Source organism: Saccoglossus kowalevskii, chromosome 4, assembly GCF_978046115.1.
Source record: "Saccoglossus kowalevskii chromosome 4, keSacKowa6.1, whole genome shotgun sequence".
Classification (NCBI taxonomy): Eukaryota; Metazoa; Hemichordata; class Enteropneusta; family Harrimaniidae; genus Saccoglossus; species Saccoglossus kowalevskii.
In genome coordinates, this window is record NC_140644.1 from 24,667,863 (window position 1) to 24,739,951 (window position 72,089).

Here is a 72,089-nt window from a genome sequence, read left to right on the forward strand (position 1 = left end):
CACATATTCTTAAATTCCGTTACTTGTATACATTTGAGACCCTTTGAAGAGCAAAATAAAAACAAAAAAATGTTTAGACAATGTCAATGTTTTTAAACCAGAAAATCAATTTAAATCATATTTAGGACTTTTTAATATCGCAAAATAATCGTGACGCTGAATGCAGTTGCAAGATATAAAAATTGATATGATGAATACTAAAGTGGTCTTGGATATACTATAATGGGTTTTGAATCTGCTACATTATATGGCTTGACTGTCTTGAAAGAAATGTTTGTAAAATTCATCAAGTCTTTGACGAAATGCCAATTGATTCTTGAGCGAATGTTTTTATCTTCGCCAACATAAAAAAGTATGAGTTTTCACAAAGTGAAGACACATACCCATGGATAACATCATACTATGAACATTTCAGAGAATTTAGTCTGTCAGTCCGGCAAGACTTTGTTGTCAAACTGCCAGTGAAATTTGGTGATGTTATAATGTGTTGAAAGATGTGCAATTATGTGCGCCACACTTGCATATATGTCTGCCATCCATGATAATTTTTAATTATCATATAATATAAATTATTATTCAATTGTACACTTTACATAGGCATGTCACATGTAGATAGGCAGGAAAGTAGCCATTGGGTTATTATTTCATACATTCGAATATTTTGCTAACAATGCTTTAGTTATATGATAAATTAAGCCATCTCATCCGTCCTCGATTCACAAATTGGTTAGTCTTGTCCAGTCAGTGTGTGTGTGTGTATACATTTTCTGATCAGTTGCTACAATGATGAATATGGTTACCAAATATGGTTCTCTTTGAATTTCCAAAACGCACAGCATACGAAAATTATTTTAAGAATTCCATATCTATAACCATCGTATTGTTTAATTTGCCCGTGCTATAGGAGAAATCGTAGGACACTAGGAAACAGATCCATGGGGAAAAAAAGGCCAGCAAGCACAGTATAGGTGTGAACAGTGAACGTTTATTGAGTTGATATGACGTTTAGCACTGATTACAACTTTTCTATTGAGTTGATATGACATTTAGCAATGATTATAACTTTTCTATTGAGTTGATATGACATTTAGCAATGATTATAACTTTTCTATTGAGTTGATATGACATTTAGCACTGATTACAACTTTTCTATTGAGTTGATATGACATTTAGCAATGATTATAACTTTTCTATTGAGTTGATATGACATGTAGCAATGATTATAACTTTTCTATTAAGTTGATATGACATTTAGCAATGATTATAACTTTTCTATTAAGTTGATATGACATTTAGCAATGATTATAACTTTTCTATTGAGTTGATATGACATTTAGCAATGATTATAACTTTTCTATTGAGTTGATATGACATTTAGCAATGATTACAACTTTTCTATTGAGTTGATATGACATTTAGCACCGATTATAACATTTCTATTGAGTTGATATGACATTTAGCACTGATTACAACTTTTCTATTGAGTTGATATGACATTTAGCACTGATTACAACTTTTCTTGCAATAAAGAAGCATGTATGCAGGATTTGATGTGCATTCTCCTCTACTGGCCCACCTGGAACAACGACCATTGTTATCCACACAGACGGCTGCAAATAAGAATCACATAGAAAATACAGTAAGGAAAACGTGTGTTAATAAATGATTTATTATCTACGTCATATTCTCGTAGCCAGTCATATCATATTAGGAATGAAACACTGTTATGTTTATCACTATTTATGTATTTTATGGCATTCGAATTACTTAGGAACGCTGTGGTATTTGTCCTCACTTTTTTAGCACCGCTACCATCGATGATGAAGGGGAACATTCTACTAATTCACAAACGTATCCTATAATCATAATTATACTGAATCCAGAACGTGGGTACTATTTAACTTATCCTTATCTGTGATAATATATAAATACAGGAGTGGTAACACTTAAAATGTGAACAAAGCCAGTGTTATTTGTTTGTCCGCTATGATGTTTATGTAACTACCTCTGTGAGCGTTCACGTAATATTGCAAGACTTCTCTTGTAACAGCGGAGATATTTCGGTATTCAGGTAGCTTGTCATTAAAAGGTTTCCTCTTGTAAAAAAGAATGTCTTCTCTGAATGTACGTTCAAAGTACAGTTAGAACATCTATGGCCTCATGTTAAATATTTTTTTAAAAAGACTGTTATTTTCTTTTATTTATCAAAGGGATTTCATTTCGTATTCCAAATGACTACCATTGCTGTAGTAGAGACAAAACTAAGAAACAACTTCTGTACTCGAGTACTTGTTTGTTTTTCCGTCAAAAATCGTCCTTCCATCTGACCACAGTACCAGAATACACTTGTCGACCCAGTGGGGAGTAAATCTCTCACAGATTCCACTAAACCGAATATTCCTTGGCACCAACTGGTGTTGTCATCGAGCAACTCTGTCATTGCTTATGCTCTGTAACTGCTTAATGCGAAGCTACTTACAAGATTGTACTCGATTGGCTACCAAACCATAACACCTAACAATCAGACCAATCAGAGAGCAGCTTGTTTGTTGATATGTTTTCTCGACGTATCAAATGCTGCCTTGTATGTATGCTTCGACTCAACTATCAACGGGTATCTGCCACTTGCCTGGAGTTATTTTGCGTGCTACCCTCTAACGGTATGTGTCGGGAGATACCCATGGCTCAAACGCCGCCTACCCCTAAAGGTCAGTCAAATCGCAGGTCTGCAGTGACAAGAGGCATCTCACCTAGGATGATTAGGTAGCACACTGCACGTGACTATTTGCACGTGACTTGTTAACGCCCCTTTTTATTTGATTACTCTAAACAAACATGAACTTTGTAGTATACTAAATAGAATTTTCTACCCAACAAATGACAAAGTCGTTATGTTTTTTTCCGGTTGAGGACAGGTGTGTATCATAATTACCTTCTTCACATTGATCACAACTTTTCCTACAGCTTTGTAACATATAGTTCGGATTTCTCTGGCATTCACCAATGGACGCCCAGTACGCACAATTCTGATTTAAATCAATACAGTCACCTGAAATAAAATATTTATTACAAGCCATGTAGATAAATAAAATAAATCGATATTGACGCACTTTCACGTTCCGTAAAACTGTCATTGGTGTATTGAGATGGATTGATCTGTCACATAAACTAGTGGCTGTTTTAGTGAAAGCGGGAGGGATTGTGGGAGTTATAACCAAGTTCGCAATATATATAGATGAGTGATTGATAAGTCCATCATCGAATATAATCGATTCACATCATCATAGTGTAATGGAGATATTGTATTCAAATATGTGACTATTTAGAATAGAATGTGTTACATACCGAGCGGTTCTTCAGTTGTAGGCGTTGGTGGTAGTGGTGGAGTTATCGGTTCTGCTGTTGAAACTGGAGGCAGTGGCGAGCTTATTGGTTCTGCTGTTGGCACCGGAGTGAGTGGTGGAGTTATAGGTTCTTCTGTGGAAACTGGGGGTAGTGGTGGAATTATCGGTTCTTCTGTCGGCACCGGAGTGAGAGGTGGAGTTATCGGTTCTTCTGTCGGCACCGGAGTGAGAGGTGGAGTTATCGGTTCTTCTGTGGAGACTGGGGGTAGTGGTGGAATTATCGGTTCTTCTGTCAAAGTCTGTAGCGTTGTAATCCCTGTGTACACAACACAGAAAGTAATTAGTATATTATTCTGTATCGCGTATACCTAAACTATAATGTTAATGGATTGAAAACTATGTAGATTTATATAACAAAAAAGAATATTTATTGCGTTCATTTCAAACGGCACATTTTGGGTTTAAAATGCAATAAATGTTAGTAAAGAATCACAAATATTATAATTGAAGGTTTCTAGAATAATGTAATATGCTAATTATATTCTTGTAATTGTCTTTGTTGGGATAGAAATCGTGTAAATGAGATCTCAGCCTGTGCTCAAACGCTGACATGTAACAGGTTATAGTTCACAGCCATGACATCACGCCACGTCACGGTTGGTGCGTGTACAATGTGGCGTAAACAATGCGTGTACACACTATCGTTTGTTTACACGCGCGCGTTAAATTAACAGTAAGCGCACAGTGCAGTCACAAACATACCTTCTTCACATTGGTCACAACTTTTCTTACAGCTTTGTAACATGTATTCTGGATTTTTCTGGCATTCACCAATTGACGCCCAGTACGCACAATTTGGATTTAAATCAATACAGTCACCTGAAATGAAATATTTATTACAAGCAATGTAGATAAATAACATAAATCAATATTGACGCACTTTAACATTCCTTAAAGGGTGGTAGTCGTCGCGCCGCGCATGCGCGAGATATGGGTTTCATATTATGAAGATAGTGATTTTAACTGTTGCGTAAACCAACGAGTACAAACTGAGAGTTTACCAAGCTTCAATTAGTTTTTTTTTTAATGTTTTGAATGTTCGAAGAAGTCGCCGCCGGTAATTAGTGCAAGTGGTGTCCAGGGCAAAACTCTATCAACGTAAATGTCGCACATGCATTAGTAGAATTATTCGCTTTGAACGTATAACGTTACACGTAATTCAAAATGCATGCGCATGCGCTTATTATTCGATCAAACGAATGACGCCATGTGCTCGTTCACGTTAAAACAACATTCATTCTGTATATAAACCACAACACTGTCAATGCTGTATTGAGATGGACTGATCTGTCAAGTGTCACGAGTCTATCATCAAATAGGATCAGAACAAATCACATCATCATAGTGTAACAGAGACATTGTACTCAAATGTGTGACTATTTAAAATGGAATGTGTTACATACCGAGCGGTTCTTCAGTTGTAGGTTTTGGTGGTAGTGGTGGAGTTATTGGCCCTGCTGTGGAAAATGGGGGAAGTGGTGGAGTTATCGGTTCTTCTGTCAAAGTCTGTAGTGTTGTGATCTCTGTGTGCACAACACAGAAAGCAATTAGTATATTATCCCGTAACACTATGTAGATGTAGATTTATATAACATGATACACTGATGGTAGAATATTTATTGCGTCCATTTCAAAAAGCGCATTTTTTATTTTGGTTTAAAATGCAATGTTAGTAAATAACAAACATTGAAAGTTTCTCAAATAATGTAATGTGTTAATTATCTTTCTGTAAATGTGATCGCAGTCTGTGCTCAAACGCTGACAGTTTACAGGTTATACGGCACAATCATCACATCACGCCGCGTTGCGGACGATGTGTGTACAATGTGTCGTAAACAATGCGTGTTCAGCCTCAGCGTTTGTTTACACGCGCGCTTAAATTAGACAGTAAGCGCACACAGTAATAACAAGCATACCTTCTTCACATTGGTCACAACTTTTCTTACAGTGTTGTAACATGTATTCTGGATTTTTCTGGCATTCCCCAATAGACGCCCAATGCTCACACCTCTGATTCAAATCAATACAATCACCTGTAATAGAATACAGCTTTATAATATTGCCAAACGTAAGGCATGTAGTTCAACAAGATGAATTTACAAACAATTAGAAAACGACTGTTTTCAATGAATATTACGCCAATAGTGCCGTCGATGATGTTGAGCTTCCATACCAAACATGAATGAAGTGCTTCAACAATGAATGGTTGTGATGGGATACAATAAGCCAAATATTATGTAATATCCAATCAACCCAATACTAATTTATATTTACAGCTAAATTTCTACCTGAAATTATTAATGAAAATGACGATTATTTAATTGATAATTAAACTTATTACAAACCTTCCGGTTCTTCTGTTGACGTCACGGGTGATGTGATTCCCAGTGTGCGTGTATGGGAATAAAAATACAATAAACCATATGAAATACATATATTTAGTTATTTACTACGAAGGGGGTCGCTCGTGATATCACGTCCGATTATGCCACGTGGCATAAGGTTACGTCTCATCACAACTCCATAATGCCAGATAAAGGTCTACCAGTGCAACTATACAATATCAATACAAATTATTCTCGATATACAGCATAATATCACATGATGTAAAATATAATACGTCACCTGATCCATCACAGTTCATTCGGATACGTCGCGTCAGAGTATCAGCTGTAATTAACGAAAGGAAATTAAGTTATTGATATTAATTATGGTTATAATTGCAAATAACTATTACTAATTGCGTCAACAATTAATGCGTTTATTCAATTAATAATTAACTTACATTGTTATTAATTTAAGCTGTCAATTTTAATTTATGGGTTAATATACAATATTATTATAATATATCGAAGAAATGGTAAAAATAAATGCATATCATCCTACTTTGGTCTTGGCAACGGTCAACAATGCTGTTTCCACATGGGAATGTTTCTGCAATTAAACTGTACAATGTTGGATCGTAAACTCTCAATTCGTCTCTTGTATTGATATCATTGTGTATGCCAGGGGTAGCATAAGATGGATTCTGATCGAAGTAGCTTTGAACGCCCTCTGCAAAATATTCATCAACGGTATTCATGGCATAAGTATTGGCCCAGAGTCCCCGAGAGCGTGCGTTGTTGTAAGCCCTTTGAAGACGTCCCTGAAAGGTAGAGTCTGCTGAAACAGCTGCGATCTTATGAATGCCATGAGAGAACTCATGAAGGAAGATATCTTCGGCGCTGTAAGAATCCCCTTGGTAGCAAAGGACGTTCTCTTCTGCTCCTGTCGATATAGGAATATGCAAAGTGCCTCCAAGACCACGTGCTCGTTGATTATAGTAAGCTGGGAGATGGGAATGTTCTGGAATACTCTGAGTAACCTCATTCTGTGACATAATACCTACACGACCATATTTATCATACATTTGCTGTCTTAAATCCCGCCGGTCGGCCATCAAAAACTTCACCACGTAGCATGCACGTGTAAGAGCTGCATCTGGTACACGGCTCGATGAGAGAATTGGGATGTTGTAAGCATGGGTATATTTCTGATAGAACGAACTCAGACCCATTGATCGTTGTACATCAGACGGTACTCTGGTTATAGACTCGCATCTAGTAGTATCTGTGGATTGACCTGATCTTCCACCATAGTAGACGGCGCTGTTGGCTATTGTTCCTATAAAAGACAGAGCAATCGTTGACTTTTCTACGACATGTTACATTTAGATTGATAATGGAAACACTTAAATGGCCGACTCACCTCCATTTGGCCACGTGGAAAAGAACTCCATTTCCACGGAAACTTGTTCATCCATCACGTGTTCTGTATCATCTGGATTGAAACAAAGTTACATACCATGAGTGATGCAAGTTACATACTTTAACAACAGAGTTACTAATCTGTTTTTGTGACAGCACTATAATAAAATAAACCCGATATATGATAAATATCATCCTGTTCTTGAAAGACCATAATTACATAAATTTGATTACAATATCACATGACAAATTAAATCTTACCACCAGTGATTGATCTCTTGAATATGTGACCGATCTGAAATGACGAAAACAATATAATTAGTGCATGAGTCATGGGGAATAATGTATAGAAATATAACACATAGAATAGACCATTTTCTGTTCACTGCGAGATCACGTGTTATGCGTGAAATCAAACGTTAAAAACAGGACAAACAAAGGCCGTAGTGACAAAACATCGCGTGGGATTCGACAAACCGTGGAAGGTCCGTTAGTACATTCCATGGACAAACATAAACATTTTTTGGGGGTATTCTCATGTTCACTGATATACATTTGATGATGGTAAATTTTGATGAAGTAAAAATATTTCAAAGCCACATTTCTCCCTGAAAGATTCAGAAATTCAACTGTAAAAAAAATGATTTTTGCGGTAGAAGTTTGAACCGCCTTATTCGCACATTACGCGATATCTCATAGTGAACGAAAAAAAAACACCTCTTAAACAAAGATGCTAGTTTCAGTTGCATATTAATTGCATTGACTGTAATCCATCAGTATAGGTGTTCTTTTCATCTCCAAGATTAAGTCTGGGGCAAATAGACCTTTAGGATTTCAGTGTCAATAAATAAAAATAAAAGACAAATTAAAACACCACTACGAACACAACAGATAATATAGTTTTGTTCACGTCGCATCGCAAATGCGTGTAACGGAAGTGAGTGATAATATTTTAATATTTGTAATTCCTCCTACCCGATGCCCTTGGAAATATTCTGTAACAAACAGATTGTAACGTTGGCAAAACGATATTTCCTGAATATTCATCTCAACATATTAATTCCATGAATATATTTACTGGAATACTCACGTTAGTTTCAGAGAAGACTGTTGCGATTACATTCAAGAATACCAAAGCCCATATCACATCTACCCGTCTCGTAAGCACTCTGGAAAATGCCATCGTCACTGTTATCGTATCCCAATTCTTACTGTGAACACCTTTGGTTGAAACTAACCCTATAAAGCATTGTGTGCGACATTATGTATTATTCATGAATATTTAAATGTAATTAGTCTATCGCTTGTATTCATAAATTCGACTGATGTCTAGCCCGGGCGGCCAAATGAATGAATTAATCATCGTCTCATTTCCTTAATAAATTGCAAGTTTTTTTGTAATCACGTGATTTTAATTGACGCACTGCCCATTATACAAGTGTGTACCACTGGCTATGACAGCTCATAAGTGTATGTCTCTTTGTTTTATTGTTCGAAATATTGATTGCAACATGACGTCATATAGTCAAACTGAATACTAATATTCTTTGACTAGTTGTGCAAAGTCTTCTCGATTTGTGATTATAACATGTTACTCATAATGCAATCATAGTTATATTGTCAACGCGTTTAAACAAGACAAGTAAGTAAATAACGAGAACTGGAGAAATCGCGGAAGAGACCAGAGATCCCCACTAGACGCTAATCTACAATCATCTGAGGAGATTACCTAAAATTGTCATTATACCGGACAGATGTATGTTTGAGGTATATAATACTCCATTACAAGGTTACAACATATATGTACTAACAATCTTTGCTCAGACGGAGATGTCACGTGACCCGAATGTGCCGACCGACTCCGAGAACTGTCGAATGCACAGTGTAAACAGATTTAGGGATCACCCAGCTACGCGATTATGATCTTAAGCGTAATTAGAAGTAAACATCAATGTTTATTTATTACTTCAAAATAATCGGCGGCAAAACAGATAGATCAAAGAAATTGGTCAGTGCATGGAGGTAAAAAAAGAAAGAGCACTGACGGAAAATAAGTCTATTAACTAGACACTTGGACATTTAATCCCTTTGTAGTTGAAGATTGACCATATTTTATGCTCTCTGACGAGTCAGCTTTTGAAACACTTTATTTATATGATCCACAGAATTCCGCAAAAATATTTAACTTTTTATAGAATCTTTGCATCCTCGGCTTTTGTAAACCACTGGCGAGCGGTTGTCGAAAATCGCGATTATTGGTGCGATATGGTATAGTTTTCGCCGTCAACCTTGTACACCCGTAGTCGTCGTCACATGCAATCATGATGCTTTTTGTTTCTTCGCCACCACATGTACAAAAGGAGCGCTGAACAATTGCTAGTTCATTTTCAACTACTACCAGTCTGCCCATTCTTCCACAGAAAAATCTTCAACTATATCGCAAATTTCTAGGGAGCTCATGTCACGCCTGACGCCATGTTTGTTACGACACAACTTTATCATCAGCGACGACATTGTTTACATTTATAGTGGAACTTGCTACAAAGTATCAACGAGGTTCCCACGCAATTTTGAACTTGAATTGAGGTCGTTCACAGACATCGGAGCAGAGAAAATAAAGATTTCTTTCGCGGCTACAGGCTATCTTTTTGACAAACTAAAAAGAATTCCAAACTATGCTGGTCTATTCAAATACAAGAATGCGTAAATGTGCATTTTTATCGGATATATACATGACCATGATCACAATCATCTTAACACACCAAGTGAGAAGCGACTACATGTGTAGTTATCTGGGCAAAAGATTTTTGTTATGAGAAAACAATTTCATAAGTGAAATTCATAAACTGACGAATTTTATTATTCACATGAGATAATTCAGGTAATGATGGAAAGCTATCATAGAAAACCTTTCAAACTTTTTCAGAGCTGATCTCCAGAATAAATTCTCAGCACATGTATTTTGAAAAAAATAACAATGGAATAAAACACTTAATTTCTTACATGATAATTAAAAATAATGTACTTTTAAAACTCAAAACTTATAAATAACTTGAAATAAATTGCATGAATATACAAATATTCAGAAGACTTCATCAATAGCAGTAGCCTAAACAAAAGATATGTATATTCACAATTTACTGAGATGGGAGATAGAAGATATGAGTTGCCTTGGTAACACAATGCTTTCCCATTGTTACAGTTAGGTCAACAGAATGAGCCAGGTATAGTATTTCCTGTCCATTGTCAATGAATTGTTTATGGCCACAACCTCTATGTACATATATTGTACATGTACATATATGAGGTTTCCATTGTTACTAACGAGGATATGTTACACTTTCTTCTGTGTGCATTGTAAAGTTTACACATTTTTAAATGCTTTTTGAAACTTTTTTGATACAGAAGTTTATTTCGAATTGTGTGCCTTTTTAAATTGTTTAAATGCCTATCTGGTTTCTATAGTTGGTTTTATTGCAGCTCCTAATTTCTTAAAGCATGGAGCTAAAAAAAAGAAGGAGACTGGACTGGTTTTAATCCTACTTGAGTCTTTTGTTTTAAGCAGATTATTCTTTTGTGTTTACGTGCCTTTCATGTCGATGACTGCTGCCGTCACACTGATTATTCAGCCGTCACCGCCTTCCTAAGGTGTGACGATCATTTTTGTTCTGCGCAGTTGACGTCACAGGTCGGTGAACATGCGCGTAGCGGTACTTACGGAAGAGTGTCGTCAGTTCTACAGTTCTGCGTTTGAGTCATGGAAATCGGACGGGTTTTCAGTAAGTTATTACAATGTATGTGGTTCTCGTAATGTCGAAAACATTGCTCACAAGAAATTGATTTTAAAATAAAATACTTGGTCGCAGACGATAAAATTACCACCGATATATAGTGTTTTCCATGTACTTTCCAACAAGCTTGAATTGAAGTTCGAGCTCCCATAGCCAAATTCACAATCACGTTTTTCATTTCTGTTCATCTGTCCTACTTCCTGTGTGGGCCCACATAGACAACACGTGCTTTGGATAAATGACGCGTTAAATTTGAGCTCCGGTAAATTCTATTTTTTTCGTAAAATCTTTTCCCGCGGACGCCGAAATTTAGTTAAATAGTAAGCTGACCTCTTCTACGTCATGCTAGGGTAGATGCCAATAGCGGCATATCACGGCCAAACCGGCAATCGCCGATTGAATTTGACATGATGCGTTGCGTTGCTTTGATTTGTGTTGATAGCTCATATTAAGGGATAGGGGATAGTTATATTGTGGCGGGTTGGAAGTTAACGATACTTTGTTCCCCACTACATTGATTCCATCACAATTACTTGTGTATTACATATCACCAATTTAGAAGTTACTGTGTAATTCTGTCCATGTTTTTTCCTACTTGAGTCGTTATAATTTTTTTTTCGTCCCTCACCCTGCTTTGTAATAACGACCGAACTCATCCGAGAACGTCCGATCATATCTAATTAAATATTCTCGTCAAGTAATCCCCCATAAACCCGTCAAGTGTTATTTGTTGACCAAATAGTCGGCAGAAGTCATGGTAACAATAGCATCAAAGGGAGTTCACTCTCCTTCTTTTTTTAGCTCCATGCTTAAAGTAGGCCGCAAAATAAAAACTGATTGTTAACGGAAATACCTTGAAGACATCTTCCAGCATGCACTGAATGTTTATATATATTCGTCTGACACAGTCGATTGCGTTCGACTACTGGCAATATCCACTGATAGTATCCATTGGACCCGAAACGCAGTCACGGCAAAACTTGGCCGAGCAATTACTCTGTCCGTACTTAATAATCATCCTCGCTACGAGCCGGAAATAAAACATATTACCAACCAGCACGGTGAATCCATGGCGGTAAAAAGAATCCCTTTCGATCATTTATCAAAATTGTGTTATTTAGAAAAACGCTACGTCCACGTCCTCGATACCAGTAACGTGGAAAGCTTCAACTATGGAGCTTAGCTCCATGCTTCAACCTTTGTTTTCATGAATGCGCATCGCATTTCATTCCAAGCGATTCTACATTGGAATGAGATTGTCGATCGACCACACAAATTGTTAGGAACGGCTTATGAATGCCGTTTATCGTTGAATTCAACTACCATCTGTGTTTTCAGACAGACATTTTATATTCTGTCTGGTTTTCACAACCTCATGTCCCACGTTGCAAAGAAGCTCGTCTGTGTTTCTTTCTTGTGATTAATTCCATTGTATTATGTAACATAAACAAAGCACTCGTGGCGTTTATTTCCCCCTCATATGCAAAGTAGGCATTTTGAAAACGATGTGGAGCTTACAGTATCGAAACTCAACGGTTTTGAAGCCCATTTTCCCGGCAAAAGTAAATGGTCTAGCTGTCAAATTCACTACTATTTTTATTTATGGCTTCCCTGAACATTCATGGCACCATTCACGTTTGAAAAATAGGAAATATAATGCAATGAATCACTGTTTCTCGTGTTTTTGTGGAGCTTTTAGTCACCATTGTTGCTGTGGGCATGGATGTACACCCATGCTGTGGATGAGGGCGACTTCATGTGAATAATATACTCCGCCCGGTCTTTAATTCATTCGTACCACGGCTGTCGCAAATTGGTGAGTTTCGGGCAACAAAACTGTCTTTATAAGTACGCGTAGTTCAATTTGTAGTTAATCAATTTGTTGCATCTTGGGAGTTATCGATACTCACATAGCACGCTGTGACTGTGTTACGACATATAACCGCAGAAATTCTAGAACGCCCGTTCATGGAGCTAAATTAGCTCCATGGCCCGTTGGACATCCGTGGTACAATTCACAATACACAGGTAATTGGTTAGACGTAGTGAGAGAGGATGTGTGATTGTATTCATAATGTATTTTGTATGTGACGAATTGTTTTGACATTTCTCTGATTAGGATGAACAGTGATTCTACATCAGTAATTTTCAATGACATATTTAAACAAAATTAGACATGTAACAAATTAAAAAATACAATGCCACGTACTCTCAATATGGATGACCCTGTATATTGATTCACCAACAACAAAATAATTTTCGGTTAACTCTTTTATGTATTTTCGATGTATGATGATTTAGAATTTTCCGAGTGATATTCTGTTCTCCCGCTAATGCATGGCAGTTCCACATATTAAAGTTGTTTTGTAGGCAAAACTTAGTTGAAGGCCTTTAAATTTTGAGCGACTTGACCTGAAATCCTTACGGCGTTCGCGAGTTATACTGAACGAAAGCGGCGTCAACAATATTTGCACAAATCATAGAAAAATCACTGAGCCCTTCAACAATTATTTTGTAAATATTAGTTTTAACCTAGCTTCAATATATGACAAGATAACCTCCAAATATAGTGACTATTCACGTGGTCATCATGCTTCCTTCTTTTTACTGCCTACAACACAAAAAGTGTTTATGCTATTAAAAATATGAATCCTATCACCAGGTTATGACAATTTACCTGCAAAGCTTCTCTCTGCTGCTGTAAACTTAATTTTTAAACACCACTGTCACATATTTAAAAAAGGGCCAAGTGATATATCAGGTAACATAAACTGAAGTATCATTACTTTTTCTGAGCGTCAGTACGGATTTCGTAAATAACGCACCAAAATGTTAATAAATTATTAAATTTAATTAATATTTTAATTCGACAAATTGCTCATTCAATTATTGGCATCTTTATCGATTTCACCAAATGTGTATAACCACCTGATAATATAACCTGCCACGATCCCCTAAGATATGTAAAGATAATACTTACAGGACACAAAAACAACAATCCGGCGGTTGTTAAAGTAGTACCTACCGTCACAGCAACCCTGGCGCTATATCTATCATTGAAGAAGTAGACGGCGACTGGGCCTACCACATTGATAATAATAATGATAATACGATTAATTAGTAATAAAGGTATCATTCCTTGTCTACACTGTTAACCCAATGCAATGTGTGCAATCACATATACTACTAAAAGAAATTTATAATAATATTTTATAATAAAGTTCAAATCATAATAATGTGATGTGATCACAGAATATTGCAATACAATGACGATAACACCGCACTGAGAGATGGTGTCGTCTATCAATAGTTTCACTACCATGCTACTACACAGTACAAACCATCCCCATCCACCATCTGGAAGACGACTGAATGTATATGTAATATGTAATTAATTGCTATATATTCTGTTTGCAGATAATTATATGAGATATCAATATTCGTGATATAGAGCGAGGTAAGAAATATTTTAGTTGTAGTCAATTTTTAGTCATTCGGATTGAAATTAACGGGATTTCCCTGAAACAAAATTATGCAATATTTTTAGGAATTTCAGGAATACTGATAATGCATTGAGTGCGTTTTAAGTGTGCGTCATAGATGGTAATTAACAGCAGGACATACGAACACTGCGGAGAATCAGTTCCTGTGACTTGAACAGATTTTTGTGTGCTTTTTTTAACCTTTCTGTCCACGAAGGGAACGATAGAATGTCGACAATCCATCTGGTCTAATAGCTTTTGCGACATTTGATTAAATCATTTTAGTCGAGAAAAAAAACATGAGAGGTACTGTCGACAGTCTGGGGGAAAATGACATCGAGATCAACTGAATATAATACACATTCAAACTGTTCATTGTTATTCAAAGATTATTTCGAATTTTAATCTGTTGCTTGATTGACCGAATGTTGTTGGGCGTACGAAATATTCAATCACTACATACTAATACATTTGTATTACTGTAAAAATACTATGGTTGTGGCGGTCGACATTCCCATGTTACATTGAACAACAATCTGTTGCAATACTTGCTTTTAATACAAATCCCGATGTACAATATGAGTTTTCAATTTCTGTTTATAAAGTATTTATTTATTTGTTTGTTTATTTATTTGTGTATGTATGGCAGTTTCTAAAACGAACGATTTACATAACAAGAAACAAAAGACGTACATTGTATTTAATATTATGGTGGTTTTGGTCTGAAGTTAATATATTCAATATGCAATATATTCACGAAATATTAGCAACTTCGAAGATCCTTCCTGAAATTGCCTGGATCACGTTAATAGATAAATCAAATCATTCCGATGTGTTTAAGTGATCAACATTTGATCAAAGTTCTGTACCACAGTCCGTCTGCGAATTTCAGCCTCGTGAACGAGGCTGACATGAGGTCAACGCAAACCAAGATGGCGACTTCCATGAGTTGAACATGGTTTTTTTCAAGTAACCATTTTTCAGCAAAAATGCCACCGAAAAGAAAGGGGACGAGGACGGAATGGGTGCAATGTACCATATGTGATGCTCTATTCAGCAGTAAGGACATCTCTGCTCACTGTGATGTATGTAAAGACAATTCAACGGAAGATCATGTGGTTATGAATATGAAGCATGGTCATATCCGTGGAACCACGTTTTTCGCGATTGTACACACAAGCGTTGACAAAGGTAATATGCGATCGAATAATATGTGATTGGGGAATCGTTTTATGTGTTGTTGTTTCGGTGGGGTCTGGGTGTACTGGATTTTAAAGTGGGTGTCATTTATATTCAGTCGGCCGCTGCTCACCGCAATGGGTACTGCTACAGGTCTCATGCCACTAATTAACCAATGACCGTTCGTATCCCTCAATTTAAATGCCTTGCAAGACCCAATGAAATTTTTAAAATATTTTTTTCTTATGTGCGCCCTGTTTGAGGCGTGCATCACCTGGGTCAAATGTGAGACTAACATGTGTTTATTTCCAGTAATTTCTCTAGGTGCAATCCAAATAGTGGGTGTGGTGTGTCTTGTTTACCTGAGATTTGCAAGAGTTTGAGCTGGCCAACATGTTAGTTTTTTTTCATGTGGTTGATTACTAGCATGTTTATTTCCTATTTTTGAGCCATGTTTTCAACTTTGTTTATCATTTTCATATAGCAATCTCGTCATATGTTAACATTGTCGTCTATGGAGTTTCAATTAGTGGTATGAGTGCTACAGGAAAATGAGGTGGATGCGTATGACACAATACACTGAATGCGCATGCGTTCACCAGCAATTGCCTAACCCGGATGATATTGTACATGATATTTTATTGGAACCACACTGTAGTTGTGTGCGTGAAATTCTTGCTAAACCTGCCAAACAATCATAAAGAGTTCCTTTTGCACCCCCACCCCTAAATCCAACCCTAACCCTACCCCTACCCTCCAGCACTCCCCAACTTAATTGTATTTTTAGCTTTATGGGTGGATTTGTGAGTCCAACGCAATAATCACTACGCTACAGTGACCTATTACAGTCTTGATTCAAAGCATTATACTTTATATGCGTTTCTATTATATGCTTGTTTCATATCAGAACTTTAATTTTTTTTAGTTGATGAAAGACTTCCTGCAACAATCAGGCAAGACATGGTTCAACTGAATCCTAGTACAATGAAGATGTGTGGTATATGTATTGGTAAACAAGTCATTGTTACAACAGATACAGCTTCTTTAATCTGTACAGCATGGCCCGTGGTGACAATACCAGCGAGTTATGTTGGTATGAATGAACATATAAAGAAATTATACAACATAAAATCAGGTGGTTTTGTGTCTATTGAGAAACTATCTGCTCCAATCATAGCAGCCAAAGAAATTGTACTTATACCTAGGTATGTATCTGTAAATTCATTGCAGTCTTTCCTGGTGCCTATATTAGAGTATAATTTCATTTTGTCGTGGTCATTAACATCTATTCAAGTGTACAATGTTAATTGTGACTAGCATGAATGGGTAAACTTCTTTTCAACTATGAGCTGTTATCATTGAAAAAAGTGTTAAATGTTTCTTCAATTCTTCGTTTAAATTTTGAAAAATATTAATTTCTTGATGTGAAAATTTTTATTTTGTTCTATTTATCACTTATGTAGGGTGGAATTCAACTTCCTGGACACAGCGAATTTCCAGGCCTTTCTCCTGAAACATTTTAATGAAAAGTTTGTCACCATTGGCAACAAACTTGAACTGACATACTTTGGGAAGCCATGTCTTTTTAAAATTGTGAAAATTGTTGGAACTGATGATACCAAAGTCTCTCTTGAACAATCAGAATTCTTGGATTGTAATAACGCCCAGGACAACCAATCAAGTTCAGCAGCTGTACTAGCATGTAGCGATACAAGTGTGGAAAGCAATGTGCTACTGACGAGTATAAATGAGAGTTTGTCAATGCAGAGTTTTACAGACGCTAATGGTGATAACCTATCAGCAGACCAGTCAGACGAGTCTCCACTCAATGAATCTGAGTTGTCAGATAAATTTAGTACACTAGATCTTACAGATAACCAAACATCCACACCACAACGGACATCAAACGTGGAAAAATTAATGTGTCGCAGGACTTCACCGTCTGATGTCAGACAGAAAACAATTCACAAAGACCTCCATGTCTTCACAATATCGAGTGAAACTCTGACAGTGATGCAAAGGTCTAGTGATAAAAATGTGGAAGAGTTAAAGAATAAAAAAAAAGAAGTTGGTTATTTCAGTATCGGTGGCTTGTCAAAGCAGCTAGAAATATTAAGAGAAATGGTGGAATTACCGTTACGAAGTCCTGAAGTGTTTGAATCACTTGGTAAGTGATGATGCCCTCTGGTGGTGGTTTGTGAACTAAAAAACAAGTCACATGAGGGCGCTTATGTAGGCAGGATGGACATGGCTATTGATTGAATTCAGGGCTCATACCACTAGTGTTTGCCAGCTCAAACTCTTGCAAATCTCAGATAAACAATACAAACCTACTGTATTTGCATTGCACCTAGAGAAATCACTAGAAAAACATCCAAATACACACAGAATAAACCCACAGGTACACAGCCGCTTTGTAGTAAACAAAAGACCACATTTTAGTCTCACTTTTGACCCAGGTGATCACTCCCTCATACAGGGAGCACCTGAAAAAAAAAATATTAAAATTTTTTTATCGGTTCTTGCAAGGCATTTAAATTGATTAATTAAGTTTTTGGTTTATTTGCTGAGTGAAAAGTTCCATCAAATAAATGAGAAACAGAAAATAAAATAGTAGGCTGATTCCCACATCCTGTTGTCACAGCCTGCTGAAACCTTCCATGGCAACAGCAGAAGATGTGATAATCCCTACTATGGTGTCCATTTTGAATTTAAAATTGGTCAAAATACAAACATTTGAAATAATTCAAAAACTACCATATTTGTCTGATACACTGTCCATCAAAAACCTTACCCATGGGCGATGTTTCGGTTGCAAAAAATAAAACATCTAGTGCTGATCAAATTTTTTTAGAAATGTGCTGTTATGTCAATGTTTTATTGTATCATATCAGGTAATACAACAGCTCTGTAATATTTTCTTTTTAATAATGACTAGTAAACCTGTTGGGCTTGGTGTTTTTATACACCAGTCACTATAATAAAATAAACCTGTTACAGGAAATAAGTTGTCAAAAAATGTTTACAAAAAAAAAGCAATAATTTAAAATATTAGTTTAATATATCATTTCAGGTATGTATCTGTGTAAACTCTTAAATCAGGTCATGAATATGTGATTCCTCCCTCACCAGGTATTGTTCCCCCTCGAGGTGTTTTATTATATGGACCACCAGGTACTGGGAAAACACTCATAGCTAAAGCAATTGCCAATGAAACCAAAGCTTACTTCACAACAATCAATGGACCTGAAGTACTCAGTAAGTAAGTAATACATGAAATGCTGTAACTGAATACATTTCACATTGTGTCACTGCTGCTTGTTTTCTGTTCCTGAGTTGTCTTATTTTCAAATTTGTCACTAGATTTGGATTGTTAACTGGAACAAAATATACCCACTGTGACTACCTGTCTATATAACCCAAATGAAATCTAGTATACAATACTTTTCCACACCGTTTTACTCGTATTCATTTTCAAAGGTTTTATGGTGAAACAGAATCTAAATTGAGAGAGATTTTCAAAGAATCTGAAAGACAAGCACCTGCTGTTATATTTATTGATGAAATAGATGCACTTTGTCCAAAAAGAGAGAATGTACACAGTGAACTTGAGAAACGAATAGTAGCTACACTCCTAACATTGATGGATGGAATGTCTTCAGTAAGTATTACCATGTATAGACATATTGCATTCTATATGTACACTGTACATTTGCTGCTTTCTCCTGAAAAATTTGATATTAATTTTGCAAATGGTAAATAAATATTTGCGTTTTACAGCACAAGTTAGGGAGAGTTGGTAATGTCACTGAGCAAGTTGGTGAAAAATACTAGAGCGAGTTTGCGAAATCAATGATCAAGTTTGCGATATCAATGATCAAATTGGTATTATCACTGATAAGTTGGTGATATAGCTGAGTTAGTTGATGATAAAAATTGATGTATCACAGAGCAAGTTGGCAATATCACAGAGCATGATGGTGTTATCAGTTGGTAATCATATCTCTTAGCAAGTTGGTGATATAACTGATCAAAGTTGGTGATATAACTGATCAAAGTTGGTGATATAACTGATCAAAGTTGGTGATATAACTGATCAAAGTTGGTGATATAACTGATCAAAGTTGGTGATATAACTGATCAAAGTTGGTGATATCACTGATCAAAGTTGGTGATATCACTGATCAAAGTTGGTGATATCACTGATCAAAGTTGGTAATATAACTGATCAAAGTTGGTGATATCACTGATCAAAGTTGGTGATATCACTGATCAAAGTTGGTAATATAACTGATCAAAGTTGGTGATATCACTGATCAAAGTTGGTAATATAACTGATCAAAGTTGGTGATATCACTGATCAAAGTTGGTAATATAACTGATCAAAGTTGGTGATATCACTGATCAAAGTTGGTGATATCACTGATCAAAATTGGTAATATAACTGATCAAAGTTGGTAATATAACTGATCAAAGTTGGTGATATCACTGATCAAAGTTGGTGATATCACTGATCAAAGTTGGTAATATAACTGATCAAAGTTGGTAATATAACTGATCAAAGTTGGTGATATCACTGATCAAAGTTGGTGATATCACTGATCAAAGTTGGTGATATAACTGATCAAAGTTGGTGATATCACTGATCAAAGTTGGTGATATAACTGATCAAAGTTGGTGATATAACTGATCAAAGTTGGTGATATCACTGATCAAAGTTGGCGATATCGCTGATCAAAGTTGGTGATATAACTGAGCAAGTTGGTGATATCACAGAGCATGATGGTGATATCGCAGAGCAAGATGAGGAAGTAAACTACACATCCCATGAAACTTAAGCTACCTCAATAAATTTTACTCGCCCCAAGAATAATTGATAAAAGAGCTAAGCATTGTATTTTTGTTGGCAGGGTAATTCCACTGGACATGTCATAGTATTAGGAGCAACCAATAGACCAGATTCCATTGATACAGCATTAAGAAGACCTGGTAGGTTTGATAGAGATATTGAAATATCAATACCTAATATGAAAGATAGGAAAGATGTAAGTATACTAAATACTGTGGGTGTGTGTAAATGCATATCTTTTGGCATCTGTGTTATTATGGTAGAATATACTAAATGGAACTGAGTCTACTGCAGGTTTTGAATATTATTAACACACTGTTTAATGATTGTTGATTGAGCATAATATCACATTAATACAAAACCTAGTCTTATCTGAACAATGGAAGAGTTGTTTCATATTTGGATTTTATTTAGGTAAATTCTAAAATGGCATTGAAAATACTCACGAAAAGCTAAACATAACAAATTTGATGCATCCAAATTTCAGCCGAATACAAAATATGTCGCTTGTTTTGTTTTGTTTTGATTTAAATGTCATTTTTGACAAATAAGGAAAAATAAATACTAGTAATAGAGAAATATTTGCTCTATTAGTATCATGTAAATAGATTGGCTGATAATTGCATCCATGAAAGAAAATCATCTCAGCTATGTATTCACTTTGTGTTTTGATATTTACAGTATGATATTTAGTGTAACTTAACATTTACCTTACTTTCAGCTAAAGTTAGCTTGTTTTTAAAATAAAACATATATCTAAATTGTACAGAATAATATGCCTGAAAATGTCTCAAATTAGTAACATAGGTAAATACTACAATGAATAAGTTGAAATTATTGACAATGATACTAATTTTAAAAATTATAACGTTTTTAAAAAAAAAAAAAAAAAACAGCTGATAGGCAGCTTGGAAGTAAAGTTACATCCAGACTGTACTGTAGTTATCCCTTACAGATTTTACAGAAGCTGTTACTTCACATGCCACATGACTTGACAGACTTGGACATTGATAGCATAGCAGAGTCTGCTCATGGCTATGTTGGGGCTGATCTAGCTGCTGTGTGCAAAGAAGGTACTGTAAAATGACTTATTTTCACTGGGTTTAATTTTCGCTGATTTCACGCATATTCAGTGGGTTTTAAATTCACAGTTTTATCATTGAGATAATGTGTTCTATGCTAAATTTTACATATTCATTGGGTTTTATTTTAGCGCATTTTCCAGTCAGCGAAATATGTAAAATTAAAACCCAGTGAATAATTAACCTCTTTACAATTCTAACAACAATTTATTAACTCATAACAACCTACTGAACAAAAATTACAGATAAAAATTAATCCAATTACAATGGCTAATAGTTTAAAGTCAACCAAAAACAGACTAAATTGAAGTTAGTAACGGAAATATATAATAAAGTAAAATGAAACACCAACAAAAAAACTATAAACTGGATATAAAAACAAAAACCCAATGAACACATAATAGCTGTAAAAAAAAAAAGTCAATGACTAAGTAGGTGCTGCTGTCTAATAGCAAAGCTGTATTTCAGATATTGTGCCAGAGGTAAGCTGTACGTGGCTTAGAAAGTTAGTATTTTAAAATTAGTATGCTTTTCACAGCAAAGATGCTTTTTTTATTCCAGCAATTGTATGGTTCATTCAAAGATACATGTATATCCTATTTTTTATTACCGCTAATTAGATTGTGTACCCACCCTAACATGGTAGGCATTAAAACCTGCATAAAACATTCTTTAGCTACACCTCAGACAACTAATAAACAGACTGGCAATGCTATTGTTTAGAGGTGTCAATCAGCCTAATCCTCTGCGAATGTGTGTCTTGGCTAAGCTCTTGGCTCGCATTTTGCTGAACTTTGCCAAATGGCTAGTCCACCCATCGGAAATCCTTAGTCTCGCATGCATTTTAGTCATTCTCTGTATTCAGTTCAATTCACTACGTTCAATTACCCACCATAGACTCCGGTCAGTCAAAATGACTATTTTGAACTGTAGGCATTAATCAGCGATTCTGCCAGTGACGGAGTGATAGAATCCAGGTCAGGGGAAGCCCCATGACCTCAAGATTCTTTTACCCCTTACGTCACAAACCCAAGTGGCCGAGGCCACCTGGCAGCGCCACAGGTAGCCGTCCATCACTCTGATTTTTTCTCCGCCTCGAGTGGAGATGAAATCTAGCAGGCTCTGCTGGATCGCCTGCTTTTTTTCCTGTTGGCGTTTATAGCTTGGGTTGTTGCCGCTGCACGACATCTGACATTGTAGCTGGTAGGATAAGTTTTCCTTGTCATTTTTACCCTTGTGTCGTTTTCCCCTTTGTGTGTAGTATTTTTCACAACAAAGAAATTAAAACTCGGTGCCACTACATAACCAGGTTTTCATGGCGACACCTTTTATAACTGTAATTCGTTTCCCTCATGCATGTCGTCTTTTATTTACAATGTATTTAGCAATATATACATGTACATGTAGATGTAATAACAGCACCAGGGCTCGCTGCCGTTTTCTTTCCGGTCTCCGCGTGTTTCGAGTCGAACGTGCAGTGGTTATATTCAGAATTTACCAGCATAGAACCCACATTCGAGATACTTTGTCGTAGCTACGTGCGGGGTTCGGGGTTTTTGCGTGAAAGTGTTTTTTTTTCACTGGAGTTCTGAGGCCTGAGATTTTCTTTCAAAGCCATCAAAATTGCTGAGACTGACCGCGTCACAGCAAGGTTGCGCGTCCAGTAAAGAAATCGGTTAAAGTGAGTTGCGTGTTTTGCATGAGTGGAAAGTCCTCACGCTCGGCTACCGGTATTTCGTGTACTGGGACGTCGAGTAAGAGGTCAGACGGTGGAGGTACCGATATTTTTTTCAGTCTCCCCCGCTGATCGGAGGGTATCCTCACAGTCTGTTTTTTCAGGCAGTGTTTTACTTGATTTTACCGGCTGCAGCGAAGCTGTGCCCCTGGAGGCTTTCCTCCTATGGGACTCGTTGCGGGTCTCTTTGTGGACCCTTCCTCGCACGGCACCGGATTTGCCTCCGAGTTGAGGGCTTGGTTGAAGGACTGTCGGGGCAATTGCGTCCCTGGCTGGCTGTGTAGATCAGACGCAGTCGGAGCGAGCTGTCTCCACTGTGTCCCCTCGGTGGGCAAGCAGTAGGAGACACGAAAGCATGTTTGCATTCAAACACGTCTCTTCCGGGGAACCCCCGTTCCCAGCCGCGGCTCTCCCACTATTTTTGGGGGAGGCCAAGGCTCAGGCTAATAGCACCGGGCCTTCTCTGGAGCCTCGGGCACTGAATTCCAACAGGGTGCTGGCAGCCAAGTCTCCGATCACGGGGCAGGGCTTTCAGGGCAGGGCACACGTTGACCCCCCCACTTACAGTCAGCTAGGGTTCGTCACGCGGTAACGGTAAAACGGTAACGAATTTATCCTTGTGTCCGGTCCCCGCTGTGGGTTTTGCCTTCTTTCTTACCGATCCATGGGCGTCCCCAGAGGGACCCGACCCTGTCATGAAACGCACAGTCGAACACGCTCCCTCTCACATATTTAAAGTGAAAGGAGACGCAGTTCGCTCGCGTCGGATACAGCCGGTACTCCGGGCGGTCCCCCAGAGTCTTCCATCTCGGTGACTCGGTGAGACACGCTTTTAGGGTGAGGCGGAGTATCATCGATTGCAGTGATACGATGTATATATCCCCACCCTTGATTCTAAAGCGACCACCTAAGGTTGCTTCAACGCTTATGGGATCACGGGCGCCGGGATCCAAAGCAACCCCATCGGCACGTCTCTCCCTGTCCGTCTGAGTGCGGAGTGGGGCGCAGAGCAAAACGGTGTTGATGGGCGGCATTGGTCAGCCGCGGAGGATGTAATGCTTAAGGCCCCCGGGTGGGGATAACATTAGGCAACACCTTCCCACTGGACCAAGCGGTACCCGGTCGGTGTGGTTTCGGGATCAGACCCCATAGCGTGGGATGAGACCAAAACACCCCCAACCGAATTCCAAGGCTCCTTCCCCAGACCCCCCGGTATCACGAATTTGGCAAACTGGGCAAAGGGGGATAGCCGCATTCCATGGGTGTCTTTGCCAATTGAAGACGACCCATCCAGCCCTGAGGGCAGAGTTGCTTGAGCGCATTATTATGCGTGCCCAGCACTCTGGAGACCTTGGAGGCAGAACGCACCAGCCTCCTAGACCAGGCGACATTTTTACTGGTGGGACACCGCACATCTACATGCGACACCCCCAAGTGTCGCCTGGCTCGCTTGGCCAGGGCCTCTACTGTGCTACGAGACGCGGCCTTAGACGCACATGTTTTCGCCGACAAGCTGAGCCAGGGTACGTCCCCACCTCAGTGATGCAGACTGGACATCCTCCACCCTCTTTGTTCCGGGAATGGTGGGTACAGTCTCTGAGCTTCTGCAATGAACCAGAGGGTTCAGATCTAATCCGCTAGCCAGTTGGTCATGCCATGGGCAAGCGGAGGGCACCCCAAGCACAGGAAACACAACGCCCTAGGGCGTCGTTCGCTAGCCAGTCAGCCAGAAGGCAAGCGCTTATACCCTTCCATGGGAGGGAAGGGTAGTGGCGCGCCCCCAGGGAGGTAAGAGCCAGGTGGCTCCTCACCCTCTCTGGGTTGACGTCTACCCGGCAGCAGGAGAAGCATGTTTAACGCTCACCTCTGCAACCGGGGGGGGGGGGGGGGGACCAGGCAAGTGTTCGGTGAGTGGCCAGGTCACAACTTAGTGACTACTTCAGGCCTTGCGGAACTCACCTCATGGGGGAAGGGAACCCCTCCCCCCTCGCAACTGCCGAACACATGGCCACATTTCCCTGTCGTACACAGATTGCGCAGGTGTAGTCTTGGAGACGGCGGGTGACCGATCCCTGGACCTTTCCAGGTGGACATCCGTTTACGGGATACCGCTGAAATCTCCATTTCCCCCCGTCAGTGTCTCCCCTGCTGGGCACTGCCAGAGGACTCCCGCAAGGCGGAAGCAATCAGACAGGAAGTAGCAGTTTGCTGGGGAAAGACGCCATACACAGGGTACATCAGCAGGAACTAAGTCCAGGCTTCTACCAAAATGTGTTCGTAGTACCAAATCTACAAGTGGCAGGCGTCCAGTTTTGAACCTAGGCAGACTGAATCAGTACGTGCTCCTCGATCGGTTCCACATGGAGACACCATTCAGGGTTCTTCTCTCCATCCACCGTTTTGACTGGCTAGCCCCGCTAGACTTAAGCGGGGCCTACCTGCACGTACCGATGCACCCAGCGAGTTGCCATCTCCTTCGAATCGCCCAGCTGGGCCAAGTATTCGAATTTCGGGTGCCCCCTGTTCGGGTTAGGCACAGCGCCCTACGTGTTTACCAGAGTGATGAAACAGGTAGTGCTGCTGCTTCACCAGATGTTGGTACACCTAAATCCGTACCCAGACTACTGGTTACCTACAACCCGGGCAAGGGGTAATAGCCAAACGCGTCAGGCTAACACAGGATTTACTTCACCAGTTGGGCTTGTTAGTAAATCGACAAGTCCCACCTTGACCCAACGCGCAGTTGGTGTTCCTGGGCATGGACTTTTGACACAGAGGTAAGCTTGGCTTAGCTATTTCAAGCATATTGCTTAGCACTAAGCAGCCTAGCCGAATGCAAAGTCAGCGTTCCCTCGGTGTCCCTCCGTGAACTAATGCGGATCATTGGAATGATGATGTCGGTTCGAAGGGTCGTTCCCCAGGCCGCACTACGCAGCCGCCCGGTATAATGCTTGTTATAACGCTGAGCTCTCCTATTGGAACTAGATAGGCGGGTTTCGATCTTGGACCAAGTGAAGGAAGCCCTGCCCTGGTGGTCGTCACTGGCCAACCTTGGGCAGAGGGGCCTCCTTGGACCCGCTCGCCGCAGGTATGACTCTGGTAATAGATGCCTCTGGGGAGCATTGGACGAACAAGCCCAAGGATATGACTCCCGCATAAGTTTCGGGACCACCATATCAACCGGCTCGAAATGAGAGCAGTGTACCTAGCACTACCACGCTTTCTAACCGTAGTTCGAGACCACAGAGTCCTGCTCCGCACATACAACGCAGCAGTGGTCTCCTTCAAGAAGGAGGGGGGGACGCATTCCCCATTGTTGTCAGTCCTAGCGGAGCAAAATCCTCCTTTGGTGCCTGGAATGCAATGTGGAGCTAACCGCACACCACCTTCCAGGGGTGAGGAACAGTCTGGCGACGCCCTTTCAGGTCGACTCCGTCTCCAGAACACGGAGTGGCTGATACCCCAGTGGGTAGCCTCCAGACTGTTTCAACTGTGAACGGTCCAAGGTTAGACCGTTTGCCGCACCCCGGAACACCAAGCTTCCGACGTACGTAACACTCCTGCTGACTCCAGGAGCCTGGGCCAGGGTCGCTTTGCTACCCCGCGGACCCACTTAGTTGTGTACGCCTTTCCTCCCTTCCCGCTAGTCCACCGGGCATCGGAGAAGACTTTGACAGATGCACACCTGCATATTATAATTGGCTGCACCCAATTGGCCAAGCAGGGCCTAGTTTCCACTTCTGTCATAAACGATAGTCGAAACACCAGCAGTGCTTCTGGACTTAACGAACCTGCCGTCCCAACCAGACGGCGCACTACCATGAGCCCAGCGGGTATCACTTAGACGCATAGAGGCTCTCATTAGACCCGCACATATGAAAGCTTTATCTGAGCAGGCTGCCAACATCCTGGCCAGGGCGAACTGGGATTCTACCAATGCATCCTACATTTCTAGGCTGCGAGCATACACTGGTTAGTGTAGCGGAAGGGAGATTGATCGATACCATCCCTCTATTGGCCAGGTAGCAGGCTCCTTCGTCCACCTGTTTGACGAAGTGGGTTTGTCCTACGCAGCGATCGTTGGCTACAGGTCGGCCTTGTCCCCCACCATTCAAACGTACGGGAACAAGACTAACCGATTGTCCTATTATTAGAAGACTATTTACTGCTTTCCAGATGCTGAGACCCCAATACATGTACAAGGGAACCGCCCAACTGGGACTTGTCGGCTGTGTTGTCCGCTCTAAGCAGACCGCCCTTTGAGCCTGTCAGATCAAGCACCACTCAAATTTTTGATGTGGAAAATAGTCTTCCTACTGGTCCTCGCCTCAGGTAGGCGTCGGCCAGAGTTGGGGGGGGGGGCATTGTCCTTCTTGGATGATGTACCGCCGTTATGGACAATCAAGTTGTGCTAAAGGCACGAATCGGGTTTCTCGCCTAGAACCAAATCCCAGGACACGTTCCTCACCCGATCGTCATCCCCCGGCTGTCAAATTTTGTCTGCCCGGAGGGTCATGAGAAATTGCTTCTCTACCAGGTTCGAGCACGAAGTTGCCACCAAACCATACTAGGATTTGGAACGGGGTGCCAGGCACACATCGTTGTGTTATGGTCCAGGCAGGCCGGCCTCCCCAACTACCATAACCAGGTGGTTTACTGGGACTGTATTAGAGGTCTAATACTTTATATTCCTCGACACGAAGCTCGCAAAGACACCAAGTACGAGCGCATGAGGTCTGTGCGATGGCTAACTTGCTAGTGCTAGCGTCAGCCCCCCCCACAAGCACACGTGGAGGGCAGGCTTCTGGAGAACGCAGAACGTCTTTATCAACTACCATCTAGGAGACACCGAATCCATTGATAAGGGTCTCTCTAGGTTGGGTCCTGTCGTAGCGAGTCAGTCTTGGTTTGCTGACCCAGCCCGAACGATAGCTAGGATCTCTGCGCATAGGCAATAAGTCAGTCCGGCATTTTATGCGGACAGATTTCTCTACCATCAGCACTCCCCTGGAAGCTCCCAGGTCCCGCTTTACGGCCTATGCCCTCATGCAGAACTGTTTCTGTCTTTACTTCGAAAGCTTACTACCCCCCAGAATTTGGTTGGGGGCTAGCTTTCTCGGGCACACCGAACCCTGTCACCGTAGCAGCATTTTGGCTCCTTGCTCCGGGGACAGCACAGTCAAGGTAATCCCGGACTGGGAAAAGACTTTCATCCTTTTTTTTTTCTGTTTGCTCGAAAAAACCCGCCACCTATCGGTGTCTGCCTACAGTTCAAAATAGTCATTTTGACTGACCGGAGTCTATGGTGGTAATTGAACGTAGTGAATTTAGGCAAGGGTGCTTTGAACCCGCCTATTCACATAGTTCATACCCACCATAGACTCCGGTCCCCCCCAACCTGCCCACTCTGCCCGTTGCGTTGGTCTAAATCCTCGAGGCAGAGAGAAAGGAACCAGAGTGATGGACGACCTGTGGCGCTGCCAGGTGGCCTCGGTCACGTGGGTTCGTGACGTAAGGGGTAAAAGAATCTTGAGGTCATGGGGCTTCCCCTGACCTAGATTCTATCTCTCCGTCACCGGCAGAATGGCTGATTAATGCCTACAGTTCAAAATAGTCATTTTGACTGACCGGAGTCTATGAACTATGTGAATAGGCGGGTTCGAAGAACCCTTGCCTAAGTTCAGATCAGATCACCTGGAAACGAGACGGTTTTACCGAATAATATATTTTTTAGCCAAAATTGACCATACTTTAGGAAAGTAACGATTATTTGAATGTATAGTCTATCTTCATAGATTTTCGTAATTTTCTTGAATGTATAATTAAGAAAATAGAAAAGCCTAGTAGACTTTTACTGGAACGCAGCAATTTTTCTTTGATAGTGACTTGATTTTTCTGGGATAGTTCACGTCGCCATGTTTACAACAAAGCTGGTCTTTTGCCGATCATATATTAAAATGTCTATGAAAATATAATACATCAGATCTCGAAATAGTACTGACGCGATGTTTTGATTTTGTACATGTGTGTCGCAATGTCGTGTTGAAAGAACGCTTATTACTTACTTCCACCTGATTTATTTCCACTGCTATTTAGTTTGATCTTCAACTGAATTTTATACTTTCTTTTTTATTGTTACCCGGGCCTGTTTTATGAATGTTTGTGGGCCCACAGGAATCACTAATGTAAAGAAAATATGAAACTTTGGTGCATGTCTCGTGAGGTCGTGCGTTTTTGCGTGACTTCCTGGACATTTTCTTATCTTAGCTTAAAACTCAAATCGCAAAAGTAAACACGAGACACGCGTTCCGGTAATGCAATGGAAACATTAATTCTAAGAAAGTATTTAAAAAAACAACATTAAAAGCAGATCATCATCATTTCCCTGTGTGTTCAAATGTAACATCACAGCCATCCATAAATATGACCGGAAGATTCTGAATTTGTATTTAATTATTTATATTATATACATTTTATCTGTTTAAATTTATTAATCATTTGTTTTTGTGTTTTTTTCAAAAGTTTTGGTTATAGCAAAAACCCTCAAAGCGATACTTTAGGTAATTAAACTAATAAAATCAACAACAAAAAACTACAAAATAATAAACAGTTCATCATATTTTAATAAAATTGAGCACTCTGATATCAGTCATTCATAGTGGTAGATGGTTGAATTGTCACTAACATATTACTGTGCTTTAATGTAAAACATAGACAAGGTGTACTTTGTCTGCCACTTCAATTCTACTCTGTTTATGTCTGCAGCCGGTCTTCATGCATTCAAAAAACACAAGAGACTCGCTGTCAATGACACTGGAGAATCCGACAATACTGTAATAGGAAAAACAGATTTTGTATTTGCTCTAAAAGAAATCAAGCCAAGTGCAATGAGAGAGATTACTATTGATGTCCCTAAGGTAAGTATACATGTCTGTTGTACACACAATAAGAGGAAACAAAAAAGGATGATTAATTGTTAGAATGACCCAACAAGTGGCACAGTGGGATAGATGCCAAAGCTTGCCTAAAGCTGTATTCAAACATTCAGACGCAGTTCGAAAACGAGGACCTATAAATTGACCTCTGTGTGTCAGTGCATCCGTGTGTGTGTGTGTGTGTATGGTTTATTATGAATCCATTGCTATGAAACGCTATGAAGCCACCCAAAATTATGAAGCCACATACCCTGGCTTCACAATGTTTCATAAATTATACTGTGGAATACTTTATTTTTGCTGGAATTAAAAATTTCGCTGAAAATGCTTTTTGGGCATTTTGTGTGGAATTTATTTTCACTGATCTTTGTTGAGTTTAATGTGAAATATAGGAAAAAAAGTATATTCGCTGGATTTTATTTTCACGGAATCATCCCTTCAGCAAAAATTAATTCCAAGTGAAAATAAAGTATTTTACAGTAATAATATTTAATCGAATTTAAGTCAAGTTTGGGAAGCCTAGTAGGTTTATTAAAAGGGAAAGATATGGTTCAATTTATATTAATATTAATATAATTGTACCATACCTTCCCCCGTTACTAAACCTAAGCTTCGCAAACATTTCTATGTTCAGTCACGTGATATTCAACTTTTATTTAATTAAACTTAATTAAAACGCAATTCTACATTGTAAAGTATTGTAATTGAGTTTAATTAAACTCCAATTAAAACGCAACCCTATATAGGAACGTGTTTTAATGAAGTTCATATCGCAACTATATTAAAAGTTAATTCAATGTATGGCGTCACAACTACGGTTGCACCTGTATGTATGTGTGTGTGTGTGCGTGCGTGCGTGCGTGCGTGTGTGTGTGTGTGTGTGTGTGGGTGTGTGTGCATGTGTTTGGACCTGTATCTTAGACATGCCTGGACCAATTACATTCAAACTATACACATACATCATAAATAATGTTATAAATATGCACATCAATTTGTTTCACGCTGATTCAAAATGGCCGAATGGCAGCCATTTTTCGACAAGCACTTGTTTGACGATCAGATACAATGTCAATCATTTTAATGTTAAACAATCATCATGGCATGGTTATATCCCAGCTATACTACTACTGCTAACAAAACTATATATCTTAAATTGGATAACTAACAGGGACTGTGCAATGCATGGCTTGTTTAATATATTCCTTACTCCACAAATCCATATTTACACCAAATTACTAAATGCTCGCAAAATAATCCACAATTTGATTGCAGGTTCTTTGGACTGACATTGGTGGACAGGCTATAATCAAACAGAAGCTTAGACAAGCAGTTGAATGGCCATTACGTCATCCTGAAGTATTCCATCGTATGGGAATAGAACCACCGCAAGGTGTCCTGCTGTATGGACCACCAGGATGTTCCAAGACTATGATAGTCAAGGCATTGGCCACAGAAACACAACTTAATTTTATTGCAGTGAAGGTACGTAATGAAACTTTAAATGTTTTTTCAAATATTCTGCCATCTGGTGAATATGGCATAATCATTCTATATTTGGAATTCACATCTCCAAATAAGGGTAGTGTGTAACTATACCCTGTGGAATGTTGCAAAAGTGCTGTAAGCTATGTAGAGATATCCAACAAATGTGTACTAGGATTTCTAAGATTAGGGGACGCAAGTGGTGTGACATGTAATGAAAATCTCTCATGAATTCTCGAGGCAGACATTTTCATCACCTGGCAACCATCAGTGTATGATGAAAACAAAGGTTGTCAACTCAGTAAACTCTGTTTTTGGCCAGTTGTTGAGATTCTCCCGAACAGTGGATCTAGATTACACCTACATGTGCAACAGTTATGAATTTGGTTGTTCATGATTAGTTGAGTTTGTGCTGCTTTCTGGCTCTTCAATCAGCGTTCCACAGAAGCTTGCACAGATTACTGTAAAATCTGTATTAGAAGCCGTGACTTCTATTGAAGTGGTACAATGCAACAGAAGGGATGTGGCTTCTATTAGAACATCTACACATATGAAAAATGATGAATTTATGGTTCCAAATTGTTCAAATGAATAGGTGTGACTTCTATTTGGGATGCGGCTTCTAATACAGATTTTACAGTAATACCTAGAAATGCATGGTACAGTATACAGAGTGGTCTGTGACGTAGCTCCACCTTTGAGAATTGAATAAGACACACAAATTATCTGATGATCACACAATCGCAATACAAATGTACATTGCGAATAAAAATGATTGATTTAGTCTCAGATCACTTTTGAGATTCAGTGAAAGAACTGTTTGTCATTATTGTCAGTTTGCGTAATCTAGCCTTGTTAAACTCTTGGCATACATGCAACAATGAAGACTGACTATAAACACTGAAATAACAAAAATTATGGTTTTTGATAAAACAAATAAACTGCTAAATAAACACCTTCTAAGAAATTAGCATGAAAAAATGTGAATTATTTAGAGAAAGTAAATAATCTAAATGACAAATGCAAAGCAGCAATGTTAAGTGTGAAGTGCAAGAGACAGAAAACTTTATTCCCTTTGAAAGATGAACTGGGATTTAAATATGAAAACATAAGTTGCCCTTTTTGACAAAATTATTCACCCAATTTTGTTTTATGGTAGTGAAATCTGGAGACATGAAAGTTGCATACCCTTAACTTATAAATTTTGTTTATAGTTTAATGGCATTTTTATTTACTTCTGATTTCCATCTTGAATTTGAGTGGTAAACCCATATTTACATGGTGATTATGAAAATTCAGATGAAAAATGAATGGCAAAGTATGTTGTGATCTACCATATGGTGCTTTATCAACTAGATTTTATTTCTATACAACAGTTGCATGTCATTAATGGGGCTAAAACAAACATTTTATCTGACTACTAAAGTACATTAAAATATTTGATTTTGCTAGTCATGTTCGATTATTGTACGATTATTCCATTTCATTTTAGGGTCCTGAGCTGTTCAGTAAATGGGTGGGTGAATCTGAGAGAGCTGTACGTGAAGTATTCCGTAAAGCCAGAGCTGCATCCCCCGCAATAGTATTCTTTGATGAGATTGATGCTTTGGCATCATCAAGAGGAGGGTAATAATATCAAATGAATTACATGACGAAGAGTTGTATCATAAATGTATAATTAATCAATAATTAAGACTGAACAAATTCAAAACTGAAATTTGTTTCTTTTGGCGAAAACCAAAACATGGTTTACAATGAAAAGTATTTGATACATATTTATTCTAGGCATTGCATTAATGAAACACAGAATATATGTGCTTCACTTCTTTTGTTTTTTTCCAGTTCTTCAGGCAGTAGCCAAGTTACTGACAGAGTCCTTGCACAATTGCTGACAGAATTGGATGGAATAGAGAAGTTGACTGATGTCACCATAGTAGCAGCTACCAATAGACCTGATATGATAGATAAAGTATGTATTCTAAATGTTAGTTTTGTTTGCATTTTTATGTTAGAGTTATGTTTGTCAAGGGTGTACATGTTATTGCTCAAGGCACAATCTACATGCATGAAGCTGTTTACCATAAGTGTACTCATAGTCAGCCGAGTAGGCTACAAGTGATAATAAATTAAGTGAAACAAATTTACCGTTTACTATATGGAGCAGCCATCTTAAATCACTACCCTTAAAACACAAAACATTTATTTAAGCCATCCAGTTCATTTTACTTTGCTGAGGGCTTCACTTTCAGGCATAGGATGATGAATCAACTATAAATGTCAAATCACCATTTGAATAAACTCTTACATCTAATTCTCAGTAATTTGAATACAAACAGGAATGTCTTTGGAACGTTTTCTCCGTGATTCACGCATTGCATCATCGAAAAAGGTTGACATAGTAGACATTTGCATTAACACTATCGGCAAACTGAAAATTGAAAAAGTGTGTTTTATCAGGTTAACATTGTTAGAAGTTGTCTATAATATGCTGAAATAATTAACCATTTTATGTTTACTGCAAGATCCCTTGTTATGCAAGTAATCAAATGTAAAAACAGGACAAACAAAGGTCATAGCATAGTAGTGGCGACAAACATTGCCGGGGATTCAACAAATGCGACAGTATTTTTGGCGATATTTCCATGCTTAATAATGTGCTGTACACATTTGATGATGATCAACTTCGATGAAGTACAGTATGTAAGGGTATTCAAACGCAATATTCTCCTGTCAAAAATCGGTCTTGCGATGTGAGTGAAATAAAGAAATTCAAGTTCAAAATCAAAACGCAGAAGTTCGACATGCGTCTTTCATGCCACTCGCAGTTCAATGGAAAATCACTTAGAGTTCCACTCAGCCGCTAAAAATTGTGAAACAAAAATAAGCCCACCATAGAATTAAAATGTAATAAAAGTTGCATATTAAGTTAGTTATCCTGTAACTAGTTAGTAGTTATCCTGTAACTAACACATTATCAAACAAGATGATAAATAAATAAACAGCAAATAGTTTCCATTTCAGTCGAGTGACGGTTGTCAGAATTGTATTTAATTTAATAGTTTGACATGGAAAAGACGTTGAAAACTGCATTTGTTTAATTTTATTTGATGAAAATACACAATGTACAATGGTAGACTGATGGTTCATTGCATTTTCTTTTGCTATTTGCTACTTTGTGAAGTTCGTATTGTAGATCACAAATAGTGACGAAAGTTTAGAAAATCATGTGGTTACTGCTGAATCAATCAGGAGCACTGTATTTGAGATACTGAGAATTAACTAACATGTACATAGAAATATACTTTTACTGTAACAGTAAAATGTTACGAGATCTATCTCTCTTTCTTGACAGGCTTTGCTGAGACCAGGCAGAATAGACCGAATATTGTATGTGCCACTGCCAGATGAGCAAACCCGCAGACAAATACTCCAGATACAGTTTCGGAAGATGCCTATTGGCAGCGATGTTAGTCTGGAGAGTTTAGTTGGCAACACTGGAAGGTATTCAGGAGCAGAAGTATGTATTATATGCCATAGTCATACAATGTACAGTGTTCAGGATTGACATATCCCAGTCTACAGACATAGGCTTTATATGGCATAGGTGTACAATGTACAGTGTTTAGGATTGACATATCCTAGTCTACAGACATAGACATTATATGGCATAGGTGTACAATGTACAGTGTTCAGGATTGACATATCCTAGTCTACAGACATAGGCATTATATGGCATAGGTGTACAATGTACAGTGTTCAGGATTGACATATCCTAGTCTACATACATAGACATTATATGGCATAGGTGTACAATGTACAGTGTTTAGGATTGACATATCTCAGTCTACAGACATAGGCATTATATGGCATAGGTGTACATTGTACAGTGTTTAGAATTGACATATCCCAGTCTACAGACATAGACATTATATGACATAGGTGTACAATGTACAGTGTTCAGGATTGACATATCCTAGTCTACAGACATAGACATTATATGGCATAGGTGTACAATGTACAGTGTTCAGGATTGACATATCCTAGTCTACAGACATAGACATTATATGGCATAGGTGTACAATGTACAGTGTTTAGGATTGACATATCCCAGTCTACAGACATAGACATTATATGGCATAGGTGTACAATGTACAGTGTTTAGGATTGACATATCCTAGTCTACAGACATAGACATTATATGACATAGGTGTACAATGTACAGTGTTCAGGATTGACATATCCTAGTCTACAGACATAGACATTATATGGCATAGGTGTACAATGTACAGTGTTCAGGATTGACATATCCTAGTCTACAGACATAGACATTATATGGCATAGGTGTACAATGTACAGTGTTTAGAATTGACATATCCCAGTCTACAGACATAGACATTATATGGCATAGGTGTACAATGTACAGTGTTTAGGATTGACATATCCTAGTCTACAGACATAGACATTATATGACATAGGTGTACAATGTACAGTGTTCAGGATTGACATATCCTAGTCTACAGACATAGACATTATATGGCATAGGTGTACAATGTACAGTGTTCAGGATTGACATATCCTAGTCTACAGACATAGACATTATATGGCATAGGTGTACAATGTACAGTGTTTAGGATTGACATATCTCAGTCTACAGACATAGACATTATATGGCATAGGTGTACAATGTACAGTGTTCAGGATTGACATATCCTAGTCTACAGACATAGACATTATATGGCATAGGTGTACAATGTACAGTGTTCAGGATTGACATATCCTAGTCTACATACATAGACATTATATGGCATAGGTGTACAATGTACAGTGTTCAGGATTGACATATCCTAGTCTACATACATAGACATTATATGGCATAGGTGTACAATGTACAGTGTTCAGGATTGACATATCCTAGTCTACAGACATAGACATTATATGGCATAGGTGTACAATGTACAGTGTTCAGGATTGACATATCCTAGTCTACATACATAGACATTATATGGCATAGGTGTACAATGTACAGTGTTCAGGATTGACATATCTCAGTCTACAGACATAGGCATTATATGGCATAGGTGTACATTGTACAGTGTTCAGGATTGACATATCCCAGTCTACAGACATAGACATTATATGGCATAGGTGTACAATGTACAGTGTTCAGGATTGACATATCCTAGTCTACATACATAGACATTATATGGCATAGGTGTACATTGTACAGTGTTTAGAATTGACATATCCCAGTCTACAGACATAGACATTATATGGCATAGGTGTACAATGTACAGTGTTCAGGATTGACATATCCTAGTCTACAGACATAGGCATTATATGGCATAGGTGTACAATGTACAGTGTTTAGAATTGACATATCCTAGTCTACATACATAGACATTATATGGCATAGGTGTACAATGTACAGTGTTCAGGATTGACATATCCTAGTCTACATACATAGACATTATATGGCATAAGTGTACAATGTACAGTGTTTAGGATTGACATATCCTAGTCTACAGACATAGACATTATATGGCATAGGTGTACAATGTACAGTGTTCAGGATTGACATATCCTAGTCTACATACATAGACATTATATGGCATAAGTGTACAATGTACAGTGTTTAGGATTGACATATCCTAGTCTACAGACATAGACATTATATGGCATAGGTGTACAATGTACAGTGTTCAGGATTGACATATCCTAGTCTACATACATAGACATTATATGGCATAGGTGTACATTGTACAGTGTTCAGGATTGACATATCCCAGTCTACAGACATAGACATTATATGGCATAGGTGTACAATGTACAGTGTTCAGGATTGACATATCCTAGTCTACATACATAGACATTATATGGCATAGGTGTACAATGTACAGTGTTTAGGATTGACATATCTCAGTCTACAGACATAGGCATTATATGGCATAGGTGTACATTGTACAGTGTTTAGGATTGACATATCCTAGTCTACAGACATAGACATTATATGGCATAGGTGTACAATGTACAGTGTTCAGGATTGACATATCCTAGTCTACATACATAGACATTATATGGCATAGGTGTACAATGTACAGTGTTTAGGATTGACATATCCTAGTCTACAGACATAGACATTATATGGCATAGGTGTACAATGTACAGTGTTTAGGATTGACATATCCTAGTCTACAGACATAGACATTATATGGCATAGGTGTACAATGTACAGTGTTTAGAATTGACATATCCCAGTCTACAGACATAGACATTATATGGCATAGGTGTACAATGTACAGTGTTTAGGATTGACATATCCTAGTCTACAGACATAGACATTATATGACATAGGTGTACAATGTACAGTGTTCAGGATTGACATATCCTAGTCTACAGACATAGACATTATATGGCATAGGTGTACAATGTACAGTGTTTAGGATTGACATATCCTAGTCTACAGACATAGACATTATATGGCATAGGTGTACAATATATAGAAACCAGAAAAAATAGAAATATTTTTAAAAATATTATGTTATATATCATAACAGTTTCATGTATTAATCATATATAATTAACTACTACCAACATAATCAAATAGCATGGTCTATCCATGTGATAATTGTCTACATTTCCATACTGTCTAATAAAAACCCCTGTAATTTTATTGGTCAATACAAGAAGATGGAGCTTTAGACATCAAGGCTGTAATCTCAAAATACTTCAACATGGCATTATGATAGTGGTTTCTCAAACAAATTAGAATATTTTGGAACTATATAATAATTTCTCATGTACCAATGTTACCCAGCTTGTTTTCGTGTGATCACTTTTCAGTCTGACAATAAAAAGATACAAAGTCATCAGGCAAAACTTTGGGTTACTAGAAATACTATTTTTTTTTATTTGGCCTGGTCATTTGTATCTAAAAATATCATGCAATTGTATATAATTATCACTTGACTATTATGCATGGTACATGTATGTTAAATATAACGATATTCATGTTACACATCAATGTTACATGTTCTAAGAACACCTTGTAAAAGTTTTTACAAGAACCACATTAGAATGCAATTTCATAAGTAGTTCATTTCCTCCATACTTTAGGTTGTTGCAGTCTGCCATGAAGCTGCACTTGCAGCAATGCAAGAAGATATACATGCAGAGTTTATAATGGAAAGACATTTTAAACAAGCTTTGTTGGCTGTCACACCGCGAATCACAGAAGACCTTATAAAGTTCTATGAACAATATAAATACATCAGTGGTCTACATACCGTGTGATGTCATCTGACTTTGTTGGTTGTCACACCGCGAATCACAAAGGAGCTTATAGAGTTCTATGAACAATATAAATACATCAGTGGTCTACATACCGTGTGATGTCATCTGACTTTGTTGGCTGTCACACCATGAATCACAGAGGACCTAATAGAGTTCTATGAACAATATAAATACATCAGTGGTCTACATACCGTGTGATGTCATCTGACTTTGTTGGCTGTCACACCATGAATCACAGAGGACCTAATAGAGTTCTATGAACAATATAAATACATCAGTGGTCTACATACCGTGTGATGTCATCTGACTTTGTTGGCTGTCACACCATGAATCACAGAGGACCTAATAGAGTTCTATGAACAATATAAATACATCAGTGGTCTACATACCGTGTGATGTCATCTGACTTTGTTGGTTGTCACACCGCGAATCACAAAGGAGCTTATAGAGTTCTATGAACAATATAAATACATCAGTGGTCTACATACCGTGTGATGTCATCTGACTTTGTTGGCTGTCACACCATGAATCACAAAGGACCTTATAGAGTTCTATGAACAATATAAATACATCAGTGGTCTACATACCGTGTGATGTCATCTGACTTTGTTGGCTGTCACACCATGAATCACAAAGGACCTTATAGAGTTCTATGAACAATATAAAGACATCAGTGGTCTACATATCGTGTGATGTCATCTGACTTTGTTGGCTGTCACACCGCGAATCACAGAGGACCTTATAGAGTTCTATGAACAATATAAATACATCAGTGGTCTACATACCGTGTGATGTCATCTGACTTTGTTGGCTGTCACACCATGAATCACAAAGGACCTTATAGAGTTCTATGAACAATATAAATACATCAGTGGTCTACATACCGTGTGATGTCATCTGACTTTGTTGGCTGTCACACCATGAATCACAGAGGACCTTATAGAGTTCTATGAACAATATAAAGACATCAGTGGTCTACATACCGTGTGATGTCATCTGACTTTGTTGGCTGTCACACCGCATATCACAGAGGACCTTATAGAGTTCTATGAACAATATAAATACATCAGTGGTCTACATACCGTGTGATGTCATCTGACTTTGTTGGCTGTCACACCATGAATCACAGAGGACCTTATAGAGTTCTATGAACAATATAAAGACATCAGTGGTCTACATACCGTGTGATGTCATCTGACTTTGTTGGCTGTCACACCGCATATCACAGAGGACCTTATAGAGTTCTATGAACAATATAAAGACATCAGTGGTCTACATACCGTGTGATGTTATCTGACTTTGTTGGCTGTCACACCACGAATCTCAGAGGACCTTATAGAGTTCTATGAACAATATAAATACATCAGTGGTCTACATACCGTGTGATGTCATCTGTTTTTGTTGGTTGTCACACCGCGAATCACAGAGGACCTTATAGAGTTCTATGAACAATATAAATACATCAGTGGTCTACATACTGTGTGATGTCATCTGACTTTGTTGGCTGTCACACCACGAATCTCAGAGGACCTTATAGAGTTCTATGAACAATATAAATACATCAGTGGTCTACATACCGTGTGATGTCATCTGTCTTTGTTGGCTGTCACACCATGAATCACAAAGGACCTAATAGAGTTCTATGAACAATATAAATACATCAGTGGTCTACATACTGTGTGATGTCATCTGACTTTGTTGGCTGTCACACCACGAATCTCAGAGGACCTTATAGAGTTCTATGAACAATATAAATACATCAGTGGTCTACATACCGTGTGATGTCATCTGACTTTGTTGGCTGTCACACCATGAATCACAAAGGACCTAATAGAGTTCTATGAACAATATAAATACATCAGTGATCTACATACTGTGTGATGTCATCTGACTTTGTTGGCTGTCACACCACGAATCTCAGAGGACCTTATAGAGTTCTATGAACAATATAAATACATCAGTGGTCTACATACCGTGTGATGTCATCTGTCTTTGTTGGCTGTCACACCATGAATCACAAAGGACCTAATAGAGTTCTATGAACAATATAAATACATCAGTGGTCTACATACTGTGTGATGTCATCTGACTTTGTTGGCTGTCACACCACGAATCTCAGAGGACCTAATAGAGTTCTATGAACAATATAAATACATCAGTGGTCTACATACTGTGTGATGTCATCTGACTTTGTTGGCTGTCACACCATGAATCACAGAGGACCTTATAGAGTTCTATGAACAATATAAATACATCAGTGGTCTACATACTGTGTGATGTCATCTGACTTTGTTGGCTGTCACACCATGAATCTCAGAGGACCTTATAGAGTTCTATGAACAATATAAAGACATCAGTGGTCTACATACCGTGTGATGTCATCTGACTTTGTTGGCTGTCACACCACGAATCTCAGAGGACCTTATAGAGTTCTATGAACAATATAAAGACATTTTAATCAAGAATCTGTTCTTTACATGGAATGAAATTATCAAATATTGTCACAAGAATATGTGTAGTTAATACAATTTTACTTCATAAATGGAGTTACCAATATTTGTTGTTATTACAATGCCCCTTGAATCAGCATCTTTGTGAAAGTGAATATCTATTACACAGTTGTGGAGCCAGACACACGATATTGTACCTTGTAAATTCTGTGCATTGTCTTAATTATCCATATATAATCAATATTAATCCAGAACTTTATATGTTTTTTTTAATTCCGTATGGGGTTATATAATCATTATTTATAGTATCATCTGACAAACTCATAAAATAACCAATCGTTTTGATGTAGTTCAAATTGTAATACCATCTAAAACCTGTTAAAGATAGACTTGTATTTAACTATCAATGAATATCGGTATTATCATGTGATTAATTATTCAGCCATGTAATGATTGAAGCACGAGCATGTTACAATTGTATTGGAAATATGGATTACCAGTAACTTGGGTTTGTGGAAAAAAAGGTGGGGAATCTATAATAATTTAAAAGTTGATAGTTATCATTTCTTGACTAGGATTAGACTTGCATACAGTTCCTTGTTGTTGTTTTCTCAATAAAACAAAATGTTATGGGTGTGTATAAATAGCAAAGGCAGAGTTTCTGATTTTCGTGGTAACTCGGCTTTCACCATGTATACTTTCATAACATTTTCTTTTATTGAGAAAACAACAAATGAACAAAGGACTGTTTGCAAGTCTAGACTAGGATGTTTTAGTTCAAAAACCGTGTATACAATTGAATTGATATTGTATCAAAACTATAATAGAGCATATTCTACTGCTAACATATTGGTAACGAACAATGATAAACAAGCATCTGAAGATGACACAGCCCCCACTTGTCAGATGTGATTATAATTGGCTATGAGCTATAAAGTTTGAATGTATATGTATAAAATCGGGTAGGAAGATTAAGTTGAAAATCAAAATTATGTTACTCAAAGTTAACAGCTAGGACATCTCTATTAAATTTGGTAAAATTTGCATAAATTTTAACAAAAATTCACATTCAATTGAATATGGAAATTTAATTGAGTTAATATTAAATAGCAAATACATTCACAAGATATTAACAAAAATTCAAAATAAATATAACTAAATATGCAAATGAGCTTGTTAATTAAGTTGAAACTCAATATTGCATAGCACATGTCGTATATTGACAGATCAAGTCTCTGCCAAGTTTGGTCTGATTTGGACTATTTGTTCACAAGATATTAACGAGAATTCAAATTAATAATTAAATATGCAACTGAGCTCATTTATTGGTTCCTTGAAAAAATATATCAATGTTCATCTGTACCAGTGGCCACTCTCTTTGTAAAAAGTCTCAGCAAAATTTGTCCAGGCATCTCAGAGAAATGACGATGAACACACAAGGACTGAATTTTGGCATTAAAAATGGCCGCCAGTCGGCCATATTTGATCGAATCGGAAAATAAATTGACGTGCACATGTATGGTTGACAACTATGTCTTTGTACCAAGTTTCAAAAAAACGACTGATGAAAAGATAACAATTTATGACTGTATCGAAGTAATTCCCGTCGTGGACTTGGCTTATTGGTTAACTAAATGCGTTCTAGAGGTGCGCAAAGTGGATGGAAATTGTTTTCCTCCAAAATCATTATCTTTGATCATGGGTTTGCAAAGCTACCGTTGTTCTGAGCTGCAAACGCCTCTAAATGTTCTAAGTGATAAAGAATTCCAGGGTTTTCGTCAACTCGTGGTGCCAGATTTATTCCGATCTACTGGAATCGTTGGAAACTTTACAAACCATAGTCTACGTGCTACAGCTGCGACCAGTCTTTATGAGCATGGCGTTGATGAGCAACTCATAATGGAAAGAACAGGACACCGCTCAGTAGAAGGTAACCAAACTTTAACATTATTAATATATTGCTATCACTGTAAACTAACTTAACTAAAGAAAGTAGCAAAGAACGTCTTTACTGGCGGATTTTTCAAATGAATGCATGATCACATGAAAAACTTAATTAAATTTAAATTTTCCTGACAATGTTTTTTTTTTTAATCTACAGGTGTTCGCAGTTATAAACGCACGGCACAGATCTAGAAGCAGTACCTACACACGAATTGGTGACGTCATAAAATACATGACCTTCAATCGGGGTCGTTTCCTCGGTATATACGAATTGGTATATACAAATTACAATAAAGATACTTAAGACATTACACATAAGGTAAAATAAATCACGTGACAATATAATGATAATAACGGTAATAAATCCTAGCTTAACAGTTGAAGAGAACGCTCATATAGTCAGTCGGGTGACGCCGAGGGTCACGAACTGTGTTGCAAAATGGCCGTGTGGTTGAAACTGGGTCATGGCGTGACGGGTGAGGAAGACATCATTAAACACTCAAAATCACAATAAAACGGGGAAGTGGTTGCATATTACGGCGTAGCTAACATGGGAAATAAAAAAACGCCCTATACAAACGACATGGGTTCGAATCACACTAGATACACACTCACCAGAACCGAAGCAATCAGAAACCAGCAATCGTTTTGGCTTTTCCGTTCAACTCATCGGAACACTGGAGTAGTTAGAAAAATGAACACCACTTAACGACCAACGTCGTGGCGTGGTACACAAGCGTGCTATCAAAATAAAACAAAATTAGCTTGAAAAGACAGTTGGTTCGAGTCCCGCTCAGAGCTACCGTAAAAACGTAAATCAAATAAACTGAAATCTCTCAAACCGTCAACAAGTAAACAAAGAACGTCGCAAAAAAATAATAAACCTCACAAAACTGCACCATACAAAACTGAATGAATAAATAATAAAATAACTAACGTCTTAAACTGGACGACGCGCAATTTGTTAAACAGTTTCCAGATTGTGACAAGAGATAACCAAGTCAAGGTAAGTTTTGTTAAAGTGTCGATGGCGTTCCCTATATTACGAAAACAATTCAGGCAACAGACGAATATCTTCTGTGGTGTTGTTGAATTTATACCGTGTCTGCGGAATTGTTGATTGAGGGTTCGAAGCCAGCAGTTAACATTTTGTTAGAAAGTTTCACAATTAAATCAAATATCCAATGATACCAGTATATTTATTTCATTATTTTAACAACTTGCAATGGTGGAAGTTGGTCAAACACGAGTTCTTACACCTAAATAAGTATCAAATATTTGTCGACACATTTATTCTCTCAACCTTGTAGAGGTGGAAATTAATTAAACAACAGGTATTTACTCACAAATATAATGGTCAATATTTGTCCATACATTCATTCTGTCAATTTAAGAACTTGTAATTGTTGGAATTAATCAAATGAGAGTTGTCAACACCAAACTAAGTTTCAAATACTTGTCCATACATTTATTCTCTCAATTTAACAACTTGTAATGGTGTAAAATAATTAAACGAGAGTTGTCTACACCAAAATAAGTCTAAAATATTTGTCCGCACATTTATTCTCTCAATTTAACAACTTGTAATGGTGTAAAATAATTAAACGAGAGCTGTCTACACCAAAATAAGTCTAAAATATTTGTCCGCACATTTATTCTCTCAATTTAACAACTTGTAATGGTGTAAAATAATTAAACGAGAGCTGTCTACACCAAAATAAGTCTAAAATATTTGTCCGCACATTTATTCTCTCAATTTAACAACTTGTAATGGTGTAAAATAATTAAACGAGAGCTGTCTACACCAAAATAAGTCTAAAATATTTGTCCATACATTTATTCTCTCAATTTAACAACTTGGAATGGTGTAAAATAATTAAACGAGAGCTGTCTACACCAAAATAAGTCTAAAATATTTGTCCATACATTTATTCTCTCAATTTAACAACCTGTAATTGTGGGAATTAATCAAACGTGAGTTGTTTACATCAAACTAAGTATTTAATATTTGTTGAGACATTTATTCTCTCAATTTAACAACTTGTAATGGTGTAAAATAATTAAACGAGAGTTGTCTACACCAAAATTAATCTCAAATATTTGTCCACACATTTATTGTCACAATTTAACCACTTGTTAATAGTGGAAATTACTTAAATGCGACTTGTTTAATCAGTTGACATCAATGCAACTTACCCGCAGACAGTGCACAACAGAGTATCATTATTGAGCAATTATAAACAGGAACGTGTCTTGGCATTAGGGTTAGGGTCGGGTCAGGTATGGGCAACGGAATTATTAACAGGAATGTGTCTTGACATTAGGGTTAGGGTCGGGTCAGGTATGGGCAACGCAAATGGCAAACACCCAATTGGCAAGATGTACACTAACGGGTTATGGCATGCCTATAGTTTACACAAGTAAAAACACAAAATTGGCAATTTTTTGGACAATTGTAACTCAATAATAGAAATATGTTGTATTTCTATATATATATATACACACTATATAGTCTTATCAAATGCAAACACATCCAGTCAATCCATTGTGGTCTGGTGGGTCAGTTCTCTACATAGTGATCAGGAGGACCTGGGTTCAATTCCCTTGCCTGCCCATCTTTTTCTCGCAAACACCATTTGGCAATAAAGCTAAATATGACAACAAATTATTTAATTTGCATGACTACCCACATAGCTCAGTTGATTTGTACTATGTCAGCAATGTGAGCGATCGCTGATTCGAATCCAGTATGTTTAGTTAGATTTTTGAATGCTAGTGAAGACAGTGCTCCTATGAATAGGACTTAAATCCTAACTCCTGTGTGAAGACACTCGTGGTACAGTGGACAAGACAGTGCGCTGGGAACTCAAAGATCGCAAGTTCAAATCACGGATTGACATGAAAGACGTTAAAAACATAAACAGCGGATTCAAAAACTCAAGTCAGGAAAACAGAACACAAGAATACTACCCCACATGGAAGCCAGTCGAAGTCGTCGAAGAACGAACACAGTTGACAGCTGTAGGTCATGTGCAACAACAGACACGACGAGCATGGCTGCTCTCCAAATGGGTCCCTTCTTTTGTATTGACCCCCTAAGGATTGCTAATCCCCCTTTCTAACTCTTCCCCCAAAATAATATATCGCCCCTTTTAAAATGTATTGACCCACAAATTAATGAATATTCATGAGCACAGAAACTGATACGTCATGAATAAATTAGCATAATTTTTAAAAAATTTGCATAAAGTGTAGGTACTCCTTCTGGAGCTCTGCCAAACGCACAACACAGAACCGACGAAGAAAGTAAGCGATATTTTGAATGGTACCGCAACCTCCAAGCAAAGTAAACGTCGACCTTGATGAATTTTCCGACACGTCAACTCCTGCGGATGTTGGAATCCACAAACTAAACACGCTGGAGCTAAATTGTTTACAACAATTGCGTGTTCACTATTACCGGAAATATATGATCAATTATAGCAGTATAATGTGTCAACATAATATTTGATTGAAAACAATAAATGTACAACAAACGTTTAATCTGTTTGTGTAATTTATTCGGAGGTAGGTCATGATATCATCCCTTGGCTTCGCCACGGAATGATATCACGACCGTACCAACGGAGTGTCATTTCGAGGCATGATGACACAAGACGAAGTCGAGTGTTATTTCCGATATCATGCCGAGAGTATGGTAGGTCTATTATATCGCCCATTCGCTTCAAATATCGCCTGAGTTGGAGGTTATTAAAAAAACAACAACCCCAAAGTCTATTGTTATTTTGCGTATGAGGTGTGTATCGAAAGTTAGTACACTGTTAGAACAATAGCAACAAGCCAAAAAGTAGTATTACTATAATATTATACCACGAATTTGGCGAGATTTACAGTAGATTTAAGCCGGTCGGATTCTGTGAAAGCGGACTATCATCGTTGCCGAATTGATATTAAGGCAAGCGTAAATGATCTTTTCAGTATTATCGATGAATTGATAGGCTCAAAGAAAACGCACAGGAATTATAAAACCTACTACAATACCGACGGGTAAGCTATCTGATAGGTTTATTAATTATTTCGATGACAAAGCTATTGAACGGTACCATCCCAGGCAGGGACAGCGACACTACATTTGAAACCTGCTGTAATTCACTATCAGAATTCGCACCTGTCACTGAGGACAATATTGTAAAATTAATCTGACGACTAACATGCAAATCATGTACTCTGGATACGTTATCAACCAGACTCATTCAAGATTGTATTATTCTGCTTTCGCCATTTATCATGAGATTTTTTAATTATTCGCTCGTTTCAGGAGTCGTTTCTAAATCTTTAAACTCGCCATTGAAAAACCTCTTATTAAGAAGCAAAGTCACAACCCGAATCTTTTTTGCAGCTATCGACCAATATCAAATTTGTCTGTCATTGAAACGCATTGTAGCAGAGCAGTGGATCTAATATCTTGCTCATAATAAACTTTTTTTTGCATAATGCCAATCTGTCTATCGTGCAAATCACAGTACTGAAACTGCACTTTTACGTGTTCATAATGACATTATGCTGGCTTTAAACAATAACAAATAATTGTAATTATGCTGGATTTATCAGCCGCTTTTTACACGATAGATCACACAATTTTCAAATCACGATTCGGGATCCGCGGTAATGTTTATAATTGGTTAAAGCGTGTAGAAATGGAATCCATATTTTCTATATGAACTAGAGTTAGCGTAGGGGTCCAACAGGGTTCGGTATTGGGATAAATTCTTTTTTAGTTCGTATAGAGCGCTCCTCGAAGATATTATATATAAACATAGTTGTGAGTATATGCTCTACGCTGATGACACCCAAATTTATGTAGTGTGACACACATAGTAATTGGTTATCTTCATTAGAATCGTGTGTAGATGATATTCGTAGATGGATGATGTCCAATCAATTAATATTAAATGACAATAAAACAGAAGTTATTAAATTCACGTCCTGTTATACGAATGAAGCTCAGGAACTAAGATCCCTAAGAGTTGGCACATATGAGTATTGCTCCAGTAGCTTCAGTAAAAAACTTTAACACAACATCAACTAGACAGAATTCAATCGGTGCAAAATGACGCAGCTCGTCTCATTAATCACTCTAGAAAATCTGACCACATCACACCACTACACAAAACACTTCACTGGCTTCGTGTCGAGTATCGTATCTAGTACAAACTTTGTCTTATCACTTTGATTATCCAAGGCAAATGATCAGACTATCTTAAATCCATTATGACATATCAGTTGCAGGCGATTTTTGTGGGAATCGAAATTACAGGATAAAGAAGACGATCGATTAAGTCAAGGAAAGAGACTTTATTATACGATATAGACTACACGAATACTATACAGCTACTGCCGAATAAAGCGTGTGTTGAAATATACATACAGTGTGGCCGGAAGTTTGGGCTTACGTAACTTGTCACTGAGTAGCCAATCAACTAACTCAATAATAATTAACTTAAGTACATAACGTATCTCTTTGTGGTTTCCGCAGTTCGATTGTTGTTGCGACAATTTTGCCAAACGCGTCATTTTAAAATCATTGCCAAAAACCAGTGAGCTGAACTCACTACCAACATATTTGTTAGATACCTTATTACCATATATTACTGATACTATCAATGAATCCCTGTCTTCTATTTTTCATCCTATTTACTTAACAGCCGTCGTTAGCCATTAATTAAAAGCCATCGCTCGACCATGGTGAAGAACTATCGCCCCGTTTCCAACGTGTCGTTCCTCTCGAAGTTTACAGAAAAAATCGTTCTACTTCATTTAAATGACCATCTAGTTTCCAACAACCCATTGAACCCGCGTTAATAACCTTCTGGACATGGTAGACAAGGGGGAGGTAAGTATTTTGACTTTATTGGACCTTTCTGCTGTCTTTGACACCATCGACCACACGATTCTACTAAACGATTGAAACACACTTTTAGCATTACATCGTTAGTCGTTTCCTGGTTTGAGTCGTATCTGACTGGAAGATCACAGACCATTTTTATTAATGGCGTGAAGTCGGATGCATCTCCATTACACTTCGGTGTTCCACAGGACTCATTTATGGAACCCGTTTTGATGAAGTCCGAAAACGGGGACTATTAATTTGGGTTCGTCCCGTCTGTACGTCCGTCCGTCCGGAGCTATATCTCGTATACCCATTGATGGATTTCATTCAAACTTTACATGAAGACAATACATAATGTCTTACATATGCACGTCAAGTTACTTTATGATCGGAGCAAAAATGGCCGACTGGCGGCCATTTTGGATGTAAAATTTGCTATTTCTGATACCGAAACGTGTCCGCAGCAGTTTCTCGGAGATCATTGGGCCAATTTGGATCAAACTTGGTATGATAATCATACATATTTGGTTATAGATGCACGTCATACTTTTTCCGTGATTCGAACAAATATGGCCTCCTGGCGGCCATTTTTTTCATGGTACCCATGCTTCTTTCTCTTGAATGCAATGAACGTTTCTGTTTAAATTGTGTACAAAGATAGTATACCAAGAGATACAACTACATCATCATTATTTTTGTGATTCGATTCAATATGGCTGACTGACGCCAAATTTTCATGTAAAAGTGCTAAATCGTCATTTTTACATTTCCGGAGCTGTTTCTCAGAGATGACTAGGCCAATTTGGATCAAAGTTGGTATGATGATCACACATATTATGTTATAGTTGCATATCATATTTTTTCTGTGATTCAAACTAATATGGCTGACTGGTGGCCATTTTGTTTTCATACCCATGCCTACTTTCTCATAAATGCAATGAACATTTCTGTTTAAATTTTGTACAAAGACAGTGTACCAATAATTACATCAACATGAACATTATTTTTGTGATTTGATTCAATATGACTACCCAATGTTCAATTCTCGTGTAAAAGCACTAAATCATATTTTTTTACAAATCCATCTCCTATTAATGGTTTCAATCTAATCTCAATGATTTCATCAGCATCAAATTGATATGTAAGATCACAACATTTTGGACGGGGACTGTGTCATTAACAATGACTTGTTCGTCTTGTACACAGAACCACTTTTTGATATTGCTAAAGCATATTCAGTGAATCATCATGCCTTTGCCCTTGACAATCAACTATATACACACACTAATGTTCATCAAATTTGCTCAACTATCAAGATTGTCGAGAATTGCATTACCGACATCAAAAATTGGATTACACAGAACAAATTACAACTTAATTACTCGAAAACCGAGGTTATGCTTGTATGCTCATCAAAAGTAGCCTTGGTGTCACACTTGATTGCAATATCAATATGTCACAGCATACAAGTACATAATACATGTATATGCAAATAATGCTATATTGAACTGAGACGTATTTCTTCTCTTACACCAAAAACAACATAAACTCTCGCCTGTGCTCTCATTTTATCTCGTCTATACTATTGCAATAGCTTATTAGTCTTATGCCCTGATTGTTTGATAAAGAAACAAACTTTAACAAGTTCAGAATTCAGCAGCTCATCTTGTCTGCAAGCTAGGTCTATCTCCCACATTTTGCCACTTGTAAAATCGCTTCACTGGCTTCCAGTTAATAGTAGACGTATTGAATATAAAACTTGTTTTTCCTTTCTATAGTACTTGTGATTTTTATTGATAGACTTTTACATTATGTAATGTAATGTAACCGCCACGTACTCTCAGGTCATCGGTGAGAAGTCAGCTACAGCATCAAGATACCATTACTACTAAGAAAACAAGCCGGTAGGCTGGTTGGCACTCCGCTTCGCTCAAAAACAAGCAATATGTTTTTGACTGTTTCCATGGTGACATAAACGTGAAGATAACGTCAGTTCATAACTAATACGAAGTTCGCAAACACCATTCAGTCTTTAGAAGTCACTTAGTTTATTACTAGGACCACAGTCACTCTACTAGTAGAATGACTGTGCTAGGATGTATTCTGCTGTTATTATTTCCAACCGTTTTGCGATAGGATTTTCTAGAATGAAGCGTTTCCTGTAAATGCTGGAGAGCGAAATAACGAAATGGTAAATATTTACCTAAAGTACAGTGTGTTGACCTTCATAATAATATAATTCATAATGCAAAACACTAGTTACGGTGAGTTATTTAAACATACTACTCATAATCGGAAAAGATGACCACAGTCCAGAATTTCAGACGGATATTAAGCAACCTAAGAGCATATCAGAAGCATTTACTCTAAAATATAAAAAAGAACTGCAGTCAAAAGTCAAGAATGCCAGCAAATAAAAGACTCTGTCCCACAATCCTTTGTGTGCGTTATTACGGACACGCGCAAAAAACTGTACCACGCTTGTCAAATCTGGGTCAAATATACAGTACGCTACTATCTTGCCACAGATTGTTTAGTAGTGGAGTGTTCAGTGACCATTGAATTAGCCCGTGATTCATATTTTATGTGTATTAATTTATTCATCAATTTTCGTGACTGGCAGTACTGCCCAAATTTTAGTCAAAAACGCAACTGGTGAAACGGAAGGGCATCGCCAGGCGATGGACGCATTAAATTTGGCTCTTCCGTTTCGCCCCTTCCGGAATGTTCTACTTTCGCAGCCTAATTGCAGGTTTTTCGAAAAACGTCGAAAAAACACAAGAATTAGTAGAAATTTTCCTATTTTGGGCGGATTATTGATAGAGAATAATGTCTTTATTACAAAAATACTGAAAAACGGTGAGTTTTTGCCTTAGTTATTTTTTTATCGGCGAAAAACTGCGAACTCAGCAAATTTGGTTGCACAACTTCCCTCTATCATATACACCCAGCGACACTGATGCCAGCTGACTGTGGTTTTGTAATAGCAGTGTTAAAAACGGATGGAAATAATAAATGATGTAACAGAATAATACGTCCTAGTAATACACTAAGTGACTTCTAAAGACTGAATGTTTTTTGCAAACTTCGCATATGGGCCCATTTAGTTAAAAACCGACGTTAGCTTCACGTTTATGTCACACTATGGAAACAACCAAAAACATGTTGCTTGTTTTTGAGCAGAGCGGATCGCCAACCAGCCTACCGGCTTGTGATAAAGGGAAGTTGTGCAATCAAATTTGCCGAGTTCGCAGTTTTTCGCCAATAAAAAAAATAACTAAGGCAACGACTCACGGTTTTTCAGCATTTAGGCTGCGAAAGTAGAACATTCTGGAGGGGGTGAAACAGAAGAGCATCGCCAGGCGATAGACGTGGGGCTCTTTGGCAATGACCGCAAACGTATCCGTGTCCAGCCATTGGTTGGCCACGTAGAGGTAAAAATGCCTGTTCTAGTTGTACGCGTTAAGTTTGGCTCTTCCGTTTCATAACCTCTGGAATGTTCTACTACGTGAAAACACTGGAAATTTACACACACAGACACACACACACACAAAACGACAAAAGTGATTATAAGGGCAATCCTAGCGGAGCAGATCGCCAACAAAAGTGATTATAAGGGCAATCATAGCGGAGCAGATCGCCAACATATGGCATTTTTGATTATTGCGCCAATTTTATTGAACGATCTTCCTCCGTCATTACGTTCATGCTCATCAACAGCTACTTTTAAGATTCACTTGAAAACACTCCTTTATAACCAATGTTATTAATCTAATCTCCAGCTGTACTGTCTTCGTGCATACTTTGAGGTATTCTCGTAATAACCTCATTTTATTATACACCAGAATAACCCAAGTAACAGCAAGTGTAATGTTAACCTGTGAATCTTGAGCATGTATATTCAACATTCTGGTCTCTTGACTTCTTTGATCTCGAGGGACATTATCAGTACTACTGCCTTCTCGTCAGATATTGCTCCAATAAATTCACTTCACTCAATATATACTTTGTAACAAAATTCCGCTGGGGAACAAGGAGGAACTCTGCAAGGAAGCAATCCCACAAACACCCCTTCGGTTAATGTACCTTGTGTTACTGAGGGTTAAACAGTAGCACGAATTCTACTTTAGTGAATATGAGCGACATCTCGAAAAGGTAGCGTAAGGTAGCGTTGCCAAATAAAATGAGGGTAATTTAGCTTCACATATTCACAAGGTCCGGCTTCAGTTATCATAAATTGAAGGCTTATTTCCTAATGAATGGCTGGTACACTGGGTCATGGCAATGGGAGATCATACCAGAAGGGCGAAGGGGTCTGTTATATCCTGGCCTTATTATGTATACAGCGCCCTCAATAGGCTAGTCTACAAATATACCCATGATGCATTGTTCTTCTCATCATGGCTGCCTACATGAAATAAATACTGTCCAGGTTAGTTAATCACAATTCAGCCATCCTGTCTTCTATACAATATTGGTGAACATATAACAGGGTCAACTCGGGGCAGTTCCTATTTCGATAAAATATACTCAGACAAAGGAAATATAAAGTTAAAATGGTTTAATAATACAACACGAAAATAGAAAGAAGAGATACAGACAATTTGTATGGTCAGATTCTAATTAATTAAGTTCCAGAAATACATCAAAGATTGACAATATCTGCGGTGGCGTTTTTACAAGGATTAAGTTCAGTCTTTTATAAAAGAGTAAAAAGCGTACTTGGACTCAAACCTACATTCGAGCTATTGAAAAAAGTCTGGATTTTTAATGAGGTATCGCTATTTTTAGACGGAGAGACTCGTGATGACACCGGACAGTACTGCGTGCTACTCGGTTTCTCATAGCCTAGGTTGCTATGCCAACTGAATTCCAACCGTAAATCAATACATGGACTTGGACACTATCACTTCCCAAGTATCTGTAAACCCGTCAACTAACAATGAGAGTATTTGGTTTTACCACAGGTACGATGATAAACCAATTGAGATACTGTAAAATGACTAATTTTCACTGGGTTTAAATTTCACTGATTTACCATTTCAGGCATATTCAGTGGGTTTTAAATTCACGGTTTCGTCATTTAGATAATGTGTTCTATGCTAAATTTTACATATTCACTGGGTTTTAATTTAGCGCATTTTTCTAGTCAGCGAAATAAGCCAAATTAAAACCCAGTGAATAATTAACCCCTTTACAGTACTCTTGTTTAGCTATCACCACTAATCCCTTGATTAACTCTAGTTATAATTTCACGGCCCATTGAAACATTATATAACCGAAACACCGAAACAATTTAACAAAACTCACTCTTCTGGTGAATTTGCTTTAAAAAAGTAACCAAAAACACGGCACTTACAGTCAGGTACCATGCGAACCTTGGCCTTGCATTGCTTCATGGGAAATCTCATTAAAATGCATATGGCGGCCTAATTGTCAACTGGCTTTTACCCCTATTTATCAAAATAGGGGATTAGCTGTGCAGACCAAACTAAAAACTTTGTTACACTACTGTTACGCTCACTGTCGGTTGCATTATTTTTATTTGTTTAAACAATCATGCATGAATAGTTTGGATATTTATTTTTTTATTTATTCACTTATTGACTAGTCATGGACACTAGCGTTGTGTTCAGGGATCAGGGAACTTTGCTTGACTGATCTCACATGCAGGTAGAGGTACCAGATTTGACGCAAATGAATACACGAGTTCATTACAGATATTCCAGCAGTCAGCCGAGGTAACCCCTCGCTGCACCGTTCTCTCATCCCTCTTACAAAAGTTTACAAACTCTATATTAAAAGTGAAATCTCTGAGAGTAAACATGCGACCAGCCAATGGCTGCAGTCGTTGGCACGATCACGTGATTAATACAATAAGTAAACAATTTATTTATCAAATTCCTGTAATATATATTTATAATCTCCACCCTAAACATGCAAGTTGTTGATTCTAACCAATAGTGCAACGGCGTGTGAACCGAATGTGCGAACGTGAAGTCGCTATCATCCCCGTAGGGAAAGGAAATGGTCACAAGATACAAGAAATATATAGAAAACAATATACTAGATAATAAAATACAATTACTAAATAATACAAAATCACTAAAATACTAAATAATGTAAGATTACTAAAATGACAGCATGCATTAAAATGTCAAGTAAGACCCTGCTTCCTGACTTCAAAGCTTTTACTTATGAACTGTGCTACTGGTATAATAGTGTTTTCATTCTGTAACAATTCCATGAATTTTTTTCTCTGCAGGTTTATTTTCAAATGCTGGGATCACATCCTTAGCATTATGGAACAGATTGGCACGCAACTCATTATATTTGTTGCATTCCACCAGAAAGTGCATTTCATCCTCAATTAGACCTTTGTTCCACATGTTACAAACCCTGTTGTTTAAGTGGATTTTTTATGACGACCCATTTCAATTTTGAGACTATGGTCACTGAACGAAATTTGGTAAGCACACTACGCAGTTCAATTTTTTTAGCTTGACTAAATATGGCTCAAAGTTTAAATCTGATTTGATTAGGCGATATGTTCTTAGTTTTTGTTTCTCATTTGCTTTGGTGCGGTTATTATTATAAACCTCACCTTTTCATCTTGTTGGGAATAAATCCTTGATGCCAAAATCAATTTGTTTTATTTGTGCAGAGGTTAATTTATCACAGGTGTTAACTGAATGATATTTTTGAATATTGTTTAATAACGATGTTACTTCTAAATACCATTTACTTTCAACGTTTCGGTTAACCACAAAAGTTTCCTTGAGTAACACATTATTACAATTTATGGCCCGACTGTAATATTTAATTTTTTTTGTTTATAAATACATCTAGAGGGTATCTGCTTAACTCTTTCGTATTTCAACTTAAAGAGGGTTAAGTCCATGTAAAATAGAATATATGATATTGCACAGTAAGGATACAACTTCAACATTAGCTACCATTATACGTACAATTTATTGCTATTGCGCATTAATAAATTGAACAAATATACATGTGAGCAGTACATACTTGGTACTTTCCAGGGGTTGTCAACATTAAACAGTACAACTTGGAAATGACTCTCTTCAGGGGAATCAAGTCCATTCTTAACTGAATTTTTTGTTTGAAAATTAAAATAATTAGTTATTGGTGAACACTGGAAGTTTGTGAAGCTTGTTTGTGACTGAAACATTAGCCACAGCCTTACCACACAAACTAGTAAATAAAACCAAGCATTTTACAGGCATATTCAATCATTTTGGGAATTTTTTTAATACAATAAACCATTACTATTCCAATTTTTGCTACCTGAGTTATCTATATTGATTGCCAATCTGTATGTTTCATTTATGAGGCTGTTTTCAGGCATATTGCGCAGCTGTAACCAATATTTAAACATATGTCCGATACATGTTTTTATTAGGGGTTTCGTCTCAATTCTGCTTCAACATTTTTTTTTATTATGTCACATGTCCTTATTTTTGCACATTATGTGAGTATTGGTTTGATCATAATGTCAAACATTTTCAGATAAATGTTGATAGGAACTTGAGTTCCCGAAAAAGCATCCGCTTCAGTTTGAAAAATTCCTTCAGAACCCATTTTTAATTTTTTTCTACTTGCGCTAGATCTCAATCCCCATTGGTATCCAGTTTTATACCAAGATACATGTATGAAGATACATTCTAGATCTAATTCTAGATTGTTCACATAAAAATTGTTTGTATTTAATGATTTCTCAATTTTGTTAAATATCATAGTTTTTGATTTTGCAGTATTAATGTTACTCTCCATTTTTGATGTAGGTTTCAAGAATAGTAATTGCATTTTGTAACCTTGATCTCTGATAGGATCGCAAGATCGTCAGCGTATTATAGACATGAGAGTTTATGATTTAAAAGCGTTGTTGCATCATTTTCAGCAATCTGATTAAAATCTGATGTAGTGTACGGGCTTTAATTATTTTGGCTATAAACTTATTTTAATTTTATTTTTTCATTACTTTTGTTATTAATGCCTTTTTATTTTACTTTGATTTTTTTAAAATTCCGCCCTACATACATCTGATCCGACGCCTATGTATTATAAAGTCCCGTTCAAATCTTTCGTAAGTAACAGCCAATCACAGCCCCCCCCTTTTATACCGGCTGTCGGTTGCTTACTTTTCAGTGTAGCGATACTCTTCGGGTAATCTTGCTGTACATTATATTTTGCCCACTCGAATAAACCTTTAATAGAAAATTGGTAGTATATTTTTATTTACAAAAAAAAATTCCACAGCATTTTACAATTTTTGTCATTACATTGAATATTTTTTTTCAATTCCAACAAATGTGTACACGTCCTGATACATCTTCGCCAGCCAAGGTTCAGCCAATTTTACATCAAACACTGAGCATATTTATCTAAATGGAAGCAAAAAAATAAGTAAATCGTAATGATTGTAAACAAGTCATTGTCAATGACACGTCCCCGTTCCGTTCATATTTGAGTGACATATACATTCAAAGCAGATCATGACCGAAATGCACCTGCATATGTACAACACATTGTGCTAAATCTGAACAAAATCCATCCATGCATGACTGAGATCCGGTTCTGGAATTGTGAAAATACGTGATTTTGATGCATTTTCGGCCTTAAAATGGCCATCATTCCGCTATTGTTAAGCAGATCATGAAACAAATGCACATATCTATTTGTGACATGATGTACCATGTGTGTGTGAAGTTTGAACTTGATCAATCCAGACATGTCTTGGATACGGATCCAGAACTGAATTCTTTAACAAAATGGCCGCCAGTCGGCCATTTCGAACTTGATCCGAAAAAAAAAAAAGACGTGCATCAAGGTCCTATTATGTTTAATGTATGTACCAAATTTGAACAAAATCCATCCATGCATAACTGAGATACGGGTCCGGAATGGTGAAAATGTGCGATTTCAATGCATTTTCGGCCTTAAAGCGGCCCCCATTTGGCTATCGTTAATGAGATCATGAAACAAATGCACATACATATTTGTGACATGATGTACCTTGTGTGTGTGAAGTTTGAACTTGATCAATCCAGACATGTCTCGGATACGGATCCAGAACTGAATTCTTTAAAACAAAATGGCCGCCAGTCGGCTATTTCGAACTTGATCCGAAAAAAAAAATGACGTGCATCAAGGTCCTATTATGTTTAATGTATGTACCAAATTTGAATGAAATCCGTCCATGCATAACTGAGATCCGGGTCCGGAATGGTGAAAATGTGCGATTTCAATGCATTTTCGGCCTTAAAGCGGCCACCATTTGGCTATCGTTAATGAGATCATGAAACAAATGCACATACATATTTGTGACATGATGTACCTTGTGTGTGTGAAGTTTGAACTCGATCAATCCAAGCATGTCTCAGATACGGATTCAGAACTGAATTCTTTAAAACAAAATGGCCGCCAGTCGGCCATTTCGAACCCGATCCAAAAAAAGAAAATGACGTGCATCAAGGTCCTATTATGTTTAATGTATGTACCAAATTTGAACAAAATCCGTCCATGCATAACTGAGATCCGGGTCTGGAATGGTGAAAATGTGCGATTTTGATGCATTTTCGGCCTTAAAATGGCCGCTATTCGGCTATCATTAATGAGATCATGAAACAAATGCACATACATATTTGTGACATGATGTACCTTGTGTGTGTGAAGTTTGAACTTGATCAATCCAGACATGTCTCGGATACGGATCCAGAACTGAATTCTTTAAAACAAAATGGCCGCCAGTCGGCTATTTCGAACTTGATCCGAAAAAAAAATGACGTGCATCAAGGTCCTATTATGTTTAATGTATGTACCAAATTTGAACAAAATCCGTCCATGCATAACTGAGATCCGGGTCCGGAATGGTGAAAATGTGCGATTTTGATGCATTTTCGGCCTTAAAATGGCCGCTATTCGGCTATCGTTAATCGGATCATGAAAAAAATGCATGTGCATATGTCCCATATAATGTGTGATGTATGAGTGAAGTTTGAACTTAATCGGTCCATGCATGTTCGAGATACAGGTGATCACGGACGCACGGACGGACGCACACAGGGCAAAACATAAGTCCCCGTTTTCGGACTGCGTCCGAACGGGGACTAACAATGCAAACTGATTTTAAATTGTATAACGGTCACCAGTCCACGGCATCGACGCAGAAAATTGGAGCAAAAAAATATTACCTGATCAATATTGCAATGTGTTACAAATAAAAAATATTTTATTCCAGTCCAAATCAGCTCAATTACTTTAATAAAGAGTTATTGTATAATGTACAAAATGTTCATACATTTTGATGAATATTTACAGCTACGGCTTCAATACCGTAGAAGATTTTGGCCCGACCGTCAACAGAACATCACCCGTCTCCAGGGCAAGCGACTGGAAAAAGACACCGATGTTCGGTCGAACCGGTGGAAACAAGATCGTCACTCCCAGAATAACTACGCAAAATAACGATCTAAACTCGAACCATTCGAGCCACAATATAAACATAAAAAAATGACTTTCGTTGCATTTGACAATATTAAACTTACCGAAAAGCCGTGCTTTTCTCGGTCGCTAACGTCGGTATAATCCGCCATTTTACTGGTATTTGAGTATGTTTGCCACCTGACTCTGCCGGTGACGTCATCATGTGCGCTATAGAAGGAGGTCTGTGATTCGTGACTAAAATCGTCGATAGTGGGTCTCGTTGAAATTTCGTTACATAGGCATCAAGTCAGATGTATGTAGGGCGGAATTTAAAAAAATCACAAAATCAAAGTAAAATAATAAAATAAAAAGGCATTAATAACAAAAATAATAACAAATAAAATTACAAGCCGGTAGGCTGGTTGGTGATCCGCTCCGCTCAAAAACAAGCACCATGTTTTTGGTTGTTTCCATGGTGTGACATAAACGTGAAGCTAACGTCGGTTTATAACTAATGCGAAGTTCGCAAACACCATTCAGTTTTTGGAAGTCACTTAGTTTATTACTAGGACCACAATCACTCTCCCAGTCGAGTGACTGTGCTAGGACGTGTTCTGCTGTTACATTTATTATTTCCAACCGTTTTGCAATAGCATTTTCTAGAATGAAGCGTTTCCTGTAAATGCTGGAAAGCGAAATAATGAAATAACGAAATGGTAAATATTTACCTAAAGTACAGTGTGTTGACCTTCATAATAATATACTTCATAATGCAAAACATTAGTCACGGTGAGTTATTTAAATATACGACTCCTAATCGAAAAATATGACCACAGTCCAGAATTTCAGACGGATATTAAGAAACCTAAGAGCATATCAAAAGCATTTACTCTAAAATATAAAAAAGAACTGCAGTCAAAATTCAAGAATGCCAGCAAATAAAGGACTCTGCCCCACAATCCTTTGTGCGCGTTATTACGGACACGCGCAAAAAACTGTACCACGCTTGTCAAATCTGGGTCAAATATACAGTAGGTACCACGGGCGCTTGCAACAGGATTTATGGTTAAGGGAGATAGGCTTGGGTAGGGTTATATACTAGTATAGAAATAAAGACAGGGTATGAAACGTCCGCACTTGGAATCGCTGTACATCAAACGAATACGGCTGGTTTGTGAATAAACTCGCACACTACACTCACCAAAAAAGCAATCCACTTGACTATCAGACTCTTATTTATCCAATTTTGTCATACGTTTGTAATAATTTGTCTGTAAATTCGCAAAAAAATGATAATTTCTGGCGCTATCGAGCGTCGCGGCGTGAAAAACACAACTACTCCCTGACAAGCTCCGCCCATCGAACGCTCATTGGTAGAAAGGGCTCGGGTCAAAGGGTCACCCTGATTTCAAATACAATAGCGGTCACCTACGAATGCAAATACGGGAGCCAAAATCCGGAAAAAATGGGCGTTTCATCTCTTATGAAAGCTGGAAGATGGCATTTTATAGTTATTGGTAGGTACTATCGCATATAACATCAACTATTTTACACCAATCTCAACGCGTTGGTAAATGCTTTTTCGAAAATTCGCTGCTTTACAGGGGGTGCCACTCTTAAAGTAGCATTTCGTCGAACACGGTCTCGCGTCTGTACCGATTGCTTTAAAGTTAAAACAACACTTGTAAAACACGTTTAAAACGCTATTACATGTATATCTTATAATGAATAGATGATCGAATATGACTGTAATCGTTAATATGAATAAATTAGAATTTATTTTTCACCATAAGTATACATCAATCTACACATCTTTTACATGTATATGTATATACAGGATTTTGTCAAACTTGAGAAGTGCAAATGAGAGTGATTGTATTGTGTGTGGGTCAGTTTACAAAGTTTACAAAACGTATTCTACGTCATTTGCGGCCACCACTGGTAGCGACAAGATTGTCAGTAAAAAGGTACATAGACTAGGACTTTGTTTTTTTAGTAATGTATAATATCATTATTTTCCGATTTCAATGGCAGATATTTTCTAGAGCTCTGAAATGTCTTGTACCAACAATATATAGGTGTAACCACAACAGACAACTATAATGTAGTACAAAAGATAGTACAAGGAGACAACTTTCGTACAGTGTGTACAGTGACTTGGTGTAACGGTCCAGTGCCGGAGCCTCGATCTCACCTTTATTCCAATAACCCGGATGTGACATTACGTCATTAATACAACGTAAATAATACATAGGAGTATCGACATATAAGTATAATATTGGTAGATACTTGGACATTACAACAACAGTAAGACAGAATATATACCGAGAAGTGAAAAAAGACACGTTGAAGATGTGTAAAGAACGTAGACAAACCGGTCACACTGTTCACACTTACGACTGGTCACAATCACCCTCGTTACCTTAGCTTGTGTTTCCAGTCAAACTCCAATCACAACGTGCCTGAGTCGTTAACGTCACTGGATTTGTTCGGCCTCGAGGGGGTACTCCCGTTGAAAAGATATACACATATGTGCCACCAGATGGGGTCCCAAATTCAGCACTTTTATATGGAAAGAGAAAATGCCATTGCATAGCCATACACAAAATAATCTGATTGTAAGGTGTCCGGTCCCTCGTGAAATTGAAATATTATGAGTTTATATTAAACTTGTATCGTCGGAAAGACATTTTTGCAAGCCTTTGTAGCTAATTTAGAAATCAATGTATTCAATCGGTTAGTATGCGTGCGTGTTGATTTGCCCATCCTTCTTCGTGCACAATTCCAATGCGAAATCACAATCGGGTATTTCGTTATTTAAACAATAATTGCAGTGGCTAATTATTATACAGTTAATTTATTACACGCAATTATTACTCGCAGTATATTTTTCAAAGTGTTTGAGGCTTTCACAAATTTTCTTCATGGTCCCTGTCATAATAATCTGACTGTATTTCTAGTTGTGTACGATGTGTATTTTCTTTTCAGAAATATACAGAGGTATGACATAGTGCCACAATAAGGATGGATATAACGAATCACTTGACATATGTGAAATCGCAACATTAATGTTGAATAATAGGTTCTTTCAGTCTGATATTACCAGTAACACTGTGACTGTAACCTTGTGAAAGCACATTATCCGAGAGAAGCTGATTGGTATCAACATTATGTCTGTAACGTTTACCAGTGATGACTCCTTTAGTGTTAAGATAAATGATACGGCAGTTGATTTGAAACAGTATGGGTTTCCAACAGCCATGTTTTCTACAGAATATAACTTAGATATTCTAGTACTCTTCTTAGACAGGATAAAACTATGCACTGGTGTGACCAAACCATGTAATATTACTGTCACACAAAACCTACTAATTGAATCTAATCCAGTAAATGGTAAAACTGTTCAAAGTGTGCGTGATATAAAGTATTGTCGCATATTATCATAGGCTTCTGCTTCCGATATTTGTCGAAGCTGTCAGCAAAGTTCTGCTATCAGAAGAGCTACCAGCCAAAAACTGTAGATGAGCCTAGCCCTGACAGGAAGAAATGTGTCGTTTCGGAAATTAATGTAAGGGATGTGTTAAACATAATAGCACCGAACGATGATTCAAACATGCTTTCGTTATTGACTCCAATAATCAATAATAGTAAAGTGCAACCCAAAGAACGTAGTTGGGACAGGGCAGTAATCAAGTTTGCAATTCAACTTTGGTGCAGGAGTTCAAAGGTTACTAGGATATCATTGACAACAAGTACTTGATTCTGCCGTCCACGAGATTGTCAATGATGTATAAAAATGTCATCAATCAAAGGCCTGGATTCAACCCAGATGTGTTTAGGTGGATGTACGACAATATAATAATGGATGAAATGAGCATATAAGAAGATTTGCAGCTTGAAAATAAGGGCGGCAAAAATCAATATGTCGGTGAAATTGACCTGGGCGAAGAATTCAATGACATTGACATCATTAAGCATCAACGGCGAGATGCCAGACTTGCGACGAAGCGGAGAGAGCACCAACCACTGTCAACGAAACGAGTCACCTTTTGATTATATAGGGTGATATCCCCCGGTGAGGTGAGCGAGAGTGTGACCCTTTGACCCGAACCCTTTCTACCAATGAGCGTTCGATGGGCGGAGCTTGTCAGGGAGTAGTTGTGTTTTTCACGCCGCGACGCTCGATAGCGCCAGAAATTATCATTTTTTTGCGAATTTACAGACAAATTATTACAAACGTATGACAAAATTGGATAAATAAGAGTCTGATAGTCAAGTGGATTGCTTTTTTGGTGAGTGTAGTGTGCGAGTTTATTCACAAACCAGCCGTATTCGTTTGGTGTACAGCGATTCCAAGTGCGGACGTTTCATACCCTGTCTTTATTTCTATACTTGTATATAACCCTACCCAAGCCTATCTCCCTTAACCATAAATCCTGTTGCAAGCGCCCGTGGTAGCTACTATCTTGCCACAGTGGAGTGTTCGGTGACCATTGAATTAGCCCGTGATTCATATTTTATGTGTATTAATTAATTCATCAATTTTCGTGACTGACAGTACTGCCCAAATTTTAGTCAAAAAACGCAACTGGTGAAACAGAAGAGCATCGCCAGGCGATGGACGCAGGGCTCTTTGGCAACGACCGCATAGAGATCAAAATACGCGTTCTATTTTTACGCGTTAAATTTGGCTCTTCCCTTTCGCCCCCTCCGGAATGTTCTACTTTTGCAGCCTAATAGCAGGTTTTTCGAAAAACGTCTAAAAAACACAAGAATTAGTAGAAATGTTCCTGTTTTGGGCGGATTATTGATAGAGAATAATGTCTTTATTACAAAAATGCTGAAAAACCGTGAGTTGTTGCCTTAGTTATTTTTTTATTGGCGAAAAACTGCGAACTCGGCAAATTTGGTTGCACAACTTCCCTTTATCATATACACCCAGCGACACCGATGCCAGCTGACTGTGTACAAAACTGGTAGGAGGTAATACATTTGGGGCGAAAGTATTCAAAAATCAGTTTTTGGATGTTGCAATGGCAGTGGTGGGCCAGGATTTTTTTCCAATTAGTGACGGCACGACCTACCTGTGAAGTATGAACAAAACCAGCCAAGCCGTTGCTGGTGAAAAGTTACCCCAACTTTGGGGTCAAATTTCTCGGTAATGAAAACAGATATCAAAAATTCAAATGGTAACTTTGTGCCCACACTCAAGCTGAGTAGAATGAGCTATGTTTGAAGTATTTTATCCCAAATTTGTAGGAGGAGATACATTTGGCGCGAAGCTATCCAAAAATCAGTTTTTTGGCTGTTGCTATGGCAACGGTGGGCCAAAAAAATTTTCCAGATTTTTCCTTATAACTAGGGTTAAGGTGTGACCTACCTGCCAAGTTTGAACGAAATCGGCCAAGCCAAAAAAATCACAGAAGAAATAATACGTGAACACTGGAACACTGGAAATGTACACACACAGACACACGTACACACACACAAAACGACAAGCCGGTAGGCTGGTTGGCGATCCGCTCCGCTCAAAAACAAGCACCATGTTTTTGGCTGTTTCTATGGTGTGACATAAACGTGAAGCTAACGTCGGTTTATAACTAATACGAAGTTCGCAAACACCATTCAGTTTTTGGAAGTCACTTAGTTTATTACTAGGACCACAATCACTCTCCTAGTCGAGTGACTGTGCTAGGACGTATTCTGCTGTTACATTTATTATTTCCAACCGTTTTGCGATAGCATTTTCTAGAATGAAGCGTTTCCTGTAAATGCTGGAAAGCGAAATAATGAAACAAGCCGGTAGGCTGGTTGGCGATCCGCTCCGCTCAAAAACAAACACCATGTTTTTGGCTGTTTCCATGGTGTAACATAAACGTGAAGCTAACGTCGGTTTATAACTAATACGAAGTTCGCAAACACCATTCAGTTTTTGGAAGTCACTTAGTTTATTACTAGGACCACAATCACTCTCCTAGTCGAGTGACTGTGCTAGGACGTATTCTGCTGTTACATTTATTATTTCCAACAGTTTTGCGATAGCATTTTCTAGAATGAAGCGTTTCCTGTAAATGCTGGAAAGCGAAATAATGAAATAACGAGATGGTAAATATTTACCTAAAGTACAGTGTGTTGACCTTCATAAAAATATACTTCATAATGCAAAACATTAGTCACGGTGAGTTGTTTAAATATACAACTCCTAATCGAAAAATATGACCACAGTCCAGAATTTCAGACGGATATTAAGAAACCTAAGAGCATATCAAAAGCATTTACTCTAAAATATAAAAAAGAACTGCAGTCAAAAGTCAAGAATGCCAGCAAATAAAGGACTCTGTCCCACAATCCTTTGTGCGCGTTATTACGGACACGCGCAAAAAACTACCACGCTTGTCAAATCTGGGTCAAATATACAGTACGCTACTATCTTGCCACAGTGGAGTGTTCGGTGACCATTGAATTAGCCCGTGATTCATATTTTATGTGTATTAATTTATTCATCAATTTTCGTGACTGACAGTACTGCCCAAATTTTAGCCAAACAAACGCAACTGGTGAAACGGAAGAGCATTGCCAGGCGATGGACGCGGGGCTCTTTGGCGACGACCACATAGAGGTCAAAATACGCGTTTTTACGCGTTAAATTTGGCTCTTCCATTTCGTCCCCTCCGGAATGTTCTACTTTCGCAGCCTAATCGCAGGTTTTTCGAAAAACGTGGAAAAAACACATGAATTAGTAGAAATGTTCCTGTTTTGGGCGGACTATTGATAGAGAATAATGTCTTTATTACAAAAATGCTGAAAAACCGTGAGTTGTTGCCTTAGTTATTTTTTTATTGGCGAAAAACTGCGAACTCGGCAAATTTGGTTGCACAACTTCCCTTTATCATATACACCCAGCGACACCGATGCCAGCTGACTGTGTACAAAACTGGTAGGAGGTAATACATTTGGGCGAAAATATTCAAAAATCAGTTTTTGGATGTTGCAATGGCAGTGGTGGGCCAGGATTTTTTTCCAATTAGTGACGGCACGACCTACCAGTGAAGTATGAACAAAACGAGCGGAGCCGTTGCTGGTGAAAAGTTACCCCAACTTTGGGGTCAAATTTCTCGGTAATGAAAACAGATATCAAAAATTCAAATGGTAACTTTGTGCCCACACTCAAGCTGAGTAGAATGAGCTATGTCTGAAGTGTTTTATCCCAAATTTGTAGGAGGAGATACATTTGGCGCGAAGCTATCCAAAAATCCGTTTTTTGGCTGTTGCTATGGCAACGGTGGGCCAAAATTTTTTTCCAGATTTTTCCTTATAACTAGGGTGGAGGTGTGACCTACCTGCCAAGTTTGAAAGAAATCGGCCAAGCCAAAAAAATCACAGAAGAAATCATACGTGAAAACACTGGAAATGTACACACACACACAGACACACACACACACACACACAAAACGACAAGCCGGTAGGCTGGTTGGCGATCCGCTCCGCTCAAAAACAAGCACCATGTTTTTGGCTGTTTCCATGGTGTGACATAAACGTGAAGCTAACATCGGTTTATAACTAATACGAAGTTCGCAAACACCATTTAGTTTTTGGAAGTCACTTAGTTTATTACTAGGACCACAATCACTCTCCTAGTCGAGTGACTGTGCTAGGACGTATTCTGCTGTTACATTTATTATTTCCAACAGTTTTGCGATAGCATTTTCTAGAATGAAGCGTTTCCTGTAAATGCTGGAAAGCGAAATAATGAAATAACGAGATGGTAAATATTTACCTAAAGTTCAGTGTGTTGACCTTCATAAAAATATACTTCATAATGCAAAACATTAGTCACGGTGAGTTATTTAAATATACGACTCCTAATCGAAAAATATGACCACAGTCCAGAATTTCAGACGGATATTAAGAAACCTAAGAGCATATCAAAAGCATTTACTCTAAAATATAAAAAAGAACTGCAGTCAAAAGTCAAGAATGCCAGCAAATAAAGGACTCTGTCCCACAATCCTTTGTGCGCGTTATTACGGACACGCACAAAAAACTGTACCACGCTTGTCAAATCTGGGTCAAATATACAGTACGCTACTATCTTGCCACAGTGGAGTGTTCGGTGACCATTGAATTAGCCCGTGATTCATATTTTATGTGTATTAATTTATTCATCAATTTTCGTGACTGACAGTACTGCCCAAATTTTAGTCAAAAAAACGCAACTGGTGAAACGGGGCTCTTTGGCGACGACCGCATAGAGGTCAAAATACGCGTTCTATTTTTACGCGTTAAATATGGCTCTTCCATTTCACCCCTCTGGAATGTTCTACTTTCACAGCCTAATCGCAGGTTTTTCAAAAAACGTCAAAAAAACACAAGAATTAGTAGAAATGTTCCTGTTTTGGGCGGATTATTGATGGAGAATAATGTCTTTATTACAAAAATGCTGAAAAACCGTGAGTTGTTGCCTTAGTTATGTTTTTATTGGCGAAAAACTGCGAACTCGGCAAATTTGGTTGCACAACTTCCCTTTATCATATACACCCAGCGACACAGATAAAACTGGTAGGAGGTAATACATTTGGGGCGAAAGTATTCAAAAATCAGTTTTTGGATGTTGCAATGGCAATGGTGGGCCAGGATTGTTTTCCAATTAGTGACGGCACGACCTACCTGTGAAGTATGAACAAAACCGGCGGAGCCGAAACAATCACAGAGGAGTTAAAAGCCGTTGCTGGTGAAAAGTTACCCCCAACTTTAAAAATTGATTTTGCATGGAAACAGTAGAACAGAACAGATTTTCAAATTTGTTCACCTTTCTATAGTGTAGGCGTAACTTGCCTGCCAAGTATGAACAAAATCAGCCGAACCAAAAAAACACACAGAGGAGTTAAAAGCCGTTGCTGGTGAAAAGTTACCCCAACTTTGGGGGTCAAATTTCTCGGTAATGAAAAAAGATATCAAAAATTCAAATAGTAACTTTGTGCCCACACTCAAGCTGAGTAGAATGAGCTATGTCTGAAGTGTTTTATCCCAAATTTGTAGGAGGAGATAAATTTGGTGTCAAAAGTCAAGAATGCCAGCAAATAAAAGACTCCGTCCCAAATCTTTTGTGCGCATTATTACGGACACGCGCAAAAAACTGTACCACGCTTGTCAAATCTGGGTCAAATATACAGTAAGCTACTATCTTGCCACAGTGGAGTGTTCGGTGACCATTGAATTAGCCCGTGATTCATATTTTATGTGTATTAATTTATTCATCAATTTTCGTGACTGACAGTACTGCGATGGACGCGGGGCTCTTTGGCAACGACCACATAGAGGTCAAAATACGCGTTTTTACACGTTAAATTTGGCTCTTCCGTTTCGCCCCCTCCGGAATGTTCTACTTTCGCAGCCTAATCGCAGGTTTTTCGAAAAACGTGGAAAAAACACATGAATTAGTAGAAATGTTCCTGTTTTGGGCGGACTATTGATAGAGAATAATGTCTTTATTACAAAAATGCTGAAAAACCGTGAGTTGTTGCCTTAGTTATTTTTTTATTGGCGAAAAACTGCGAACTCGGCAAATTTGGTTGCACAACTTCCCTTTATCATATACACCCAGCGACACCGATGCCAGCTGACTGTGTACAAAACTGGTAGGAGGTAATACATTTGGGCGAAAATATTCAAAAATCAGTTTTTGGATGTTGCAATGGCAGTGGTGGGCCAGGATTTTTTTCCAATTAGTGACGGCACGACCTACCAGTGAAGTATGAACAAAACGAGCGGAGCCGTTGCTGGTGAAAAGTTACCCCAACTTTGGGGTCAAATTTCTCGGTAATGAAAACAGATATCAAAAATTCAAATGGTAACTTTGTGCCCACACTCAAGCTGAGTAGAATGAGCTATGTCTGAAGTGTTTTATCCCAAATTTGTAGGAGATACATTTGGCGCGAAGCTATCCAAAAATCCGTTTTTTGGCTGTTGCTATGGCAACGGTGGGCCAAAATTTTTTTCCAGATTTTTCCTTATAACTAGGGTGGAGGTGTGACCTACCTGCCAAGTTTGAAAGAAATCGGCCAAGCCAAAAAAATCACAGAAGAAATCATACGTGAAAACACTGGAAATGTACACACACACACAGACACACACACACACACACACAAAACGACAAGCCGGTAGGCTGGTTGGCGATCCGCTCCGCTCAAAAACAAGCACCATGTTTTTGGCTGTTTCCATGGTGTGACATAAACGTGAAGCTAACATCGGTTTATAACTAATACGAAGTTCGCAAACACCATTTAGTTTTTGGAAGTCACTTAGTTTATTACTAGGACCACAATCACTCTCCTAGTCGAGTGACTGTGCTAGGACGTGTTCTGCTGTTACATTTATTATTTCCAACAGTTTTGCGATAGCATTTTCTAGAATGAAGCGTTTCCTGTAAATGCTGGAAAGCGAAATAATGAAATAACGAGATGGTAAATATTTACCTAAAGTTCAGTGTGTTGACCTTCATAAAAATATACTTCATAATGCAAAACATTAGTCACGGTGAGTTATTTAAATATACAACTCCTAATCGAAAAATATGACCACAGTCCAGAATTTCAGACGGATATTAAGAAACCTAAGAGCATATCAAAAGCATTTACTCTAAAATATAAAAAAGAACTGCAGTCAAAAGTCAAGAATGCCAGCAAATAAAGGACTCTGTCCCACAATCCTTTGTGCGCGTTATTACGGACACGCACAAAAAACTGTACCACGCTTGTCAAATCTGGGTCAAATATACAGTACGCTACTATCTTGTCACAGTGGAGTGTTCGGTGACCATTGAATTAGCCCGTGATTCATATTTTATGTGTATTAATTTATTCATCAATTTTCGTGACTAACAGTACTGCCCAAATTTTAGCCAAAAAAACGCAACTGGTGAAACGGAAGAGCATTGCCAGGCGATGGACGCGGGGCTCTTTGGCGACGACCGCATAGAGGTCAAAATACGCGTTCTATTTTTACACGTTAAATATGGCTCTTCCATTTCGCCCCCTCCGGAATGTTCTACTTTCACAGCCTAATCGCAGGTTTTTCGAAAAACGTCGAAAAAACACAAGAATTAGTAGAAATGTTCCTGTTTTGGGCGGATTATTGATGGAGAATAATGTCTTTATTACAAAAATGCTGAAAAACCGTGAGTTGTTGCCTTAGTTATTTTTTTATTGGCGAAAAACTGCGAACTCGGCAAATTTGGTTGCACAACTTCCCTTTATCATATACACCCAGCGACACCGATAAAACTGGTAGGAGGTAATACATTTGGGGCGAAAGTATTCAAAAATCAGTTTTTGGATGTTGCAATGGCAATGGTGGGCCAGGATTGTTTTCCAATTAGTGACGGCACGACCTACCTGTGAAGTATGAACAAAACCGGCCGAGCGGAAACAATCACAGAGGAGTTAAAAGCCGTTGCTGGTGAAAAGTTACCCCAACTTTAGGGTCAAATTTCTCGGTAATGAAAACAGATATCAAAAATTCAAATGGTAACTTTGTGCCCACACTCAAGCTGAGTAGAATGAGCTATGTTTGAAGTATTTTATCCCAAATTTGTAGGAGGAGATACATTTGGCGCGAAGCTATCCAAAAATCAGTTTTTTGGCTGTTGCTATGGCAACGGTGGGCCAAAAAAATTTTCCAGATTTTTCCTTATAACTAGGGTTAAGGTGTGACCTACCTGCCAAGTTTGAACGAAATCGGCCAAGCCAAAAAATCACAGAAGAAATAATACGTGAACACTGGAACTGTACACACACAGACACACACACACACAAAACGACAAAAGCGATTATAAGGGCAATCCTAGCGGAGTGGATCGCCAATAATTAACAAAGATTTAAATAAACCAATAACAATTGGTGAAACCAAAGTTGCTGTAAAGAAATTAAAATTAGTATTCTCACCCCATTACATAAGAAAGGTTCAAAATTAGATCCTGGAAATTATAGTGGATTGCATTGTCAAGTTGTTTAGGCATGCTGTTTACTTGAGTATTGAACAGCAGATTAGTAGAATATTTTGAGAAACAACACCTCTATTCGCCGTCTCAGTTTGGGCTCCGTAAACATGGAAGAACGACAGACTGTCAGTTTATTTTGAAAATTATTGTTGACAAATATCTTTCCGTATCCGTAGTTATTACAGCAAGTCTCAGAAGTATTGGGGCAGCCAATTTGCAAACTCGCTAGCGAATTGGCTTACTGCTTTGGTTTTGACTAAACGGTTGGCTTTCAAATTGCGCTGGCGCCGTCTTGTGGTTTCTTGTAGTCACGCCCACTCTGGGTGAATCTATGTAACAGTTGGGTACGGTCGTCATACTTTAGGAGCAAATCAGCGACGTTCTTACAG

General features: G+C 38.1%; 2 protein-coding genes across 2 annotated transcripts; one reads left to right on the plus strand and one right to left on the minus strand.

Annotated features, from left to right (window-relative positions):
- Positions 1 to 1,200: 1,200 nt before the first annotated feature.
- LOC102810139 (uncharacterized) lies at positions 1,201 to 8,341 on the minus strand. The gene is made up of 12 exons (XM_085498571.1): positions 8,241 to 8,341; positions 7,412 to 7,445; positions 7,152 to 7,223; positions 6,291 to 7,067; positions 6,030 to 6,074; positions 5,750 to 5,761; positions 5,321 to 5,437; positions 4,808 to 4,927; positions 4,107 to 4,223; positions 3,346 to 3,660; positions 2,933 to 3,049; positions 1,201 to 1,610 (listed from the first exon to the last, which is right to left on the minus strand). Exons 1-12 carry the CDS (start codon positions 8,331 to 8,333, stop codon positions 1,498 to 1,500), a joined length of 1,932 nt encoding a protein of 643 aa, XP_085354697.1. The 5' UTR covers positions 8,334 to 8,341; the 3' UTR covers positions 1,201 to 1,497.
- Positions 8,342 to 15,356: 7,015 nt separating this feature from the next.
- LOC100373725 (ATPase family gene 2 protein homolog A-like) lies at positions 15,357 to 38,975 on the plus strand. Its single transcript, XM_085498131.1, has 13 exons — positions 15,357 to 15,614; positions 16,528 to 16,807; positions 17,066 to 17,769; positions 18,735 to 18,864; positions 19,083 to 19,263; positions 20,513 to 20,647; positions 21,407 to 21,524; positions 30,034 to 30,185; positions 31,476 to 31,685; positions 33,178 to 33,311; positions 33,540 to 33,654; positions 35,038 to 35,202; positions 38,799 to 38,975. The coding sequence occupies exons 1-13, from the start codon at positions 15,413 to 15,415 to the stop codon at positions 38,973 to 38,975; spliced, it is 2,703 nt and encodes a 900-aa protein (XP_085354257.1). The 5' UTR covers positions 15,357 to 15,412.
- Positions 38,976 to 72,089: the final 33,114 nt, after the last annotated feature.

What these genes read in the sequence shown, in the direction of transcription:
- LOC102810139 (XM_085498571.1), bottom strand. Translation starts at nt 8,333, where the DNA reads ATGGCATTTTCCAGAGTGCTTACGAGACGGGTAGATGTGATATGGGCT. An exon ending in TACAACTGAAGAACCGCTCG is followed by an intron (nt 3,050 to 3,345) that starts GTATGTAACACA and finishes ATTTTATTTCAG; the next exon opens with GTGACTGTATTGATTTAAAT. An exon ending in TTGTGATCAATGTGAAGAAG is followed by an intron (nt 1,611 to 2,932) that starts GTAATTATGATA and finishes TCTTATTTGCAG; the next exon opens with CCGTCTGTGTGGATAACAAT.
- LOC100373725 (XM_085498131.1), top strand. Translation starts at nt 15,413, where the DNA reads ATGCCACCGAAAAGAAAGGGGACGAGGACGGAATGGGTGCAATGTACC. An exon ending in GAAATTGTACTTATACCTAG is followed by an intron (nt 16,808 to 17,065) that starts GTATGTATCTGT and finishes TCACTTATGTAG; the next exon opens with GGTGGAATTCAACTTCCTGG. An exon ending in TTACTATTGATGTCCCTAAG is followed by an intron (nt 30,186 to 31,475) that starts GTAAGTATACAT and finishes ATTTGATTGCAG; the next exon opens with GTTCTTTGGACTGACATTGG.